General features: G+C 42.3%; 2 long non-coding RNA genes across 2 annotated transcripts; one reads left to right on the forward strand and one right to left on the reverse strand.

Moving 5' to 3' along the window:
* Positions 1–18,694: 18,694 nt before the first annotated feature.
* Positions 18,695–34,574, reverse strand: LOC122460661. The gene is made up of 4 exons (XR_006282111.1): positions 34,563–34,574; positions 22,131–22,136; positions 20,905–20,911; positions 18,695–18,828 (listed from the first exon to the last, which is right to left on the reverse strand). It is a non-coding gene; the product is annotated as an uncharacterized LOC122460661 (long non-coding RNA).
* A 169-nt stretch (positions 34,575–34,743) lies between these two features.
* LOC122460842 lies at positions 34,744–43,258 on the forward strand. The gene is made up of 2 exons (XR_006282396.1): positions 34,744–34,774; positions 43,021–43,258. It is a non-coding gene; the product is annotated as an uncharacterized LOC122460842 (long non-coding RNA).
* Positions 43,259–72,089: the final 28,831 nt, after the last annotated feature.

Consider the following 72,089-nt stretch of genomic DNA (forward strand, 5'->3'; position numbering starts at 1 on the left):
GTTCTATCATTCATAGTTCTGCATACTAAGTGTAATCAGATCACACGCTTCAGGGAACAGGCTAGTTGCCAAAAAAAAATCCCAAAATTCCTGTACAACACTGTACAGTTTACTAAATGTCTGGGGGAGGTATTTGTATTTGTGGAATTGTTTGTTTGTGTTTGTTTGGAGATTTTGTTAGTTTTTGTGTTTATTTGTTTCCCCTAAAATATCAAGTAATGGCCACTGTCAAAATTAAGCTACCAGACTTGAAAGACCAATGATCCATCAAGAGATATCCTGACAGATTAACAGGTCTTTTCCAGATAATTTTAAATTAAAGAGAAAAAACACAATGACAAGAACCTTCTTTCCCTTATTAAAAATGTCTAGCTGGAGCTTCCCATTCATTATCTGAGACAGGGGTGTAAGGATAGGGGTTCCTATTTTGTCTATTTCTGAACCAGCCTGAGTAGTTTTGCAGCCACCCAAATAACAAAGAAGATGTTCAATCTGCTGATAATTTGATTCTAATTAGAACCTCAATTCACAAAGCTAGAATTGCACAAAAATGCATAAATGAAACAGCAATTAACCTTTAGTTCTGAGTTTATTTTCTTCTACCAACGTGGGTCAGTTACCATAGAGATTATGCCAACACGATCTGCAGATGTGACTCAAAAACGGCTGGAGCCTCCATCTCAGCATCTCAGTGTGCCAGCAGGATAATTAAAAATCTGCTAAAAGAGATTTGAAAGTTGATGTGAAACTCCAAGAAAAAAGCCAGTTAAAAGGAAAGGGGCAAGTGGGAAAGAAGGGACTTTGATATACTAAAGGTTCCTTTCATCAGAGCAGAATGTACTACTGGACCAAATCCCGAAAGAGGCTCCCCTTGAAATCTGTGTGCTGAGGACACACAGCAACTCCCAAGATTTAACCCATCATCTGGACATGCCTAGTTCTTAAACTATTCTCCTGATCCATGGTTTATTAACACCGTATCAAAACAAATCAGCTGACCAGACTCTCATGCTCTGATGAAATCCCTACAGAGCTTTCCACCAGCCTTTAGCAATACCTAAGAGAGGCAAAAAGGTTATGTGAGGATGCTGAAGGATCCAAGATACAGGTGGGGCACAAAGTTCAAAGCTGACCTATCTGCTTCCACATTTTGGTTACACTTGCACGAAGACATCTGTCTACCTGAGCATTTAACTTATACTCATCACAGGTCAGTCTTGAACCTGTGAAACACGTGCTATAAAAAGGTACTGCACACTGTGTTGAGTGTATCTTTATTCAAGCTCTGGAGCAGTTATTTCTGCAATTGATTCAAAAGGGGCTCTTGGAGCACAATGTTTACCTTTATTGTTTTAATAGTTCATTGAGATAAATAATGCATGCCTTCAGTGGGAGAGTGGAGGAAACATAGAGTGGCCTTTATACCTACACAGGAAATAAAAAGGATGTGACTTCCAACAGACTGTATTATACAGTGCATGTCACATATTTTTTACTGAAATCATCACCATAAACTTTGGGTAGTGACTGTCATGTAAATATACCATGAAAAGCTGTACAGACTGAATAACAGTTAGAGAATGACATAAATCATGGCCTAATGGTAACAGCGACAAGTAAATACAATATTTAAAAAATTCTATAGGAATATACATATATAATAATATTTTGCATGTATGTGAAGCCTTTCATCTTGGGAATCTCTGCCAAGGTGCGTTTTATCCCCATTGTACAGCATAGAAAACTGAGGCACAGAGAAACTACTCATTTTGCTCAAGATCACACAGCAGGTCAGTAGTAGAGTCAGTAACAGAACTCGTTACTTGACTCGTATTTACGTGTTCTAACCAATATATAATATAGTCTTCCAGTCAGATTAGAAGGGACAGAAAGAAATTAAGTGTTAAAAGTAATGCAAAAAGAGTAAGATTCTCTAATAAAGTTTGAAAAGAGATATTGAGTCAATTCAATAGGGAGATACTGAGAGACAATTCAAGGTGGCAGGAGTTCAAAGGAGAAGGTGCTTTTTCTTGGCTTTCTTTTTAAAAGACAGCAATAACAATGAATCCCAAATCAATAACGTATGGATTGTACAAAGTAACTGGAGTTTGTTAGTGAGGCTTTGAACAGCTGAGGACAATGAAGCACCTTTGCTATTTCATGCAACACTTTGGCAAATGGTCCCAAGCAATGGAACCTCTAACCAGCTGTCTAGAGAGTGCCATGGACAGGATGGAGTGCTTGGGACCTAATAGGTCTTTTCCATCTTTGACTTCTGAGATCATGATGATAATGAGGTCTTATTATCTAAATATTTGTACAGCAGTTGGATGATGTGCATTTGTACATATAACTCCTATGTATAGGGCCCTACCAAATTCACGGCCATGAAAAACACTGACAGTGAAATCTGGTCTCCCGCTGTGAAATCTGGTCTTTTGTGTGCTTTTACTTGATACTATGCACATTTCATGGGGCAGATCAGGTTTCTCAAATTGGGGACCCTGAACCAAAAGGGAGTTCCAGGGGGGTCACAGGTTATTTTAGGGAGGTTGCGGTATTGCCACCCTTACTTCTGCACTGCCTTCAAAACTGGGTGGCCAGACAGTGGCGGCTGTTAGTCAGGTGCCCAGCTCTGAAGGCAGCGCCCTGCTAGCAGTAGTGCAGAAGTAAGGGTGGCAATACCATACCATGCTACCTTTACTTCTGCGCGGCTGCCTTCAGAGCTAGTTGGCCAGAGAGTGGCAGCTGCTGACTGAGGACTGACTGCAGGCAGCAGCTCAGAAGTAAGGGTGGCAATACCATACCATGCCATCCTTTCTTCTGCGCTGCTGCTGCTGCTGGCAGCGGATCTGCCTTCAGAGCTGGGCTCCCAGCCAGCAACCACCACTCTCCAGCTGCCCAGCTCTGAAAGTAGCACCACCACCAGCAGCAGCACAGAAGTAAGGATAACAGTAACGCAAATCCCCCTACAATAACCTTGCAATTCTGCCATAACTTTTCTTGGGTTGGGACCCCTACAATTATAACACTGTGAAATTTCAGATTTAAATAGCTGAAATCATCAAATTTATGATTTTTAAAACCCTATGACTGTAAAATTGACCAAAATGGACCATGAATTTAGTAGTGCCCTACCTATGTATTATTTTTATTATTACTATCCTTCCCCATAAAACTAAACACCCTTGATATATAGAGAGAAACGTTTAGAAACTAATGACAGAAATGTGGTAACATTTCCATAAGAGAACAACACAGATCATAGAATCACAGATCTCCACCTCTTCAAATTTTGGTCAGGAGCTGTTATGGCTAATCCCATATGGAACTGAAGCACATGATGATAGAGGTTTAATATCACTCACACCACAGTGCTGGATAATATGTGCGAGTAAGACATTGAGAGCTATTACCTCCAGTTGTGCATGAAATCCTATCCAGAATGTCTCAATGATATGGATGAGAAGGGTAAACCTGCCACCTGAGATTGCTTAATGAACACTGTAATTACCAGCACCAATTAACTAATTGTTCACCTGTTAGGATATAATGCAGAAGCAGCCAACCAACCTTCCAGGACTATCCCTGATGATGTTTTGAAGCTGGTGGCAGGAATAGTACAAGCTTTAGAACTCTTTTACTTTGTTGTTTGAAATTAATGATACCATTGCCTCTTTACTTAGCTGAGTATATATCTAGGTGCTTATATGGTCCCAATTTCTACAATATCTGAGTCAGCACTGCCATGTAAAAATATTTTAGTATCGATGTCTGACTTTGAGGTTGGGAACTTGGGAGGGATGAAATCCATCCCTGCTGTGTAAACTTGGCCCCCCTGCTATATTTGGAGACTCTCAGGAGTCTCTCAGGAAAAGCCTCTCAACAATGCCAGCTGGGATGACTGGTTCCACGCTGGTGATAAGGACAGATTTAACTAAAATCTTTTAACTTCCACAGTGCAAAAGAGGCCTTCTCCTTGCAGGAGTTTGGGAATGACCAATAAGACTAGATGGGGTGGAACACTGCTGAAGAAGCACTCTTTCTGTGTGAGCAGTGCCCAGATTGAGCAGATACACAATGGTATGGTGTATTTTGAGTGACATCACATCCTGGCCCCACCGATGAATGGGCTTGAAAGAGTTCTGCCATTTTCTCATTCCCCAATCAAGAAGGAGCCTAGCAGAGTTCAGCAAGGCATCTGAGCACCCACTCCTCCAAGGAGAGGCCAAGTTCAAGTAGCCCAGTGGAGCATACAAGCCTCACCAAGGGGAAGCCATGTAAAAATATTTTAGTATCGATGCCTGACTTTGAGGTTGGGAACTTGGGAGGGATGAAATCCATCCCTGCTGTGTAAACTTGGCCCCCCTGCTATATTTGGAGACTCTCAGGAGTCTCTCAGGAAAAGCCTCTCAACAATGCCAGCTGGGATGACTGGTTCCACGCTGGTGATAAGGACAGATTTAACTAAAATCTTTTAACTTCCACAGTGCAAAAGAGGCCTTCTCCTTGCAGGAGTTTGGGAATGACCAATAAGACTAGATGGGGTGGAACACTGCTGAAGAAGCACTCTTTCTGTGTGAGCAGTGCCCAGATTGAGCAGATACACAATGGTATGGTGTATTTTGAGTGACATCACATCCTGGCCCCACCGATGAATGGGCTTGAAAGAGTTCTGCCATTTTCTCATTCCCCAATCAAGAAGGAGCCTAGCAGAGTTCAGCAAGGCATCTGAGCACCCACTCCTCCAAGGAGAGGCCAAGTTCAAGTAGCCCAGTGGAGCATACAAGCCTCACCAAGGGGAAGCCATTCAAAAAAGCCTAGCAGAACCCCTGGGTATATTTGGACCCCTTGAAGGGAAAGCTGAACCAAATGAAAGTTGGGCCTGCTTTGCGCTGGGGGTCGGACTAAATGACCTCCTGAGGTCTCTTCCAACCCTAATCTTCTATGATGCTATGAAAGGTGGTGGTTTGGCCAACCAAGAAAGGGAGGGTAAGCCATGTGAAAAGGGTGGCAAGGAAAACAGGCAGGAGCATGAGACTTAATTGAGGCATTAATGATGGCATTGCTGGTGGAGCAGAGGGGACAGGAGCTAGGCAAAAAGAGATGAGATCAGAGATATAGATTGAGCAGAAGAGTGTAAAGCTCTGGGTAAAAGGAAAAGCAGTTTACAATTGATACAGTGGGCAATAGGGAGCCAATGGAGGGATTTTAAAAGTAGGAAATGGGGAGTGGTGATATGGTGGTGATATGTGGTCACAATTATGGGTGAGGAAACGAATTTTTCTTCCCACAATAAAAGTTTCTATAATGATCTTTGTCCATGTGCTTATACAGAGGCCATGTCATCAGCTAAATTGGCCAATGTAGCATCACGGATGAACACAGTTCAGAGCTGTTCTGATCTGGATGTTTGGTTCAGCTCATCATGCAGACAGTATCCAACCATGAAAATTCTGATCCAGATTTGGGTTTGTATTCTAATTCCTACTGCCCACAAACGTTCCAAGACGTTCAGATCCAGGGTTTCAGTGACAAGAGACAGGTTTCAGAGTAACAGCCGTGTTAGTCTGTATTCGCAAAAAGAAAAGGAGTACTTGTGGCACCTTAGAGACTAACAAATTTATTTGAGCATAAGCTTTCGTGAGCTACAGCTCACTTCATCGGATGCATTCAGTGGAAAATATAGTGCGGAGATTTATATACACACACAGAGAACATGAAACAATGGGTTTTATCATACACACTGTAAGGAGAGTGATCACTAAAGATGAGCCATCACCAGCAGCAGCGGGTGGAAAGGAGGAAAACCTTTCATGGTGACAAGCAAGGTAGGCCATTTCCAGCAGTTAACAAGAACATCTGAGGAACAGTGGGGGGTGGGGTGGGGGGGGAGAAATAACATGGGGAAATAGTTTTACTTTGTGTAATGACTCATCCATCCCCAGTCTCTATTCAATGAGATTTCTATGAGAATTCTATGAGATTACTGGTTCTGTGGATGAAGGGAAAGCAGTGGATGTATTGTTTCTTGACTTTAGCAAAGCTTTTGACACGGTCTCCCACAGCATTCTTGTCAGCAAGTTAAGGAAGTATGGGCTGGATGAATGCACTATAAGGTGGGTAGAAAGCTGGCTAGATTGTCGGGCTCAACGGGTAGTGATCAATGGCTCCATGTCTAGTTGGCAGCCGGTGTCAAGTGGAGTGCCCCAGGGGTCGGTCCTGGGGCCCGTTTTGTTCAATATCTTCATAAATGATCTGGAGGATGGTGTGGATTGCACTCTCAGCAAATTTGCGGATGATACTAAACTGGGAGGAGTGGTAGATACGCTGGAGGGGAGGGATAGGATACAGAAGGACCTAGACAAATTGGAGGATTGGGCCAAAAGAAATCTAATGAGGTTCAATAAGGATAAGTGCAGGGTCCTGCACTTAGGATGGAAGAATCCAATGCACCGCTACAGACTAGGGACCGAATGGCTCGGCAGCAGTTCTGCGGAAAAGGACCTAGGGGTGACAGTGGACGAGAAGCTGGATATGAGTCAGCAGTGTGCCCTTGTTGCCAAGAAGGCCAATGGCATTTTGGGTTGTATAAGTAGGGGCATAGCGAGCAGATCGAGGGACGTGATCGTTCCCCTCTATTCGACACTGGTGAGGCCTCATCTGGAGTACTGTGTCCAGTTTTGGGCCCCACACTACAGGAAGGATGTGGATAAATTGGAAAGAGTACAACGAAGGGCAACGAAAATGATTAGGGGTCTAGAGCACATGACTTATGAGGAGAGGCTGAGGGAGCTGGGATTGTTTAGTCTGCAGAAGAGAAGAATGAGGGGGGATTTGATAGCTGCTTTCAACTACCTGAAAGGGGGTTTCAAAGAGGATGGCTCTAGACTGTTCTCAATGGTAGCAGATGACAGAACGAGGAATAATGGTCTCAAGTTGCAATGGGGGAGGTTTAGATTGGATATTAGGAAAAACTTTTTCACTAAGAGGGTGGTGAAACACTGGAATGCGTTACCTAGGGAGGTGGTAGAATCTCCTTCCTTAGAGGTTTTTAAGGTCAGGCTTGACAAAGCCCTGGCTGGGATGATTTAACTGGGACTTGGTCCTGCTTTGAGCAGGGGGTTGGACTAGATGACCTTCTGGGGTCCCTTCCAACCCTGATATTCTATGATTCTATGATTCTATGATTCAAGCCTAAATTAATTGTATCCAGTTTGCAAATTAATTCCAATTCAGCAGTCTCTCGTTGGAGTCTGTTTTTGAAGTTTTTTTGTTGAAGGATAGCCACCCTCAGGTCTGTAATCGAGTGACCGGAGAACACTTCAATCTCTCCGGTCACTCGATTACAGACCTGAGGGTGGCTATCCTTCAACAAAAAAACTTCAAAAACAGACTCCAACAAGAGACTGCTGAATTGGAATTAATTTGCAAACTGGATACAATTAACTTAGGCTTGAATAGAGACTGGGAATGGATGAGTCATTACATAAAGTAAAACTATTTCCCCATGTTATTTCTCCCCTCCACCCCTCCCCCCACTGTTCCTCAGATGTTCTTGTTAACTGCTGGAAATGGTCTACCTTGCTTGTCACCATGAAAGGTTTTCCTCCTTTCCCCCCGCTGCTGCTGGTGATGGCTCATCTTAAGTGATCACTCTCCTTACAGTGTGTATGATAAAACCCATTGTTTCATGTTCTCTGTGTGTGTATATAAATCTCCCCACTGTATTTTCCACCAAATGCATCCGATGAAGTGATCTGTAGCTCACGAAAGCTTATGCTCAAATAAATTTGTTAGTCTCTAAGGTGCCACAAGTACTCCTTTTCTTTTAGTGACAAGAGAGTCAATTTTTACATCAATTGAAAAAAATTCAGGAAGGCTGTTCCAACAGGAGCTACAGAGGAAAGGGCTCAGATACCAACAGTGAGATTGCATAGGAAAAGTAGAATGAAAGGTTGGATCATGCACATATCAATGTGAAATTGTAATCTAGTACTAATATTTGTAAAAGAAAACCCTGGCTCAAAGAGCAACCAAGAGACTCAGCTGGGCTCATGTCTTCTCAGTTCTACCAGCAGTGAGACCAATACTGAGTGGTACTGAAAAATAGTAACTCCCATTGAAGCCAGTGGCAGTTGCAGGTGCTTAGCTGGCAACTGATCCAACTAATCTTTCAGGCCCCTGGCTCAGCACCCTGGCATTCAGTGTCTTTCAGAATCAGACCCCAAATGTCATAAATGCATTGTAAATATAAATGTTTATTGACATTCTTGTAACAGGTGGGTTTACTTTAACTATGGCTAAGCACATGTAAATTTCACAATAATAACGATGTCTAGTAATCTAGAACTTTGACATGCAGGAATTAAAGGGAAATGTTTTCATGAGAAATTTGTTGGGACTTGCACTCTATGTCTTTGGGGAGTCTCATAAAATACATGTTTGTTTTCTCATCTATTAAAAAAAATCTGGTTAAGGGATTCTGAACGCACTGGTCAGAACTAGATATCCCTCTCATGTTTCTACTATTCCTAACATTCAGTACTCCCACTGCCTCATTTTTTATTCTTCCATTCAGGTCAACCAATGCACCAAATCCTATCCTTCCACAACCCTGTTATTCCAGTCCTAGATCACCCACACAGTTCTGCTAATGTCCCTGCAGCCCTGGAACCATCACAAAACTCTTCTGATAGATCAGTTCTTAATCAAGTAATTTCAGATGGAGTATTTATTTATATTTCAGTAAAGCCTGGAGGCCCCAGTTAAGAAACAGGGTCCCTTTGTGCTAGGCACTGTATATTCATGTAACAAAAAGAAAGCATCTGCCCCAAAGAGCTTATAATCTTAGCAAATGACAAGAACACCATCATTCAGAAACAAAGAGGAAATTTAAAATAGAGTACAGAGTATTAATTAAATGCTGCCTCTCTCTCCACGCATTTAAAGCATCTGTAACATACCTACTCTGTATAGTGGAACCTATTTAGATTAGCATGAATACAGTGTAACTTCACTGATATGAAGTAAAACAAAAGTCCCAGACTGTTCAGTGCATTGTGATGTGCCTATTCCAATTCGAATCACAGTGGCTCTCATACTGAAATCACTGTATGAAAGATGTGATTGACTGTAAGAGGGTTCCACTGTACATAGAGAGGAATTTGATGCTTGCATTGAATCATAAAACAACAAACTGGCACTAACTGGTTCCCTTGCTAGGAGTCACAGCAGAGAAGGCTAGATGTGAATGGGCCATGAAGCCTGAGCTCCTTTTTTCCCTTTACAGAAACACCCCTTTAGATGTGGATCTTCCAGGAACATTGACGGGGTAATATGAAGGCAGCTTGCTCTGCTGCTGCTCATGCTGTACATGTACTGGGAATAAACAGAACACATCGGTCTCCAGGGATATCAAATAGGCTAGCAATCTTTCACTAGCACCAGATTTTCTTAAAGTAAAATATAGTAACAGCTTTCTACATGAGCTGCTGGTAGGATTAAAATTGTACAAGTAAGTCTTATGGAATTTAGAATCTATCATTCATTGGTCTGTCCACTTCTCTATCTGTCCTATATTAGGTATACCTACAGGCTCACCACCACAGTATCTAGGTGCTAATTCTACAGTAAAAAAAAAATCCCTCGGGCAATGAGTTAAGGGGACATCATTATTTACTTTGTCTGTTTTTCAATATAAAAAAAGAAATAAAGTGTATTGGTTTAAAATACTTTTTGCTGCTTTCCTAGCTCCAAATTGGTTTTGAAATAAAAACCTGGGATTACCCCCCAATCAGTAGTTCTTAGTATGATCTGATCTCTTTTGGCAAGAAATGACTTGCAACAGAGGGTTTTAATTTTCTTATCATTTGGTAACAGACATTGATATTTAGTTCTCACATAGCACCTTTCATTCATAGATCTCAAAGTGTTTTAAAAGATGGGTCTTACTATCCCTATTTTATATTGGAGGCAGCTGAAACACAAAGAGGCTAAGTGACTTGCCCAAGGTCACACAAGTAAGGCCAAAGTTGAGGATAGAGCCCAGGGCAGTCAATGACAAACCTCCCACATAGGAGGAGGTAGGCCCAGGATTTCATCCCTGCCTGACAACCTATTCATTAAATTATTCTGCCTCCCATATGTAATTCTTCATGGTTTTATTAAATTTGTTTCCAAAACCTGTTGCTGAAAATTGACCTGTTTGTTAATAACAGCAACAGGCGAACTTCAGGTGCTTAGGAAGATTCAGTTAAGAGAAATACCCAAAATTTAGATCCTTATCCAACCTCTTTGGTCTGTAAAGCTGGATTGGGATTCTCGGGAAGATATTAAGATGCATGATGATGAGTATAGTATAAATAAATTGAATACATATGTACCAGGCTCTCTCGGTATTCATTATTTTAGCTTCAGTTCTTGTCTGGGTCCTTGATGCAACAGAACATGGAAATGGAAAGATTTGAACCCTTTCTATCCTCCGAAAAGGTCTTGGGTTCTGGACATGGGCAAACATTAGGATAAGTTCTGATTTTTCCTGAACCAGTTCTCCCCATGCCTGATTATTACTTTGTGGGTTTTAGGCACAATTTCCCACCCTAAGATAAGTTTATGAGACATCCTGGGTGAACTGCTTGTATTTCAGCTTCTACACTGAACTGTCAAGGTCAGACTATTAATCAGTTTATTTTTCTCAGATATCCACAATGGGTTGATTACCCCAAGGGCATCACTAATTAATAGTCAGGGTTGAAACATAAGCCAGTTAAGTTCGATGCTAATTAAAGCTGGAGCTCCCCCTCCCCAGGAATCTATAATGAATTATTGGTTTTACAGTAACAGAAGCTATTTCTTCCTCCTTTCAACATTTCATAAAACTGAGCTGGAAGCAAGAGGTTTAAGCTTTGTCTCTAGAGCCCATGTTAAATGGTTTGGGACACATTTGTTTTGCTTTACAAAACTGAGATACTATTGTGTTGATTACCATTAGGAGAACCTAGACAGACACACTGAATATGGTGTTTCCTTCATACAATGAGGATGGATGATTTGAAAAGGTCCAATGAACTCCCTGCCTCAAAAGGTATAATAACTACAACGATTAAGTTCCATATCTCAACTTCCACCTTAATTTCTCTTCTCCTCCTAATTAACTCACCCCTTCTGAGATACCTCTGGGAGATGTAAGTGTTTTGCTGTACCTGGAAAAAGCTCGTCAAAATGATCCCAGTCCATACACTAAATTAACTAAGGACTCATCTAAGGCCAACTGAAGACAATCAAAAGACTTCCACTGACTTAAATGGACTTTGGATCAGGCAATAAAACAGAAATGAAAATAGAACCTTAATGTGTTCCTATTGTATATTCATGTTTTCAGATATCTTTGCCTTGTAGAACCCCCACCACTGCTCACTCACCCCCACAAATACAGAGTAATTGCTTTCTATATACTTAGGAAACTATCAGTAGCCTATTAACTTGTCATTTCCAGGTCTATACACAGGGCTCTGTGTCACCTTCTGTGCCAGGGACATCTGAAGTTCTGCTATTTGCTTTTTTTGATGGGGTCAGGGTCTCTGAGAGACAAGGGAGAGAAATTAATGCAATGTACCCATTAAAATTAATTGCACGCAAACATTAGAAACCAGCCACCCATTTCAGTCATGAAATATGGATAAGGATTTGCTGAAAGCCATTTATATTAAATTACTTTTATGATAATATTTAACTTTTTGGCTTTAAATATTTAGTACCCTTTTACTTCCCAGTTTGTGATGAACCTTTGAGTTCCCAGTTCTGTGGCACAACTGCAGAGGGGAGCCCACCAGTGACTTCAGCACTGGCTAATTAGCCATAAACTGTGATTGCCCCTAAAATCTTATCTCTACTATCAGGTACAGACAAAGTGGTTCAGAAGTCCTCCACACCTGCCTGAACTGGCACCCAGATTTTTATTAGGCTCCAATTAATTTTGGTAGTGATAATAATTTACACACATATAGAATCCTTCATCAGAAGATCTCAAAGTACATTGCAAATTTATATTAAATTAGACTCCACACTATACCTGTGGAGAAGGTAATAATCTCTATTTTACAGATGAGTAATCTGAGGCACATAACACTTCCTTGCTGAAAGTCAGAAACACAGAAAGTCAGCAACACAGTCAGGAACAGAACCCAGAAGTCTTAGCTTCTACCTATAACCAGTAAACCACATTCCCTCCCAGAACCAGAAACAAGGTCTCTTGGCTCCTAGTACCATACTCTTACCACTAGTCCCACACTCCCAACCCTAGACCTAGGGTCTTGAGTTTGAGACCTATTCTTTAAATACTAGATCATATTCTCTCTCAGAGCTAAAACAGAACCCAGGAGACTCGACTTCTAGTCCCATGTTCTAAACACTGAATGTCATGCCCTCCTTCAGTGAACGCTCTTGCTCTCCCTAACCTTGAAGAGCTTCTGGCTTCTGCAAAAATCCATCTTCCAATGACAGCATGTCTGCAAGCACCTGGTGGCCAGCCTGCTATCTCCTGTTTTTTAAATCATACAGCCACCAAGAAGGGAAAGGAATTGTTCAGGATGATCTGAGGATGTAAGTAGGATTCAAGGAGGCTGAGGCAGATATCTAGGCTGAAATCAAAGCTACACAGTGTAATGAGGCTGAAATGAATATGCTTTAAAGACATAGACTCTATCTTCTGTTAGCTTAAAAACTACCAGGCTTTTTATGGTAAGAGAAGAACCATCTTGTTGTTCACTGGGGACATCAGGAGTACATTAGGGGTAACAGAAAACCTAACATTAAAATAACGATATGTTGCACATTAAGAGACTAATCATGTATCACAAAAGTCAATGGGGAATTGTGCCATTGACTTCAAGGGGTCCAGGAACAAGCCCCGATAATACCTTACATCTGAGAATCTCAAATTGCTTTACAAACCTTAATCACTTAGAACCAGATTTACAAAGACATTGGAAATTAATGGGGTTAGGTGCCTGACATACTTAGGCATAACTATCTGGATCTTTACGTATTTACATACCTTTATAAATCTGTCCCCTAAACTTCACAGCACTCCTGTGAGGTAGACACTTAAACCATCAAGCTTTTTTGTTAAGAACCAATGAGAGGAGCTAATTTCTGGCATGGAAATAATGTACATCTTGCATTTCCACTCTAAGTTGGTAATCAAATACTGGAATGGATTATCAGTTTTACTGGACTGAAGTTACAAACTCAGGTGTAGACTGATAATTTACTACACTGGCGTCATTGTATTCCAGGGAGGACTGCAACATGGACAGAATATATTCAACATCCGAAGGCAAAATCCCTAGATGCAATTTAAGGTTTATATTTCTTTTCTGTGCATAGAAGCAGAAAAAAATATTTCAATGACCTATTCAAGCATTTATGGACAAGAAGAGGAGAGAGAAGGAAATGTTGGTTTTACTTTACAGTTCACAGATTACTTTCATCAAATCAGGATCAATGTTGGAACATGAAAAGGGAATAAAGACAAATGAAACAGAAAAGTATTAAAATCCCTCCTAAGCAGCATTATTTCTGCAAGCTGCTTCATTGACAAAAGTGTTTAAACTAGGGTTGAATGAACCCCTGAAGATTTCCTACAATTAAGTATCCAGATCTTCTAGTCTGGAAATCTAATCTATATCAGTTTTATATTCTTTACATCTGGCACCTGATGGTTGGATATGAATTTCAGGTGCTCAAAGTCAAGTCTGTGTCACAGGGTAGCTGGTCCCTTTATGGTGAAATGGGGCTTCAATCCTTCTGGGAAAAGATCAGCTCACCTCCTACAGTGAGTAATAATGAGATCATGTGATTAACTCAGGTTAGTTAAAGTAGGAGATAAAGTAGGAAAGAACAGACTGCATGGGGGGCGGGGAGGGAAGGGAAAGACCAGTGTTCCTGGGGAAGGGAGCCAAGTGGGAGCTGGTAGCTCTACAATCAGGAAGGCTATGAGGCCCTGACAGGATAGAAGCATGGGAAGCCACAGCTGGTTTGAAGAAGCAGCTGCAAGGAGAGATACTGGCTCCTTCAGGGAGTAAAGGAACTGAAACCCATTCTGGGAAGGAGGGCTGGGGACTCCTGGCTCAAGGGGAGAAAGAGAAACTGAAATGGGGTTAGGACCTGGATGACCATTGTGTAAGGGCTAAATAAATTGCATCCCAGGAGGAGACTGTTTTAATTTGATATGAGTTGGATGTGTTATTGAGGAGTCCTGTGAGAGCAGGAAACTGAGGCAGAGTTCTGCAGAGCTGTCCCTGGCCATGAGGGGGTGCTTGGCAGATGGCTCCCCTATTACAATCTGGAAGAGGGGGAAGTATATAAATCACAGATAGTATTTACCACTGCTCTAGAATTACAGACCTATACAGATGGATGATTATGTAGTCTGTAATGGCTTGAAGTCTACAGTAGAAATGAGCACTAATATCACAGATAGAGAGTCTCCTTTAGTTCAAGTGGTGGGGATTTATATTCTTTTAGCATAAGGTCTTAATGTGAATCTCCCCTTATGGTTGTGCTGTGCTGAGCTGTGCAAAGGATGACAATGAAGTTGATACAGCCCTGAAACTGTTACATTACAGATCAACATTTCAGTCAGATTAACAGCCTCTTTGGCCTGCAAAACAGCATGCAAATATCCTGATACTGGCTCCTCTCTCTAGACAGCAATTTCCAGAATTTCTCTCTTCCACTTGGACTGGAAATAGTATGAGAGCAGCCTTATTTGAGGGATTTTTTTCACCTGAGGGTTCAAGCTGCAGTCCCAGTCCAAGATCCATTTGGAAGCAGGAAATACAACACTGAAAAGAAACAAGTTAACAGCTTCTTCAAACCTAAAAATACTCATGTTTGGGGCAAAGGTACAGAACTATGCACACACACACACATTTTTGTTTGTCTGACTGCAGTCCCTGCTTGGTGACAGGAACTCCTTTGGGAGATGTTTCTCTTGTCTATTCACTTCCCCATTGCTGTTTCTGCATGCTTTAAAATGCAGACTCTGTCCTTTGAAATTGCAGGATTCTTTATTATCTCAGTCAGTATAAACATATAGCACACACCTGTAACCTGGAGCAGAGACTCAGGAGTCAGTGTGAAAACAGAGCTCCAAACAAAATGTCCACTCCTAAATCACGGCAACCGCAGACAGCCAGGGCAGGGATTATCTAAAATATACCACCTCTGGGGAACACAGTGGAGGGTGGGAGGGTCCAAAAAGTTCAACCAATGTGCACTCCCTTTTGTGTATGCCTCACTTACCCCTCAGCAACATTAAATGTCCTGACTTTTCCAGCATTACACGTAAGTCTTACTTGGTCATAAAACTTTGATTTGATCCCAGCATGAACGAATCCTTTACTACCAAAGGAACCAAGACTTCTACTGTTATCAGTTTGACTTTTGCATTATAAACTTATTATGTAATGTCTGAGATATGCCTATACTTCAAATTAACCATTTAAATATGATGGGATCTCTTAAGCAGTTAATCTTAGTGTACATACTGTTGGACCTAAATTTACTGGCATTAAATATTTTAATAACTGCTACACTTAGACACAACCTCAGAGGGATGAATCAAATTGATCGGTGGGTTCCTGTACTGGTGACATGAGGACCCAAGCTGATCACACGTGAATATCCTCTGTTCTCTTCTCATCCTGGTGGATTGATGTCTGTTAGTGTTTGGTCTCCCTGGACTAGCACCAATTCCTTTGACTCATATCCATGTGATACCTCAGCACTTCCATCAGAATCACCAGCAGTCTGGGAATTATTCGCAATAGTGGGACAATAAGAATCAGCATCTGGATTTAGTGAGCTGGCTATTATAGGTTGGCTGCCCTCCGGATGATGTTCCCCAGTGTTAACAGGCACCGTCTTTTCCTGACAGTGAGAATTAAGGAACTGAACATGTATGTCATCATCTGAGCTGTTAGAGGAGTCCTGTTCCTGGATAACGGGGGAATGTATCACTCTTTGTGCTTTTCTTGGGTTTCTTCTTGCTCTTGGACTATCAAAAGGCAAGTAATCATAGGGCATTGAGAGAATGTGATACAATACCTTTGTTTTTCCCTGATGATCCTTTGGAACCACTTTGTCCTCCAGATGATTCCCCCATCCTTTTGGCAACAATGTGGATCTGCTTTTCCTAGTAGGCTTTTAATTATGCAGGTCCCCCATGCTCTGACAAATTCCTGGGGAGAGAGTGGAACTGTAAGGTGTGCACTCATTGTAAGCCTTGTTTCTAGCAGCTGGTTTTCTGGAGGTTTCAGTAACTAAATCTAAAGCTTCTCTCATCTGTGCTTTCCACTTTTGCACATAATCACCATTGTTCTTGACAAATTCATGATTCCTCGCTAAACCAAATATACAGTTGATCAGCAAGTGAGGGTCTCTCCCATAGAAAAGGTAAAATGAAGAAAATCCTGTTGTTTCATAATGTTTACAGTTCTGCAATTGGATTTTTTATTATTATTATTTTCAGAAAGAAACAATAAAAAATACAAAAAGGTATATGATGTATGTTTCCAAATACCATACATTTCACAGTATATCCAATAAAATTGCACAATTATGCAACCTTACAATTCGTCAAAGCAGCAAGACCAGACAATACAAAGTCAGACAATATTACACAGATGTAACACATTAGAGATAACAATAATACAAACAAACAAACAAACACTGACACATAGGGCAGGAGGGGACTCGGGAGGGGGATGGGAAGAGAGAAGGGAAAAGCAGAGATGTTTGGGAGAATGGATGTCTGGCATTATTTGAGCTATCTCAGCATTCTTTATCCAAAATGTATCTTCAAATTCATATAATTGCTCTCTGTGTCAATAAGCTATTCCTTCTTCAGCTGCTAAATATATGAGCTTGTTTAAGGATTCTTTCCAATTAGATTTCTGGTCTTCAGGGAGAGTTCTCAACATTCCTAGTAGCATTCTATTATATTGTTCAGCTTACCCATTTCCCTGAAGATGATATAGGGTTGTTCTCAACCCTGCAATCTTGCAATGCTGCTGCAGCCTATGAGACAGATAGTTTTCAAATTCCCCACCTTGGTCATAATGAATTCATTTAGAGAATCCAAATTTTAAAACAAAATCTTTTTAAAATGTCAGCTGTGGTTTTCTAGGATTTGATCCTTGCAGGGTAAGACTACACAAACCTGGTAAAGGGTCCATAATGATCAAGATACATGCAAACCCCTCTCTCCAACCCTCCGCTGCTTTTCTTAAGGTGAAGAAAATCAATTAAGACTAGTTCAAACAGCTCTGTGGTACTGAAAGGATGTAATAGGGCTTTGGTATATAGGTTTGGTCTCATCTGTTTGAGTCACTGACAAACCTGGGTTACATAGTGCTGAATATCCTCCTTCATATGGGACCAATAGAAATTGTCTCTAGCAAAGTCAATAACTTAGTCAGCACCTATGTGTCTTATGTTTTCATGTAACTCTGCATAGACTAGTTTGCAGTACCTTTCAGGTGCTACCAACTGATTGGTTTTGTGATAAATGACACCAAACTTATCAAGGTATAAGTTTTGGAGGGGTTTCCCCCACTCACACATAAATCAGAAAGCTGGCTTGACCTGTGGCTTTTCCTCACTGTTGGCGTGGATCCTTTCGATTTTGCTTCAGTAATTGCTTTTGTTATTGGGTCAGCTTGCTGTGCTTCACCGAGTTCTTTCTGAGAGATGGGCTTAGGTGTTGAAAATGCACTTGTTAGCTCATTTCCTCTCAATATGGCATCATCCATAGCAACTGTCCAGGATATGAGCCCTTCCTCTTGGGCCTGTAGTGATTTTTAATAACATAAAAACGTAAGAATGGCCATACTGGGTCAGACATAAGACACTGGGTAGAAAGACCATGTCTTCTGACAGTGGCCCATGCCAGATGCTTCAAAGGGAATGAACAGAACAGAGCAATTATAAAGCGATTCATCCCATCATCCAGTCCCAGCTTCTGGCAGTCAGAAGTTTAGAGATACCTAGAACATGGGATTGCATCCCTGACCATCTTGGCTAATAGCCATTGATGGACCTATCCTCCATGAACTTATCTAATTCACTTTTGAACCAAGTTATATTTTTGGCCTTCACAACATCCCCTGGCAACAAGTTCCACAGGTTAACTGTGTGTTGTTTGAAGAAGTACTTGCTTTTGTTTGTTTTAAACCTGCAGCCTATTAATTTCAGTAGGTGACCCCCTGCTTCTTGCGTTAAGTAAAGGGATAAATAACATTTCCCTACTCACTTTCTCCGCACCATGATTTTATAGACCTCTCTCCTATCTCCCCTTAGTCATCTCTTTTCTAAGATGACAAGTCCTAGTCTTTTTAGTCTCTCCTCCTACGTGCCCTAATCAGTTGTGTTGCCCTTCTCTGTACATTTTCCGGTTCTAACATATGTTTTTCAGATGGGGCAATCAGAATTGCATGCATTATTCAAGGTGTGGGCATTCCATGGATTTATATAGGGACACTGATATTTTAGTTTTCCTTTTCTAATGGTTCCCAATGTTCTGTTTGCTTTTTTCTTTTTTGCTACACACTGAGCAGATGCTTTCAGAGAACTATCCATGATAATTCCAAGATTTCTTTCTTGAATGATAACAGCTCCATCATTTTGTATGTATAGTTGGAATTATGTTTTCCAGTGTGCATTACTTTGCACTTATCAACATTGAATTTCAACTGCCATTTTGTTGCCCAGTCACCCAGTTTTGTGAGATCCCTTTTGTAACTCTTGGGAGTCAGCTTTGGACTTTTGAATATTTACAACATCCAGAGCTGTTTCCTCAGTACACCCTTCCATGAATGTACCCATATCAAGTGGCATAAGGAATAACAAATCAGCATCTACATTAGATTTTCCAGGCCAGTATCTGATATTGAAATTAAAGTCGGCCAACTCAGCTACCCAGTACTGTCCAGTGGCAGTCAATCTGTGTGATGTAAGTACATATGTCAATGAGTTATTATCTGTGTAAACAGTGAAGGATGACACATAATACAAAAATACTCCCAAAATCACTCTGTAATTGCCCGTTTCAAAGCCAAAAACTACAGTTTCCCAGGTGCAAATTAAATCTCTTTTCTCCAAGAGAAAGGCTATGGCTCTAGGACCCTATCACTTGTAATTTTCCCTCCTGTCAATGATACAGCACAGCTCCCAATCCATTAGAAGATGCATTTGTATGTAAATGGCAGGGGAAAATCTGGATAGGCTAATTCTGGGGGTTGTACCAGAATACCAAGCAACTTTTCTAATACTGACCAAATGATTGGCTGGCTAAGAGGCACTTGACTTACCCCATTCTTCCTTTGCTTTCTGAAAGACCCCATTTTGCCCATAGATGCCTTTACTGTTGTTGTGAGGTAGAAAAGACAAAAGGTCATACATAGGCCTTCCACTTGTAAGAATCCTTAATGTACTGGCGTTAATTTAACAAGCCCAATAATTTCCACAACTCACCCATGCTGTAAGGCTTTTTTCTCTTTCAATGCCTGTACTGTGAGGGTGTCAGCTGAGTCCATTTTATATCCTTCAGCTGTTACAATCTTACCCAGATATCAGTCCTCCCTTTTAAATGTCAGACTTTTCAGCCTTTAGTTTGATACCATATTTTTTTGAATTGCTGGAGGACCTCCTGAACATGCTGAACATGTTCCTCAAGATTTCTAGTATCTCTCAGACCCTCAAGGCATTCTTCCATACATACACCTCTAGAAGTGGCAGGAGCATTCATAAACCCCAAACTGTCCCTCTTAGCTGTATGTGTAGATTTTGCAGCTCACCATCAGCCATCTTTGTTTCTTGTGCTCAGTATATCCCCATAACGATTCCAAGCTGCAGCTGCTAGCTATATTGCTTTCTAGGTTCCACTCTCTGGAAGCATTATTTTCCAACTGAATGAACCAATGGCTCATAGCCGCTCCTGGCTGGCTTGCCAAATGTAATATAGTCAAATGTGGACTCTGCCCTTGGAAAACACAGGATTTTTTATTATCTCAGTCAGTATAAACATACAGCACACATCGGTAACCCACAGCAAAGACTCAGGGGTCTGTGTGAAAACAAGGCTGCAAACAAAATGTTCACCCCATACCACAGCAACCTCAGCCAGCAAGAGCAGTGACTATCTAAAAATTTCACCTCTGGAGAAGAAGAGTGGGGGAGGAGTTGCCCAAAAAGTTCAACCATGGTACACTCCCTTTTGTGTATGTATTACACTATGTCCAATCACCTCAAGATGCTCTAACACCAACAGCTATGATGAACATTACTGTCTATCCTCTCTAACCACTGCTCATACTGCTTGGTATTTTTAGTTTCTCTGCAGTAACAGCACAAGGCATTAAATATTATGGCTGGATATTAAATGGATTGGATAATTTTATGACTGATTTTAAAAATATCTGTAGCTTTACAGTCTACAATATGGGTAATTAAATTCACAGCCTTCAAGTTATCAGCCACTCTCTACCAGGATCAGGGACTGAGTTCCCATCCAATCCCAAACAGCATTGCACAATCTTCCAGGTGTTCTGTGAGGAGATTTGTCTGTCTCTGAACAAGAATCAGGTATTGGTCAGTGCTGAAAGCAGGACACCAGACTTGATGGACCAATGCCCTGATTGGGGCCTACCGCTCTGTCATTGTCTCGAATAGAAGCCGAGTTGGGCCCCTGCTTTGGCAAACCAGTTTTCTTTCTATTCCACCCCCCCCCCTTTTTTTTCTTTCTCCTTTTACTTTGCATTCCACGAAAGCAACAATAATTAAACTCATCAGGGGAAACCTGATGCCTCCCCGCCCTGGCATGCCCCGCGTGTAAACGACCTTCACTCTGACTCTGACCTCCCAGTTACTGAGTACGGGAGCATTCTGTGCAACAGCTGCCTCTGCTGATATGATGAGCAAAACACTGTAGTGCAGGTTACATTTCATTAACAGAGAAAAAAAGATGCTACAGCTGCTCAGAAGCAGTTCTTACATGGCATGGGGGAGTGTGAAAAAAGGTTGGTATTAATGGTGCTGAAATATTTAGTCTTCCTGCAGCCTGGAGCAGTAATATCATACAGGGGAAAGCGCCCAGCTGCTGGTTGTGAAAAACATCTTGAATGAAAGACCAACAAAATCCATCTTACCATTGGCAATAGCAATGATTATAGCATGGAGCACTTACTGTATTACACTAAGGCTCTCAGTCCTGGGATCCAGAAGAATGAAAACAAGAATTAGCCACAGTAGCATTAGCTGATTGTGAGGAGCCCACAGCTCTTGCCCATCATGTGCTAAAGAAGTATATTTGACTGTGTGACTGAAAGGCAGTTGAGAGCAATGTTTAATCATATATGTGTGTTAGGTATCTCAGTATCCTCCATAGACTTCTATACAGTAGTTCTCATTTAATTTCACTTTAATAAGAGAGCCTCAGTCTGGTATAGAAATACTAGATGACTATTAATAGATGTTTATCTAGCATTAACAACACTATTGTGTGAAGTAGATGTCTTGTGAATATAGTATAAGTATTTGTTTATTTGCATTATTTGGAGGTGGGATTGGAGTGGATCTGATCAAAGCCATCCCAGACTGGGTTCCCTCAGTTTTCCCTGTCTAAAGACCTGCTCCTGCTCCCATTGAAGCATTGGCAAAACAACTCCAACTTCAGCAATGCAGGCCTTAAGCTCCAATCTTTTCATTCACAGAAGGAATCCTGCTCCAGTGTCTGAGTTAGAGTAAAAAGCTCTCCTTCCCCATCCACCCCCTCTAAAATGGGATCTGAGCTTCTGTTCTGTTCTTCATCACCCTCAGGAAGAGAAAAGCAACAGCAGCCATCAACGAGCTCTTCAGTGTTTGTTGATTCTATGGGAAACAAATCAGCCTTATTTCTTTAACTTGTTCCGTTGCTTAAATTTGTTTCATTGCTTAGAGGGGGATCAGAGAGAAAAAAAAATGACTCAAGTGCCAGCAGTAAGCAGACACACAGCTCTACTTATCCTTCACTACATACAACCAAGATGGCTCTGTCTGAACGAGATCAAAGATCATGGAGTAAGAACATCTTCCTGAAGCTGAACCCAAGCAAGTAGGAGATTATGCTGGCAGAAGGTATCACTTGAATAGTTTGCAGTCATAGTAGTTTAAAGGTTTAATTGTTCAATCCTGGATTTCTCACTGACACTAAGCTCTCACATAATAGCATCTATGAATAGCACTTTCTGCCATCTCTGGTGGGGTAGGAAACTCTGTCCAATCCTGGTGGATGATGATCTAGCCTCAGTTATACTCACTTTTGTCACCTCCTATCTGGTCTACAATAATGCAATATATCTAGCCATGAAATCATCATCCCCTAAGAAACCCAAATGAGTCTAGAATGTTGCAGCACAACAAACCTATCCTCTACTCTCTACATTGGTTTCCCATAGAATACAGAGGCAAGTTCAAAGTCTCAGTCCTTATCTTCAAGGCATTCAATGGCCAGTGTCCAAGATATTTGAGAAATCACTGAAAGCTCCAGAATGAAGACCATGATTGACAACCACACTCCTCAGGCACAGTGGAACTTTCCACCATAACGATAAAGCTATATTTGAAGGAGACGAAGCTTTCCGAAGTGGTTGGCATAAATGCTCATAGGAACTAAGCAACAATCTTCACCATTTTCTGCTCTAAGGACAAAGCACATTTCTTTGACTTTGCCTGTTCTAATATAAACCAAAAGCATGTACATGTTTTCAAAAAAGATCCTACCAAAACCAACAATTTCCCCCCGGGCGAGAGGATGAGAGAGAGAATGAACCACATGTGATATATGTTGCATGTCACTTAATGCAGTACTGGAAGGCATTCACTCAACAGTGATGATGCTGCATTAGAACCTATATAGAATAGAATATATACAAAAAACTAGATTAAAAAAGTGCTAAGGTTGCAAAGTCAAGCACTCAAACATTAGGAAATGCCAGAATTTCTGTGGCCTGTGCCTCTTTAATTCAGCCCCCTTCTTTATATGCATTAAGATATAGTCTTTAATTATGTGATAACATTTTATTTATTTCCACTGGACTCCTGCCTCATTTAGTGCACAGGATGAACAGCGCTCACTGCATGGGAAGCTATTCAATATTCCCATGTTATCCTCATTGTTCAATGTGTTGTCTTAGGCCTTACTGCACGCTACTCAAACCCTGCTCTGAATACAGAATTATTAATTTCTCATGGACTTTTCTATGGTACTCATCACTGTGGTATCTGAGTGCTTCACAAACATTACTATCTCCTCACCATACCCCTGGTATTGTCCTCACTTTACAAATGGGAAACTGAGGTACAGAGCAATTAATGTCAAAAGTGTCCATTAATTTTGAGTGCCTGAGAACTTAGCATTTGTTTCTTCAGACCACAGCCTCCACTGAGTTCAGCTGCAGTTATAAGTTCTCAGCACTTCTGCAAATCCAAATGTCTCAAGTTAGGCATGCAGAAAATGAGGCACACACAATTAGAGGCAAACTGTAAACATTTTGGTTTAACTGACTTGCCCAACATCACCAGGCAGTCTGTGGCAGAGGCAGAGATAGAATCCAATTTTCAGCATGGCATACCATTGCTTAAATCATGAGACCATCCTTCATCTTCCTGCAGTTCCCTGCCTCATTCACTACACATCTTCCAATGTCTGCAACAAATGAGGTGGGGTCCTACAAACAGCCTCCTTCACTGCACAAGCCTGATTTGTTCCCTGGTAATGGTCTGTCCTGTGCACTGAATGAGGCAGGGTTCCCATGAACAAGATAGTTTGTGGTCATGTAATGAAAGACTGCATCATAATACACACAAGGGGGCCAAATTAAGGTTGCACAGTCTGCCTTAATTCTGGTATTTCGTAACTTTTGAGTGATGTAGTTTGCAACCTTTACCTTGTAATGAAACTTTCCTGTTGCATATAAAGCCCAACTCTTCCTTCACAAAAAGCACAAGAGCTGGTCCAAGATCAGACCATCAAATCTGGTAACTGTGTTTTATGCATAAAACGGCCGCTCGCGACGTCCACCCTGAAGTAATCTAGAACGCCAATTCTCTGTTCCCTTTCAAATACCTCAAGAGTCACTTCTTTGTGATGCCTATGGTAAACAGGCAATTGATATTGCTCAACATGTGGCACATAGGGATTAATAAAAGTCTTGTTTATTTGCATCATTTAAAAAAGGTAACTCAGAATTTACAACAATGCTAGTCTGCATAATCCTGTGTTACTGTTACCCTCATTGTCCATACCCCTTCCTCTCTGTTGTTTGTTATACCCACCAAAGGTGTCTTGTCTTTGGAGCAAGCACTGACTTTTAGTATGTTTGCACAGCATCCAGAACAATGGGGCCCTAATTCTGGCTGGAAATTGCTTTAATAAGAAAATATTTGCACCTTCTGCACTCATTGGAGCTACTGTGTCTAAGGGACACAGGATGGAAGAGGCAGCAATGCTACTTTACCCTCTGCCATGGAAAGAGCTTTAAAGTCCAGCCAGAGTTCCATAGGACTGTTGTCAGCCAAGGCTGTTTGGGGGAGGTGAAGAGGATCAGTGCATGTCCCATGTGTCCCACTCCCCACTCAGAGTTTGTGAGTGGCTTGCACTGCTACATGTCCAACTCAGGTGAACTTTCCACTTGTGAAATTTACCCTCTTCTCTTTATGGCCATTCACAGCTCCAAACTCAGAAGTGTTCTGGTTAGAACTAGGGCTATTCCACACTGCAGGTTGAGCCCAGGTTAGTAGAACTTGAGTTAGCAGACCCTGCTGGGTTTGTTAACCTAGGGCTTGAGCATCTACACTTATTTGTAATTCGTTTGTTAGGAATTGTTGAACCCTTGGCCCCAATCTGGGGACCCAGCATCTACACTTCATTTTGTGGGCCCAATATCCCAGAGTCCTCCCAAAATGAGGCCACTCCAGCCCTTTTGTTTTTTGTGGTGCAGTGTGGGAAAACTTGACTGTCCAGAGGACAAAGAAAGTCAGCCCATGGAATTTGTGGGATACTTTTGGCAGCCTCCCAGAGCACAAGTCTAGTGGGGCTGTGTCTACACTGCATAGTAATAGGATTTGACTCAGTAGGGCTGGGTCCCAGTTTGACTCAGTCTCGGATTCTCTGCCTGTAGGGGCCGGGGGTCTTGGTACCCTGGGTCCGAGCCCTGCATTAACATGATTACTGTATAGAGGGAAGTGGGGACTAGGCTTTAGCCTGAGTTTGAACCCTGTGCTTACATTGCAGTGTAGACATACCGTAGGTGTCCTGAGTCCTGACAAGAATGTGCTTTCTTTTATTCATCCCTGTGATGGGATCCCTGGGGTGCAACCTGGGACTGTGGGACTGGTGTGCCCCCTTAACTCTCCAGCCTGGGCTGTCTCTCACAATGTTTTGCTAGTGACAAGCAGCAAACCCATCTAGGCACTGTGATCACTCAGCACAACAGCATGTGGAGCCCCACACCCAGCTAAATTGTATGCATGTGCCCAGAGCCACTCTTGAATCATACAGAGAAAGGCACCAGCCAAATCCCCCCAGTCCCAACCTTGTACCTCAGAAATATACCATCTTCCACTGCTCAAGATCCTTTCTTGAGCAATGCAAGTTTATTAATTGCTTCACCACTTCATCAATGGAAAGTAGATATACACCAGCCTTTGTACACATGAGCAGATTTACCAAGCACTTCAGGCAAACTAACTGATAAAGATAAAGAGTAAAAAAAGTCTGATTACAAAAGATAGATTTTAAGTGATTATAAGTCAGAGTAGTTACCAAAAGGAAAGAAAATATAAGCACACAGTCTAAATTTTCAACCCTATTAGACTGGGCAACATCTAGGTTAAGCAGTTTTTCTCACCCCACTGGATACTACAGTTCACAGTACACGGGCTTCACCCTTGAACCTGGGCCAATTTCCTCTGTTGGAGTCTTGAATCTTCTGAGTCTTTGTTGCTTGCAGCACAGGTCGGGGAAGGAGAAAAGGCCAAGCATGGGGCCCCTGTGTTCTGTTTTATACCCTTATTCCCATGTGCTTGGAGAACACAAGTCCAGGCATGTCTAATGGACATTGCTGAGTCACAGGGTGAAGCAATACCCCGATGCATCTCCTGTGAGTGAGTCACTGAATTGTAAGTCCACTGGGGACAATGGCTGGTGATGTCTGTTCAGCACCCACTCGGGCATTGGTTATCTCTTCCCTTGTTATTGGTTCTGGAGAGCTGGTATCTGGGCACTTCCCAAATCCACAGCATATTTTAGTGAAAACCATACAACACAATTCTCATAATTTTATATGCATTAATGATATGCCTATTTAGATGGAACAATGGCTTTCAGCAGATCATAACCTTTCCCATGATAACTCACATGGCATGCTTTATATGCAATATCACAATTATTTGTAAATGAAGAATATGGGGGCTACGGGGCACTCCCCCAAAGTATAGAATGTCCTAATCCCCAAATAGCACTTTGTTAATTCTCTCTCTCCACATTATCTTTCCCCTCAGACAACTGCAAGAGTGCTTTTAATCCTTTAATTATATATTACCTAATATTCCCTATTACACTGAGAGCAAATGTGCCAGTGTATGCCTAGCAAATGCCAGAGCTCAATCTTTATTTGTGACACAGCACATAACCTTGGCTCTATCTGGCATGTCTTGGCAGAGAAAACACCAGCCATTGGTTGATGGTGATATTTTGCTTGTCACAGGGTGCAGACGTTTACTTGCTATGAGAAGGTCTCATAGCTGGCATGTCCCAAATGCTTTGAACTCATTGATCATTTGCTTGGATTTCAGTGAAACAGTCTGAAAAGGGACACAGGGCCATGGCATGGAAGCAGAAGATTAGGAAACAGCTTCAGCAGCTGCCCAAAGCAGTGAAGGTCAGAACTGGCATGGTATTTCCCACAGTCTGCTGCTGCATAATATGACTGAGCTTCCATGCACAGTCCGGTTGTAGGAGTAATACTAATAGAAATACTTAGTACTTATCCTCTGCAAGGTGCTCGTATAGATGCTCACAACTCTATGGTGAGAGAGACACAGCAAGGAAATGGGGGAAAAGGTGTGAGGGGCAAAATTTCAGTGTAAATGAAGAAAATCATTTTTGTCTTAATTTTCTGTAGAAAATTTGTCTTGCTATCAAAAAACGGAATTTTTTCAGCTGAAGATTTTGGTTTTCTTGTTGTTTTTTCAATGAAAAAGCAGACCCTTTGAAAACTTTCATTTAATCAAAAACCCAAAGTTTTCATCAAAAAATAATTTTGATAGAAAATTTTAAACTAGCCCTAGTACTATTTCTGTTACACAGGTAGGGAAAGTGAGACCCAAGATGGCTTGGTGACTTGCCCAAGACTACCCAGCAAATCAGTGGAAGCTTCAAGATTAGATTTCAGTATCTAGTTCCCAGTCCCATGGTCATCCTGCTGACAGCCTGAGATGGGGCAGAGGAATCACCACTTAACTGTACTTGCATTCATTTCCTGTAGGACCCTTTATTTATCCTCATCATAGTTAATGGTTTTACTGAAAAAATATTGAGCACATCTGCCAGGAATTAAAAGCATGAATGTCAGTTTACAAAGTCAAAAGTCTGCAACAGGTGAACAGGTCCCATGTTTACCATTATAATCCCATATCTATATATGGTACAGCACCTTAACCATATCAGTGCCCTGCCCCTGAAAAAGAAACACATTAAAAGCAGGAAGAGGGGAGAATGGGTCCTTCATTAGTAAAATAAAATATTGGCTTCTACACAGCCTGACAGCACCTCAGACTGTAATAGCCTATTATTATTACGTTATTACAGACCAGGCCGTCATCCACCCTTATTATCCAGATAACTATTTCTCATCAAAGAATCAAGGCCCAATAGAACCATTGTAAACTCTTTGCTGTGGCTGGCAGGATGTTTCCTGAATAGTTGGCTTCCTCACTGAGCTATTCCAGCTGCTGCTGTGGAGCCCTCTGGCTGAATGTGGAGCCCTCTGGCTGATACATACAGTCTATGGCAGTGGAGAGGCTGCCCCCACACATATCCTTCTTCTGGACAAAGCTCTGTTGTCAAAGCTCTGTTGTCTGTTGCTCTCTCAGCTGTGAGAGAGCAGACAACTAGCATAAAGAGACTCTGATTTGAATTCATATTTTGTTTTGCTGGGGGGCGGCAATGCCCCACTGGTAGAAATGCCTCTGGCAAAAAAATCTCTATAACACTCCCTCAAACCGCAACAGCTGCGGTGTTCCCCCAACACCAAGCTGCTTGCTCTATAGAACACTTAAAAAACCAAGTGAGGGCTCAGAGTTTGAGACTAATGGGACAAGTTGATTCCCGGTATCACTCTACTGATCTCAGTGGAACATCAGCAGGAATGCAATTGCCTATGGTGTCTGTAGGAAGGTGAAGATTTAATTACCTTTCTCGAAAAGTACCGACCAGAAATTCTACACTTTGACACTCCAGAAAATCCCACAGTGGCAGAATGTGCTCTGGACCTTTTTAGAACATGTCAAGGATTGAAGAAATTAAAGGTCAGTTCCCATGGAAGGCAGGTCTGCTTGCACCAGGCATTAATTTGCCCCTACAAGCATATCCTGGAGCAGAGATAGGTGATCTTCTTTGTTCCAGACTTGTGGCTAAGAACTCAAGTTAAATCGCATGCTGGGGTACCAGTAAAGTAAGGATTTGTCAAAATGAACAAAGAAGCGGCAATACTCATGGAATTAGAGGCAGGGTAAATAATACATTTGATGGCTCCAAGTCAGAGCCCATATTTGTCTGCTGTTTGCCCTTATTCAACAAATGTTTTGTGCAGTTGTATTTTAACCAATGGATCGCTCCCAAAATATTTTCTGCAAATCGTGCTATGATTTTCTGCTATTTGATCATCTAACTCCAAATGAATTATTTATGGCCCCTTCCAGGAAAATAATCATGTGCCTAACTTTAAGCACATGAGTGGGACTATTTATAAGCTTAAAGGTAGGCATGTGTTTAAGTGCTTTTCTGCACTGGCGATTAAATTTGCAGTCTGCATGGCTAACATTTATAAACAGGAGGTAGGCCTGAATAACATTGGCATTTGATCCTCCCAGCTGGGGACAGGAGAAATTGCTCCAAGTCACAGAATAACAGAGACCAATAAATGCATTTGTGGATTGTTCCTGCTCCTATTCAAATAAAAGAAAAAACTCCCTGTGAGGGGGTGTACTCCTTCTGAAAGAGTTGAATTAGGCCAATAAGCCTATTAATCTGCAAATAGGAGAGATTTAGGCTGTGTGGAGGGTGCTAATTAGAAGAAGCTCACCTATGAGGGAACAGGTAGAGCTGGCAACAGTGGTAGGAAGGAAGGAAGCTTGTAGTCTCTCTCCCAGAAGTAAGGGAGAAGGAAGGGTTTACTTAGCAGGCCTAGGAGAGAGGGGTCCAACTTCCAAGAGAGGGAAGGCTGATGACAGACAAACTTAAAGAAGCATGGTAGGAAGAGAGCAATAGGGTTGATGAAGTCCAAGACCTTAACTCCTTGCTAGACTGGAACCCACATTAGAGGTTGGGCCTGGGTTCCCCTACTATCTACTGCAGAGTGGTGTTGCTAGGAGCAGTGCATGGGAACACTGCCTGAGTCACTGTGGGCGTGACATAGTCAGGGCAGCAGGTGTGAGGACTGCCTGATGCTACTGGTACAAAAGAATGTTAAAAGATTCCCCCAGGAGGGGAACATCACTTTGTGACCTAGCTGGAGGACTGAGTCACAAAGCTTCTGTTCCAGGATTCCATGTACAGGAGGAGAGCTGCAATGGCTAATGAAAAGGGGATGCTGAACTAGGCAGAGCTAATCCCCCAGAAATGCCAGAAGAAGGCACCCCCCAGCAGTGAGCTGAATGTGCCATGACACACCCATTCGCTCTTATGGTGTAGGATCAAACCCTGGGGGTATTGTAGACGTAGTGAGACACTATGCTTATTAACATAGTACTAGCACACTTTTCCCCAAAAGTGGCCAGAGCCCTTGCAGTGCAAACCTTCACCAAATTAATTGAATAAGAAGGTGAGTGTCCCCTTCACAGATCCAACTGCTCACTTACTTACATGCATAAAATAATTGCATGTGAATTGCACAGGAGAAACTTGTGTGTGAAATCAACAAAGAGAAGAAACCTTATGAAATAAATAGTGCTTTCCCATGCTAACTGCCCAGTCAATGTGGCACCAAGCCTATGTTCTGTCTATGAATCAAGGAATGAAATAGAAAAGTTAAAAGATCACACTGAGAGCTCCCAGCAGTGTGACTGTTTATGTGCAACAAAAAGACTAAATAAATACAAAGAGATGGGTAGAAAAAAGTTCCACCAGCAATTTTTATCTATATTATTTTTTTATATACAAATAATCTCTCATGGAGCTTTAGCTCCACTTACTGGTTGTAAATTAAAATTCTGCAAATATGCAAAAGGCAGTTCTCGGGTACTTTTAACAGCTGGTTAACTGGTTTGATTCTGATCCCACAGTCCATTGGAGATACCCTGATCTACACCAGCGTAGGTGAGATCAGAGGGCCATATTCAGCAGTCAGCATATATCACCATGCCCAGTTACTGAGCACAGTGAAGAGCATGCTCGCAACCGAGCAAGAGTCCATAGCCTGGATGATGCTCTGCACCTGCCTAAGCACCACTGCAGAGCAAATCCACATGTGTCATGCTACACATGGTACCACAGAAGGTAAATGAGTGTGTCTGAGGATATGACATGGGTGTGGCAAGGCAGGGGGTGTGTAGCAGTGATTCAGGAGGCAGGGCAAGCGTGCATAAGGACTCTGAAATTGGAAATTTCTTATTCCTGAACCATCCAGATATGGATACTCAGCACAGATACTTAGGAAAACTGGAGACCCAGTCAGAAAATGAAATAGTACATGTCAGGTTAGGCAAGAGCTGCCAACACCTAGTTAACCCATATACCATGGCTGACTGCGGGCCCACAATGGTAATAAGTGATGTTGGTCTGCCAGCCAAACTCAGACCAGATAGCCTGGACTTGCACCATGCATCAGCCATATCCCAGCATGATAGAGAACATAGGAAGTGTGCGCACACACAGGAATTGGTGGATATGGCCTAAGTGGCTTGAGACGCTTACCCACAGAGGTAAAACAAGTCCGCAAGGAGAAGTAAGGAGGGCAAGAATACACTAACATGAAGGGTTTCCCAGTGCTCCGTGCTAGCAATACTCCTCTGTCCCAATCAAATGGCTCTGTATATTGATGCGCAGAAACACAAAAATCCCCCACCACAGCCAGAAGACAAAACGTAGTGAGCTTACCATCCCACACAGGACAAGGGCATGCAGTAGCAAACAGACCCCATGTTTCTCAAGACATTGGGCCATCCTTGAGGATCCTGATCAATGGAAACAGGGTGCTCAGCTAACCCACTGCTTGGTGGTGGGTGCATTTGCTGGACATGTGCATTGCTCTGTAGCAACCCCCTTGCATGGGCTCTCACTCCTTGTGCCTAGCAATGGCATGTAAGGGGTCACAAGGGTATCTGCAGATGCCCAAGAGGAGGGAGGGACTGCCTGGTCCCACCTGCCTTTCCCCTGCATGTCTAAAATAAGATCTCACTATAACCAGCTGTAGCAGACCAGCAAGTGCTGCAGCAGAAGTATGCACCTTCATCCTTCCCAAGGGTGCTGGAACAATTTGTACAGTGGGGATCCTGAGAGCCATTGAACCAAACTGTAAACTGTGTATAGAATGGAACCACTTCAAGCCAGGGGGTGTGGCAGCACCCCTAGTTCCAGAACCTATGATCCTTCCCATTAAACTGGCCATCCTGCTGTGACACTCTGTGGTGGTGTGTGCAGAGAGCATATGGCCTGGTGGGTAAGGCATGCTCATATGCTGTAGCACACCCGCACTCATGTGGATGCTTTCTGCTTCAGGAGGAAGCCTAGGGTATGCTCAATCTTCTACCTTGAAGCAATAGGCATTATAGTGCATCCACACTAGCAAAACAGGCACAGTTATGTCCCAGTCAGCTAACACACTCTGACCTAACTTGAACCAATTTTTCTAGTGTAGAAAAGCCCAAAGGCACAATGCATAATAATGCAACTAAGGGGGATTTCCTTAGAAAGGATACTTCACAGCTTAATCATAGATTTCAGTAACTGCTTAATTAACATACCATATGTATTTCCATCTCACTATTGCAGCCTCTATATCTTTAGACATGGAACTGATAGGCCTCATGTCAGGCATTTATTGTCATCTAATAAGATTTATAAATCACTTTCTTACATGCAGACTCTCAGGACTAGTCCCTTCTAAATGCAGGAGAATGTCTATGATTTGCTGAGGAAATGTGGCATGCACACATTTTATGACACTGGAGAGAATGCACCCTCACCTCTGCCCAGCCCTCAAACCTGAAAGAGGCAGTTGTGCATATGCATTTTACTGTCTGATTCTAAAAACTGATTTAGCGCTGGGTGAAACATGCTGGATTGCACAAAGGCAGCAGAGCCTGATGGCCTCTAACTGTCACACCCCAAGGCCCTCTCCCTCAGGGGGTCCCCTGGGAAGGCAGATCAGCATTGTATATTGCTAATGCTGTTGCTCGCATCACAAAGCATTTTGGGGAGAGTCAGAGGTGTGTGAGCAGGGAGTGGAAGTTTCCTTTGCAGGTACAAGAGGCCGATGGGGGGGGGGGAGAAAGCAGAAAGCAGAGAACGGGTTAATTCAACATTGCAGCTAGCAAGCTCAGACCAAAGATAAGAAGCTGATTCCAACCCAAGGCCAGCTGCTACCTGCCAATACAGAAGCGGGGAAGTCCAACCCCTTCCCTACCCTCCCCTCAACCAGCCATGAGAAAGGAGAGTTGTTGAACAAAACACAGGGGCCAGGAAAAGGAGCAAGGCCAGCCAGGAACAAACAGAACTGTCTCACGGTTTAAATCGGGTGTTTTGAGAAAGCTGAAGAAACCATGGAAAGCCAGTTTGGACTGGCACAGAGGGCAACAGGAGCAGAGGTCCCTGAATGGAGGACACACACACACACCCCCGGGGAGCCAGGACTTAAAACCCTTCTGAGAGCTGGAGCAATTTGAAGAGCAATAGCAGACTTGGACGGCTTGAGCTCAGGACAGCACTTTCTTACATCCTTCCCCCGCCCCCTTCTTCTGACGTTACACCCAGGCCTGGCCAGTCTTGGGTAGTGTGTGTGTGAGTATGAAAGTGGGTTAGGGCTTGGGGCATTAACACTTTCTTTCTTCCCCGAGTGACGTGGGAGCATTCCCAGCACTCTCTGCTGTTATTTTATTATTTTATTAATAAAAGCTTTAAACTTGGCCCCTAGTGTGCATCATCATCTCCTCCCTAAAAAGATCCTGTGGCCTCAGCCTGATCAACTGACACCTTCAGGCAGACTGGTAACAAAAATCTGTCACATAACCACAGAACAAATATTACATCGCATAGGTGCTGGCACTAGGAGTGCTGCTGGGTTACACTGCCACACCTCCTGAAGGGGTTTCTATCATATACAGGATTTACAGTTGGTTCAATGGCTCTCAGAACCCTCACTATACAAATTGTTCCAGTTCCCCTGTACATGGGCAATGCCAGTGCAGGCTTCCTACCCATAATGACCTCTGCCAACTTACATCAGCATTCACCTGGAAAAAGGAGAAGAGAGTTGAATCTCTGGTCTTCCTGTTGTGGTTGTCAATAAGGCATCAAATGTGATGCTTTGAAGGTTTTGAAAAACATTTCAACTAGTTGGTCTAACTGGCTTTCCCTTTAATTTCTAATGTCTCCATGCACTGGGTGAAGGCTTTTCACACTTTTATTCAAGAGCTCTTTCCCCAGAGTTAGTTAAATGCTCAGTACAAAGTTTGTATGTTTGGTAAGTTAGTCAAGGCTTTCATTTGCAATGCTCTATGGCAGTTGTTCCCAACCAGGGGTCCGGGACCCCCTCGAAGGCCGCAAGCAGGTTTCAGAGGGTCCTCCAAGCTTGGTCAGCATTAGACTCACTGAGGCCCAGAGCAGAAAGCCGAAGCCCCACTACATCGGTCTGAAGCCCATGGCCCTGAGCCCCATCACCCAGGGCTGAAACCAAAGCCTGAGCAATGTAGCTTCTCTGGGGCCCCTGTGGCATGGGGCCCCAGGCAATTGCCCTGCTTGCTACCACCTAACACCAGCCCTGGCTTTTATATGCAGAAAACCAGTTATTGTGGCACAGGTGGGCCATGGTGTTTTTATGGCATGTTGGGAGTGCCTCAGAAAGAAAAAGATTGGGAACCTCAGCTCTATGGCATTATCAGCTGCATTTCTAGCACATCTCTAGCCTGTCCCTCAAAATGCAGCAGCTATCATTTTAGACTTGAACTCCACTAGATCCCAATTCAGCTTCTGCCCTCACTATTTATCACTATACATTGCTGAATCTTAAAAGTGGAATTACAGAAAATTTGATTCAGGTTCAAAATATTAATCCCTCTGTCATTGTAAATTTCCTTTACCGTTATTTATTGTTGTGTCCTTCATTTGGGGTCTGTCTTTCCAAAGTTGGAGGGATGCAAATTGCACATACATTAAAATACATTACAATACAAAATACATACATTAAAATAATGTATGCACATAGTTCCCATCCAGCTTTGTCTTTCTATGATTGTCATTGACTGTTTGGCATTAACTAATTTGCACATGCATTTGCTAAGGTTATACTTATAAATTAGGTGTCTGACTGGTTGTTTACAAATGCAAGTACCTGATATTCATACAAAATTGCAGTCATTGTACACACTGGACCCATTGCACACACTGATGTAAATGGGTGAAACTCCATTAGGGTAAGAATCAATTTGCACCAGCAGAGAATTTGGCCCATGATTTGCATGACTTAATGTCTTTTTAAATCAGAACATTGGTGTTTTGTCCATCATTTTAAGGGCTTGTATCATGTGGGGAGAGGGGGATTGAGATCAGTATTTGCAGAATTACAGAAATTAGAATTTAAGCATTATTTATTTACTTGTTTTTTTGTTTATGTTACCATAACATCTATCAACCCTAGTCATGGACCAGGACCCCATTGTGCTAGGTGCTGTACAAACACAGAAGAAAACTGTTTCTTAATGCAAGAAACAGATACTTTTGATCATCACGTCTACCCTATATACCCCAATTCCCAGGGGCCAATGGAAAACCCCATCGATCAGCATAAGTGAGAAGCAAACCCATCAGTCCCAAGGGGGACTAATTTGAGGAATGCAAAATTTAATACACAGTGCAGACTAGTCACCAAGGATGAATTTCAACCCCATGCAGATGTCCATTCTAAGGACTATGTGCCACTTAAGTCCCACTAAAACTTTTTTTAAAAAGTCTAATTGGAAATGATTTCTGTGGTTTTGGGGAGATATTTTTGTGTTCAGGGTTTTTGTGTGCCCCTTTTCAGGGGATACACAGCTTCGTGTAAAAACTGCTACAGTTACAGGAGTGCCAATTAGAGCCAATCTAACTTAAATACCTGCCTTGGCATTAAAATGACAAGTAGCACTTGCCCATGCTGATAAGATGGAGATTTTGCTGGTCATGGGGGATCTCATACTTTCATGGTTTCACATGTAGGGTGCAATTTGTCCCCTGTGCACAGAGTCAGCTTAAGGCCTACATACCGCTGAAGTTCCACTTACATTTTCATAATGGAGCTTCAGCGATGCATAGGCTTTATGCTGACCCTTTGTACTGGGATGAATTCACCTAGGAAGACTAAACTTCACCATATGTGCATCTCCCTAAGAGGGGAGGGAGGGGAACCTTTTAAAAAATGAAGAATGCCTCTTGTTTACCCAGGAACATCCAGCTATTTAATATAAACCCTCGAGAAGGAAATGCAATAATCCCCAATACTAAGTTGCTGTATTACCTAAAGTATATAGTAAAAAAGTCACTTCCCCTGCTGTGAGACACAATCATTAACTCCTGATCTTTAGAACAGCCAAGTCTTTCAAGGGATACTTATGTGAGATTCTGTGCTTTAATATTGACTTTCAAATGAAATGGCTCAGGACAGAGTGCACTTCCTACTTCATTAAGCATGAAAGCTTCAGAGTGCTACACAAGTGGGTTTTGTTGTTGTTTGCGGGGGGGGGGGGGGATGGCAGGGAGGGAGGGAGAGAGAGGTTGTTTGTTTCAAACTGCATAATTAAAGATAAAGAACACTGAGGCAGCAAGAAGTTACCCAATCACTTTCTGTGGGACTTATCTTCAAATGTTTGGAGTATGCACTGAAATTACTAATTGCTAATTACTAATTAATTACTAATACCACGATTTCTCATTTTCCCTTTTCCCCATCTTTACAGACTCCTCATGCCCCTAAGGAGATGTGCACTTCTAAGGATAATGTAAAATTCCATTCATGATGGGACAAATAAGTCAGAGGAACTTTAGGCTCAAGACCAATGGATTCACTGGGTCTATTGCTTTGGTGATTGCAATTATCACATCAGTATTTGCCAACAGACACCACACAGTCTTCTAAGTCTAGGGAGAAACTGGTGTTTCAAAATACCACTCTGTTAACGGTTGGAAATTGCTGACTATTTAATGGCCAACACTGTGCTTCCGAAGCACTGAGAATTGCCATCTTGGCTATCACTTAATAAAGAGCGACTTTCCAGGCATTAAGCAGCAATGCTGGAAATGAAATCAAAGCTCTAGAAACTAAAAACTTACTACATACAAACAGAAAAGCAGTACTTGTGGCACCTTAGTTTCTTTTTGCGAATACAGACTAACACGGCTGCGACACTGAAATCTACATACAAACAGTTTCTGGTCTGAAAATAGGGAAGGTAAAGTTAATTATACAACTGTGGCCAACGGTCAAAAAATCCTTTGAAATTATGTAGGTCACCTGTTCTTTTAAAGTGAGAAGCAAGAGAGTGAGATGGACTGAGGGGGAGTGAATTCCAAAACCTCTGACCTAGCAAAGCCAAGGCACAATCATTCCAGATGAAACCCCCTGTGCAGAGGCACAGCAAAAGTCCTATGCACTATTTAAGTCTATTTAATCCCTACACTGCGGACTTGAGTGTTTAACAGGTCTTGCACTGGCCCTCTGCACAGAGGGTGCATTTCTTACTGTCTTAAGGCATCATTGTTGGAATCTTAAATAATGGATGTTGTCAGAGCACAAATAATCCATCAGACCAAAGCTGATGGGGGAAGTCTTGAATATAGCCAGGATCTGCACAGTTAAAGGTTTTTAAAATCAACAGATCCATCCTCACATTTAGAAAGCAGCAGTTTGGAGTGTGATATGAACATTATAGATGTCTTTGATTCAATGTGCCTGAGGAAAAGTCTGATATTAGGGAAGGGAATATCAAAGATATGATACCTGAAGCTCCAACCGACCTCTAGTCTCTAGGCAGAGGAAGAAAATTGAAAAACAGTTCTCAGGAAGTGATGTTAGAGTGGTCCTTTGACAAGAGGCACCTATCAAAAGGGCATGGAGAACTCCCAATGCCCCCATTCTACCCACTTGACGCTCTTTACCAGACCTGGAATTAGAATGCAAGAGCCCTAACAGGGCTGGCCTTATGGGCAAGCAATTGGGAGGGGGTCACCATGGACACCAACTTCGAGGGCACCAAATCAGGCTGTAGTTCTTTTTGTTTTGCTCAGTTGTTCACAGGGCACTGAAAACACTTTCTGCCTTGGGCAATAAAACACCTAGGGCTGGGGTCCTGACTTCCTGTTTCTCTTAGCCTAACCTTTAGACCATACTCCTCATCCCCTTCCTTAGAGCTGAGAGTAGAACCGAGGAGTCCAGACTCTCAGTCCTGGGCTCTAACCATTAGATAAAAATTCTCCCTCACATGTTATATAAATGAGGAAGAAACCATATTAGATTTAATTTCAAAATCCTCTTAATTAGGACCACTTAAAAGCGCTGCCGTTTATGAAAGCAGAATGGTGCTGCCTGGGTTACTTCCACTAATAAGAATGTACATAAGTGTCCCATTCTGCACAAGGACACTTCACTAAACCAATATGTCTCTAGGGATTTCTGCAGATCACACACACATGAGACAGCCTCACACCAAAGAAGAGATGGAGGGCATGGTAGGGACTGATTGCAGCCTTGGCCACAAAGATTGAATCATTTTTTAAAATATTTCATTGTCTCCAGAAAATATCTCTCTCCAGCACCTGTTAAAAAATGGAACCAATTGAACTAATGGAAATATTAGATATGCTTAGATGAGCCTGGGTCAAGCTAAAGACCCATGCAGCTGAAGTCAAGGAGGGATGGACCTATCTATGTTTCTCTCCTGATAATGTCATTACACACAGATTTAGCCTGGAAACCTGCCTCACGCTGCAGCCATACAGCAGCATCACAAGCAATTTGATACTGGCTGTGCATGGGGGATCTCTTTATTAGTTCTTAACCACGGGCGTTTTATTAGTTCTTAACTACAGCCTGTTGCTACTGCAGGCTGAGATCTGGAAGCCAAAGGCAGACCTGTTTAAATTCACTCCTCTGCAGAAAGGCAACACAAGGCCTAGGTACCAATTAAGTCTCACTTAAGACCTCAGGTGTCTCAGCCTGTCCACACCAGCACTTTTGCCAGTGAAACTTATGTCGGGCAGGGGCATGACCAACATAAGTTTTGTCAACAGAAGTGCTAGTGTATACAAAGCCTTACTGTTCCCTACTGTTTCCTGTCATCCTTTTGAACTGTTCGATGTAATAAACAGATTGACAGCTCATTCAATTTGAAATAATTTTGGATATATAATTGTATTTTTAGGCTATGTTTGGATAGTTCCATTTTTAGCCTTTTAACTCAGATGATGTGTTCATTACTCAGTCCTTTTCCTAGTTATACCTTGATACTTCAGCTGAACAATATAATAGTGTCAATGATGGGCACACACACACGTCTCATATTTCAGCACCATTGACAGATCTAGGACAACTTCTGCTGTTTGTATAATCTATCTAATAGCAATAGCAGGAGATCATGAATCAGGATTTGTAGGTTCTATTCCCAGTTCCACCACTGACTCACTGTGTGATCTTGGGTAAATCACGGGCAAGTTCAGAGCATGGGGGTTACCTACAAATTAGCTGCTATCTTTCATTTCCATGTGGGTAGATCCTCACTGGGAGCCAGCCTTCATTGCCTGTCATAAGGTTCTTGATCTTGTCAGTAAAAGGCATGCTATGTGCAACTTCCAAATGAGACAACCTCAGCACAGCTGCTCCTGGCCCGACCAGGGCAAGACGTCATTTTGGTTGGCATGACATAATTTCTGTCTAAGGGTGAAAGGGTCCCAAGTTTCATCTGTGGTAATATGCAAGAGGCACACATGTTATGGGGATGTTGCAGACTGGTTGACAGATACAGCTGACAGAAATAGACGTGCATTGTGCTGCCATACAAGAGACTCTTGTTTAGTAATGGAAAATAGATCCTTCTGGTTGCTCGCTCATCTAATCTGTGGTCTATAGTCCAGCGTTCAAGGGTTGCCGAGTGCAGCAGAAAACGCATTCTTATTTCCCAAACCCATGCTCAGTTTATGCGGCAGGCTGAGGAAATTATTGAAGTTTGTAAGAACAAATGTGCACATATTGCATGTTGCAATTCACGGCCCTTTCCTCTACTGCCTTAGTCTAGCACAGGAGCTCTGAAAGAATTCATTTTACTTAAAGACAATGGAGTAACGGAAAGTATTTGTAGGTTTTCTTTGAAGGTGAAATTGAAAACAGAGTGGATTTGGCTCCCACATGAAGCAAAGTTCATCAGGAGGAGGAAAGAAAATGTCTAGTCCACTAAATGTCATGGTATTCTGGCCTGTGGAGGAAATCACTTACTGGCTTCCCAGATCACAAAAAAATGGAGGGAAAGACATGGACAGAGAGTGAAGAAAGAGCAAAAGAGATTAAATAGAACAAGAAAGTGAAATTCATGAGCCCTCTCGGCAGACTGCCACATAACATCTCATTACTGAAATGGATCAGCTGATGTAATGCTGTAACATTAATGACTGGAGAAGAGAAGCACAGAAGTCATTTCACTATCTGTGACTATTGAAGTAAATCAAATCTTTATGCTGTGTCTTTTGTCAGTCTTTCTTTTTTTTTCAGACTGACACAAAGCAGAGTCCTGAAGAACCAATATGAGGCAAGCAAGCTGCTGGGGACAGACCTATTCTTTGCTAGTCCAACTATGCTATTCATAGTATAATTCTCCTTGGGATTTTACCTTGTGCTGTTTAACGTGCTGGTGGCAATGAGGGTGGGAGGGGAGGTTCTCTTGTGGCAAGCACATTAAGAACCCCTTTGTCTTTAATTTCATGCCCAGCTGGTGAAATCACAGATTATGTGTGTTTACTGTCAAAATGAAAGATTTGCTTTGGTCAGCATGTAGCCTACACTTGATATAAATAAATCACTCTTTTTATGATTCCTAATTCAGAGCAGTCCATCAGTTTTCTGTTTTCTCCAATATTATCATTATTGCTAATATTAAGGCATCAGGTTTATCAAAATGGTGAACCACACACTAAAAGAATCACACAGAGTACAATTTCATGTGTCCTACCACTCATGGGCCAGAGTGACTGCCCATCTTCTACCAGTGCAACGCAGCCTTCAACTGTCCAGAAGCAGAAAGACTCAGGCTTCTTCCTTTAGCCAAACTCCTTGGGCACAGGATTATGCAAATATATTCATGCCACTATGCTAATATTGTATATCCTTGTGCTCCTTCTGCAGTAGTTAGCCAATAACTGCTGTTTCTAGAGTTCAGTGCATCTCTGATGACACTAAGAAGGCAATAAACCAAGTGAAACTACCTTGGCTTCTGATGCATTAGAAACATGGTGCAGTCTGATCACCTGATTTCACACCTTTTCCACAGTGCTCTATCTCACCTGGCTTGAATGGAGATGTTCCTTATTTACACTGGTATAAGTGAAAGGAGAATCAAGCCAAGCCATCTGTAGGTGTGCTGGAGCAAAGAACACCAGAGGGTTTGCAAAATGGAGATGCCCAAAATTGCTGCAAAGTAATGTCTGGTGTTTGTTTATTTATATATATATATATATATATATATATATATATATATATATATATATATATACACACCACAAAAATGACTGGGGACACAGCCTCCTATGGGACATTTCTTTCACCACATTTAAAAATGGTGCAAAGTGCATTAACCATTTCATTGATGATTAACATACCAGGTACACAGTAGCAAAAGCACCAGCACTGGTGCCCCATATTGCTGCTGTTTCCCCTTTGAAGCACCTAGAGGAATGTTGAAACGTCAAAGAATGCTGCTGTTTTCTGCCAGAGCCCTGCCAGCAATTAAAGGGTTAATGCATCAGGCTCATTCTTCAGGTAAAAAAATAACCACCAGTTGAAGCCTACAGATTCTGCATTTCCTAATCACTTTGGCTAAGCTCCCCTAAGCTCTATTACAATTCTGCTGACTCTTTATATCATATTCCAGTTTACCTATACACATGCAAAGGGGACCCATGTGTCCTGCAAACATGGGATATTTGCAGTTCTATAAGCATATTAGAGACAGCTGGGCTTTCCATGCTAGGCTTGTTCAAATACATTGTCCATTTTGTAATTGACTGTCAGCTTGATTTACAATGGCAGCTGTGATGGGTTTGGTGATTTCAATCCAAAAGACTCTTTGAAATAAGCAAGGAAAAGTCAATCCAGTGAGGCAACTCAGTTTGTTAATATTATCAAAGAACAGGGAAGGACTTAAGAGAGACATAAAATGGGCTCAGAACAGAAGCAGCTCAGAAGGAGATAGTTTATAAAACAAACCACGACAGCAGTAGGAATTATCGAAGAGGAAGGAGGTTAAAAAAAAAAAAGACAGGAGTCTGTTCAGGAAGTGGATGGTGCAGTTTAAGAAACAAAAACTAATGTACCTAATGTAATACGGGCCTGATCCAAAATCACTGGGAGTCTTTCATTTTGCAATGAATGGATTTGGGTCAGGCCCTAAACGCAGTGCTTTATATTTTATTTTAAAACACCCAAAATCATGGATGAACAGTTGAAATTCATGAGGAAGAGAGAGAGAAAGGAAAGAAGATACCGAGGGAAGATCTGCTCCATGTTCCTTATTAGGGCTCTGGAATAGTTAGCTCCTAAATAAGTTAGCCTTATTTTCAAGCCTCTGCCTAAATCACCTTCTGTCCTCATCTCCCCCTTCTTGAGATAAATGGAGAAAAGTCCAGCTAAAGTTATACTAAGCAGGGGAAAGAGCAATCTTGTTGGATCGTATTAAAGAATTTAATACAATTAAAGATTGTATTAAAATCACAAATGAGTTTGATTCCCCATAGTTTAAATTCCAGGGTATCACTAATTAAGAGGTCTCTTGGTTTTACTGTTTCTCTCCCTCTCTGTGAAACTTGCAAGCTGCTAATTGTGTTAGTACATCCTAAGACAGAGTCTGTTCTCAGAGTAATACTTTGTAACAATATCTACTCACAGAAAGAGAGAGAGACTCAAAGTGATATTTTGTAACAACAGAAACAGCACACAGAGACTCCCCACCCTTTTGTTGTATTTATCTCGCTTTGTTAACAATTGTGATTAAAATAGAGATAGAGGATGTATGTGGACTGATGCTTGGTGTGGTTAATAAATGAATGCTCAGGGAGGTGCAAGCCTAAGAATTCAGTGTTGATCAGCCTTCTTAAGAAGGCGTCAAGTGGAAACAAGCAGAGGACCCCCGGAGGGCAGACTGGAATCCAGCCAACAGCCTCAAGGATGGGAGAACTGAAGAACAAGATAACATCTGGCAGCACGGAACAGTCAGGAATGTGCCATCTGCTGATTGATTCAGAAACAGCATGATGAAGCAATTCCCATAGGCTCGCATAGAAATAAATTCCTATAAAAATGGACTTTAGAAACTGAGAACTTTGGGGTCTGATTGTGCAAACCAACTTCCAAGAGCATCAGATTAGCATCTGACAAGGCCCTGCTCCCTCCTCGTGTCCAGGCCACCTGGCCAGTGGCTTGGCACGAGCAACTCTAAGGCTGGTAACTATGATAACAACCTTGCAGAACCTGTGTGTGTGTGTGTGTGTGTGTGTGTGTGTGTGTGTGTGTGTGTGTGTGTGAATGAATGTGTGAATAAATATGAAATTGAATGGAATATTATAGCTATAACTAACTGCTTACTATGATTCTTTCTGGATTCACAATAAATGTGGCATTTTGCCTTATTCCCTTTAATACAATCCTGCTGGTTTTTATTTTATTGGTATAACAATCTTCCAACTATTATTGCTAGAGCTGGTTGACAAATGGAAAATTTCTCCACATTCTGTTGAAGCCATGGATTTGAAATAACACAGCCAATTGTCTTTAACAGCCTTTGTTCAAGCTAATGCTCCTGGGACTTCCTATGAACTAGAACCATTTCAATTTTTCATACAAGGAAATATTTGTGGACGCTTTGAGGGTGTTTCTCAGATCTAAAAAATAGCAGTAAAAATGAAGCTATATCCCAACAACTGTCCCAATGACTTCAGTAGGACTCCACATGAGCCCAGGGATCTTCCCACCTGGATCTGATTCCAGGATTGGGGCCTATGTCATTATCCTTTAACCATCAGCTTCCTTATCCCCAGGGTGAAAGTAAGTCTAGGGACTTACTGGTACGGGGCTGGGCTAGGGCCGGCTAGGGCGGAAGGGGTGGGGCTGGGGGGGTCAGAGTCAGCCCCAGCCTACCCTGTACCGGCAAGTGCCTCCTTTCCTCTCCCCAGGGTAATAGCAGCAGCCGGGGACTCTGGCAGCAATTTAAAGGGCCCTGGGTGGTCGCAGTGTCTGGAGCCCTGGGCCCTTTAAATCATCCCCGGAGCTCTGCCACCGCTTCCCTAAGGCTCCGGCAGCAGGGCTCCAGGGATGGGGCTCCAGCCGCCACTACCACCCTGGGCCCTTTAAATCATCCCCGGAGCCTGCCGGAGCCCTGGGGATGTGGTAGTGGGGCTCCGGAGATGATTTAAACAGCCCAGGGCTCCAGACACTGCTATCGCCCAGGGCCCTTTAAATCTCCACCCCAGCTCCGCCACCACTACCCCAGGGCTCCAGCAGCAGGGCTCTGGCAGAAATTTAAAGGGACAGGGGCTCCAGCCGCTGCTGGGAGCCGCAGGCCCTTTACATTGCACCTGGGGTAGTCGATCTGTCCCGGTACGGTGCACCGGCTCTTGTCAGTACTCGGTACCAGGGCGTACCAGCTTACTTTCAGCTCTGCTTATCCTGCTATATCTAGCCAATTATTGCAAACATCAGCTCTGGCTATTTCTATAGACTGATGCTAGAGATCTGTGCTTTTTGTCTTGGGGTGCAAGGTGGGGCAGAACTTAGATTTTCGTATTTTAAACTGTATGCCATTTCTCCTTGTGGTGTAGAGTCTGGATCCTTTGGCTGATGCAGCAGAATGGCAACATCTGTTGTGTATACAGAGGGCTCATGGTATTTTTAAGGCAATCTACTAATAAGACACTTGAAATGAAGTAACTCCAGAAACAGAGTTGGGTTAACTCCAAGTACTTTGCTACAAAACCTATTAGAACTGGATAGGTTGAACAATCAGTCACAGCAGCAGCAAGCAGCTGGTTGGTGCTAATACTTTATGCTTGCCAGCCTACGAATATATGATGAGTCCAAGAAAGGCAAGTGATGTGGCTTGTGTTTAAGAACTGAATACAAATCCAGTCTGCAAAGAAAACAATATACAGGCAATCCTGTCCAATGACTCACCATACACAGGTAGAACTTAACTCTGTTCGAAAAACACTGGCCTCTCCAATTTGAACTGAAGGGGATTTCTGCTTTCACTAGCACTTGCTGGAGGACTGATGCTATGCTCCAGCCACTAAAGAGCAAGCACTTGAGAATGTCTGATTCCAGCCAGCAAATCCACAAACATGTTAGCCAGTCCAAGGTCCTTATTCCAAGCCCCTGAATTCCTTTGGTACTTTATCTGCATATGTTCTCCTTCATTCCCTGGAAAGATTTAATCACTTCTCTATTTGAATCCCTTCACTCTCCTTCCTTCTGATTAAAGCAGGTTGGAAAGTTACTGTGTCTGTTTTTGAAATGAATTTTGTCATGGAAAAGCTTTTTCAGCCAATATTTCTGAGAAATACTTTTTTCTGTTCTAATTTATGTTGAAAAATATTTTTGACAAAAAAAAACAGTGAAAATCTTACAACTAACAAACATTTTAACAAAAAAAACTGGTGTTTTTTGACCAACTCTAATCTCCCTGTTTGCATCAGCTTCAATTTGCTCTTCTTTTTTTCAGGGTTCTGCACAGTTATACCCCACCTAGATTTCCATTCATTCCTCTCTACTCACTATTACCCCCTTTGCTCTGAATTCCACTGAATTCTCCCTCATCTCTTTCTCTGACCCTCATCTTCATGCTTTCTTCCTTTTTTCCCCATACAACCTCGTGTTTTCAAGGCTTCTGCCCAAATTATCCCCAGACATTCTGAATCCGTTCCCACTCCATTGTTATTACAAGAGCAGCTCCATTAAGCAACCATTTTCTTGTCATTCCCTTGAGTGGATTCACTTAAATAATTTAATTCTGGCTTTGAATATTATCACATACCCACCAAAACCTAAGGGAACTTATTAAAATGCCTTTCTTCTGCCCTTCTTCCCAAACAAGGAGGTAGGATGACCGTATTAATTACATTATAATTAGATTCCCAAAGTCCCAACAATGTTCCCCACAAGGGACTTAGGTATAAAATTCCCTCCACTTACAATCCCCCAGGAGATGAATTTATTTATTTTATTCTCTGTGGCACACTTGGGATTGTTGGCTGAGGACTCTTAAATAGAGGGGGAAACTGTGCTGCGTCTGTGTTATGCTGTTGAGGTAAATCTATTAGTTGATTTCCTCCTACTGTCTCATCAGAACCACTTAATGGGACAAGGAAAGCTGGAGGGATGTACTGATCGAGATTTGCAAAATAAACACAAGATGATCCTGAAAGTTCTTATCAGTCAGTCTTGTCAGTTGTACAGTAATGAGGATCCTCAAGGCACTTGTATCGAATAGAGTCATCCAACGGCAGACTCAAGAAGAGCACTCAGGAGTGATGGGGGAGCACAAAGGTTCGGAGGCTTAAGCTGGATATAAGCACCTGACAATAAGGTGCTGATATAAGCTCCCCCAAATTAACCAATGCTCTTTGCGCCTGGAAAATGGGACTGGAAATCTCATGAGAAGAGGATCAAACAAAGGTGCTTGTTTAATTTCCTGCTAGACCAGAAATCTTGAGAGAAGGGCCTCCTTCCTTGGAGAAGCTTGTACTGCAGCCATCTGTGGTATATTGTTGTTTGAAAGAAGACTGCAAGCTCCAAGGCTGCCAAACCAACATTCTTTGCCTGGCCACACTAACTGCAATTTTTTAAAAACAAGCTTTATGAAAGCTTCATTGCAATGCTGACAGAAGAGAGAGGGGAGCTCTTTCTACTCAGTCCTTGCTCTCCTTGCAAATTCTGAGACAATAGGCTGAGCAAGTCTCCCAGAAAGAACAGAAAATACCAGCAAATATTTCAAAGGGAAACCCAGGAAGAAAAGGCAAGAGGAGAGGAGGGCAGATTTCTTTCTCACTGTTCAGGGGAGATGATGACAGTAAAGTCGATAAAAATCAAGAGGCCCCTCTGAATATCGGGAGCCTTTGAAATAAACTTTGAATTAATATTCTATTGTTCCTATTTCACCAAAGGTTGTTACTTTTAGGTTAAAGGAATTTGACTGAAAGATATAAAAACCAGTGGATTTGATCAATGTGTGACCCTCACAAATAGAACAAGAAGGCTACTGAGGGTCAGATACTGGCCTCAGTTATACCAGTATAAATCCAGAGCTCTACTGGCATCAGAGTGGTTATTCTGGAAGTCTGCTGCCCTGGCTAAGGCTTGTGGCAACCTCATAGCTCATTTCAACATCTGAGCACCGAGTCCTACGCACATCTCTCAAGGTAAAGCATCATGAGGGCCTTTCCACAAATGAAAAGAAAAGACTTCTCTTGACAGGCTGCTCATACATCCGTGCCTGCATATTCTCTCCCTCAGCAGCAGTCCAAATGTTTTCTAGCTGAAGGCAGCAGGACATAGGCTTTCTGTTTTATTAATAATGCAGGCCACTAAACTGCTTTCCTGCCTCCTCCACACGCTTCTCTGATTCTCTCCAAGTATCTGCTTAAACTAGAACAGGAAATTAAAAGTGAAAAGATAGTATTAGGAGCTAGTGAGTCCAGGTGGATGAAGTAATATACTTTATTGGACCAACTTCTGTTGGTAAGAGACAAGCTTTCAAGCTGACACAGAGTTCTCCTTCTGTGTCAACACAGCCTTGTCACTAAAAGTCAGCATGTGAACGCTCTCTGTCGGTATTTTGTCAGCACTTTTGCCGACAAAATACTTCCAGCTCCAAGAGCAGCATTAGCTTTGTCAGCAGGAGAGTGCTCCTGCCGACAAAGCCGTGTTCACACTGCCACTTGGGTCAGCAAAACTTTTGTCTTTTGCAGGGGATGGGGGGGGCTTTTTTAAGTACCCGTGACAGACAAAATTTTGTCCGCAATGTCGCAGTGTCGACAAGCCCTCAGAGTGTCACTGCTAAATGCAAGGTGGAACAGATTGTTTAGCGTAAGTAGTTAACACATATTTCAAAGGACTATTCAAAATGAAGTGGTACATTAACACCCCTCCAGACATAAGGAGGAGAGGACAGTAAAGGAAAGGGTGGGAGAGGGGAAAACAGCTGGAGGGGGTTGTTAATGGGTCACAAATTATTGTAATAAACCATAAATGCACCGATGAAGTGAGCTGTAGCTCACGAAAGCTTATGCTCAAATAAATGTGTTAGTCTCTAAGGTGCCACAAGTACTCCTTTTCTTCTTGCGAATACAGACTAACACGGCTGAGACTCTGAAACTGTCACTTTGTGAAAAGTGCTCACCCACAGATGATGTGGTGTTTTTGTCTTTTACCACTTTCCTGTGAGTTCATTCGATAGTGTAGTGATTGTCTGGTTTTACCCACATAGTTGCTATTTGGGCATTTAGTGCACTGGATGTGCATGTTGTGATAGGCATGTGTAGGACCCATGGATCTTGAAAGATATGTTGCGGGGTGGAGGAGGGTGTTGATCATTGGAGCAATGGAGATATGTCTGCAGGTTTTGCATCTGTTGTTCTGGCAGGATGGTGCCACGCTGAGTTTGTTTCTCCTGATTGGTGGAGACCTTGCTTCTGACAATGAGCTTGGAGAGGTTGGGGGTGATTTGAAGGCCAGAAGAGGGGATTCAGGGAAGATTTCTTTCAGGATGGGGTCCCATTGAGTATGGGTTGTAGTTTTTTGATGATACCCAGTGCAGGGTGGTAGGTGACAACTAGGGCTGTGCAGTCAGAGGGGGTTTTATTTCTGTACTGAAGCAGGTTCTCTTGGGGAAGCTGTGTGGCTACAACAACATTGCATACAATATTAGGAGCTGACATAAGAGCAAAGGAAGCCATCCATCTATTGGCTCTGAAAGCAAGCAAGCTGCTGCTAAATTGGTTAAAAGTGACAGATGACATACAGTTTTCTCCTCTACTCTCCCCCACAAATGATTAATGTGGCCACCTGTGGTTCTGTACTGGATACACCACTCCCATGTGTCACAGGGATAGAGTTAATTTGGTAACATTAGTTGATGGGGAAAGGTGATGGGGTTTTGCCTATTTAGCTTAGAGTTCGAGTTCTGACTAGACCAGAGGAATATTTACTTACTCTAAAATGGGTAGGAGAAGTAATGATCACAGTAGCACTAAGCCTCCCCAGCCATATGGAGAACAGAGTCAGGACTCACCTGTTTGCTTAATTACTGAGACAATCCCTCCTCCTTTCCAATATGAAAAAGAGTGGGCCAAACTCATCATTGGTGCAAATCCAATAATTTCAGTGGTGTTACACCAGGGATGAATTTGCCACAAGAACCCAAAGTGGTCAGAATGTCTCCCAGAGGGGAGACATGCAAGAGAGCATGCAAATGCCTACATTATTCCGTGAGGTACAGAATATTCTGCTCAACTCTCATGCAGCTGGACAGCTCTGCTAGCCAACAGAGTGGGAAGCGAAGCCATGTCTCTGCCTACTTTTCACTCATCCATTGCCCTCTTTGGGTCACCATGCATTGGAGTAGTTACGAGCAGTCCCTGCACACTGCTGAGTGCCAGGACTGTAATTCTGCCCAGGGCTGTGCATGGGGAAGGAAGGCTCCTTACTTCCTTCCTCTCACTTACTGAACATGTGCCTAAGGGTCAGGCAGAAACTGGCACATACTCTGCAAACTCTTAGGGCTTGTACGCACTACCACTTATGTCGGTATAATGTATGTCGCTCAGGGGTGGGGATAAGTTACACCGACCTAAGCGCCGGTATGGACAGGGCTATGTTTGTGGGAGAGCTTCTCCCACCAACACAGCTACCGCCACTTGTAGAGGTGGATTTATTACCCTGACGGGAGAGCTCTTTCTCATTGGCTTTGATTGTCTTCACCAGGCATTCTACAGCAGCGCAGCTGCATCGGTACAACTGTGCCAATGTAGCGCTTCTAGTGTAGACTAGCCCTTAGTGTCCTTCCTCTGATGAAAGGTGATGTGGAAGTGTAACATGAAACTTACTGGTTTCAGAGTAGCAGCCGTGTTAGTCTGTATTCGCAAAAAGAAAAGGAGTACTTATGGCACCTTAGAGACTAACAAATTTATTAGAGCATAAGCTTTCGTGAGCTACAGCTCACTTCATCGGATGCAACTTACTGATTTCACATCAGCCATATCCTGGATTCTCCGCCCTTTCCCCTCCCTCCTCCTCTCCCTCCCTTCTCCCCCCCAGCCAGTCAGCATATATGGAGGCCAGTAAATGTGTTCTGTTTGTATATTGTTTGCAGAGGGTGAGGGGCAAGTAAGAGCCTTATTTTGGATGTCTAAGACTTAGTTTTTTCAGAAGCTATTTGAAGAATCAGACTAGATTTAGCTCGAGGGGGGGATCAACAGAGCCTTATTTCAGATAGTTCCAACTTTGGGAGCAGGATTGCTTCTCCTAAAATTGCTCTTGAGCTGTATGTCAGCAGAATAAATACATGTGAATTTATGTAATTTGCTACCATCTTCTCTTCTGAAAACGCTTTTGCAGATTTCTCAAAATGTCACCCTTTTGTGGTGTGTTCTTGAACCCTTAAACCTCCCTCTGTTTGCAGACTGCACATAGAAATGTACAGAATGCAGGAAGCCTCAGAGCTGTAGTGCTAAACAAACACAAACTCAGGATTTGCTTAGGATCCTAATAAAAGCCTTACTGTCTCAAAGCACAGGTTATAGTCTCTTTATAAGGCTCCCAATCAAGACAATAGAATCTCTTATCAAACCCTCTGTGGTATTCCACAGCAGCAGCCTATAACTCTGCACTGCTTTGGATAATTACAGGAGGGTTAAAAGGATGACCAAATGTCCCGATTTTATAGGGACAGTCCCAATATTTGGGGGGTTGTCTTATATAGGCATCTATTACCCCTCCCTCCCAACTCCTGTCACAATTTTTCACACTTGCTATCTGGTCACCCTAGTAGGGTACTACAGTAATTTTCTAGAAGAAAATAATAGATCCCTCCTCAGTCTGAAGTGTTCCATGCAACTTTTAGAACAAACTTTCCTTCTTCCTCCCTTGTTTGAGAGGGCATGAGCACTTCATAGTGTACAGAGCATTAAAGGGATTATTCAAGGATAGCCTGTCATACCTATCTGAGTCTATGAGGCTCAATCACTTTTTCTCAGTCCCAGACCATGTGAAGGAGGAGGTCGTTCTTGAGGAGTCACGCTACTGGGAATCCATGGGACCTAGCTAAGATCTAGATCAGAATTCATGCTGAAGTTTACAAATGTTCTAAAAGTAACAGCTGACTTATAGATTCATAGATTCATAGATACTAAGGTCAGAAGGGACCATTCTGATCATCTAGACCTCCTGCACACCGCAGGCCACCCACTCCTCTCACCCACCCACACCTACAAAAAACCTCACCTATGTCTGAGCTATTGAAGTCCTTAAATCATGGTTTAAAGACTTCAAGGAGCAGAGAAGCCTCCCTCCAGTCACCCATGCCCCATGCTACAGAGGAAGGTGAAAAACCTCCAAGGCCTCTCCAATCTGCCCTGGAGGAAAATTCCTTCCCAAATATGGCAATCAGCTAAACCCTGAGCATATGGGCAAGATTCACCAGCCAGATACTACAGAAAATTCTTTTCTAGGTAACTCAGATCCCATCCATCTAATATCCCATCTCAGGGGATTAGTCCTATTTACCCTGAATATTTAAAGATCAATTACTTACCAAAATCCCATTATCCCATCATACCATCTCCTCCATAAACTTATCGAGTAGAATCTTAAAACCAGATAGATATTTTGCCCCCACTGCTTCCCTTGGAAGGCTATTCCAAAACTTCACTCCTCTGATGGTTAGAAACCTTCGTCTAATTTCAAGTCTAAACTTCCTGGTGGCCAGTTTATACCCATTTGTTCTTGTGCCCACATTGGTGCTGAGCTTAAATAATTCCTCTCCCTCTCCTGTATTTATCCCTCTGATATATTTATAGAGAGCAATTATATCTCCCCTCAACCTTCTTTTAGTTAGGCTAAACAAGCCAAGCTCCTTAAATCTCCTTTCATAAGACAAGTTTTCCATTCCTCAGATCATCCTAGTAGCCCTTCTCTGTACCTGCTCCAGTTTGAATTCATCCTTTTTAAACATGGGAGACCAGAACTACACACAGTATTCTAGGTGAGGTCTCACCAGTGCCTTGTATAATGGTACTAAACCTCCTTATCCCTACTGGAAATGTCTCTCCTGATGCATCCCAAAACCGCATTAGCTTTTTTCACAGCCAGTTGTTGACTTCCGCCAGAGGCCTGTAGAAGTTCTGTTATCTGTTGCGAGGCCTAGAGGGTAGATCCATTGCTAAAATCAGAATGCAAGTTTATGGCCAAAGAGCATTCACTCACTGCATCCTGAAGAGCTTGTAAACTCCCTCAGGCAGGCTCTAGATGGATAACAGATGGAAACAAACAGAGCTACTGATGGCAGGAGGCATGTGCGGTATTCTCTTTCCTTTCTCTGTTGCTTAGTCAAACAAATGGCAGCCTAATCACACCCTGCAAAATTCCCCCATCTCTGCAAATTAATGGCAGCTACAAGATGTAACGTTCATAGTTCGGTGGTTTGCAATGTAGCTCAAGGCTTGCTTGGTATTTTTCATGTGGAATGAGGCGAGAAAATATAATTGGAAGCCTTGATGGCTGCATGAGCTCTATTTCTCATTTCTCTGACTGTACTTGAGACTCAAGTGCGCTATTTTGCATAATGATTCAGGACCTGTGCTGCAATAAGAGCCCAACAAACTTAAATCTGGAGCTTTTCAGACAATAGAAGATACTAAACCATCACATATATCTCAAGCCAGGTTCCTCACTGTGGAATTCCAGTCAGGATCACTTGCTCCTTCTGCTTTTCCAGAAGTTCCATTTTTGGTCACTGATTGGGCTGCTGTCTGTCTTTGGCCCTTTACCTATCTCTTCTACCTCCTCATTGACAAAAGCAGAATATTTACTGTAGATGACTAGGTTGAATGGTTCCATGTGTGTTTCCCTTCTGCTTTTCCTAGTCGTCAGATTCTTCAAACCTCTTCCTCCACATCTATCCATCCATAATGTCTGACCATGTGATCTTTTGCATTTCATCTGATTTGACTTGAACAAGTCTGACATATTCATCAGTAGAGGGCAATGGTGCCTATTCACATTATACAGCATTGCTGTTAAAACAGCTGCATCACACCCCAATTGTGGCTGCAGTTCTGTGATCTCTATTTGCATAGTACTTTGGAATCCTTCAGGATATTATAGAAATATATAATAAATGTTATCTCTGTGTTCCATAGTGGGGTTCAGTTTTCCATGCTTCAGTAGTCATCCTGCTCCTGAGGAAAGCTTATATATTCTTTATCCACCTGGAAGCTCAAACTTTGCCATTGTTTATGGCTTTTTGCTTAGCTCAGTAATGTTCTGATGTTATTGTCCAGTGGGGAGCCCCAGGTGGGATCCAGGGCTGAGACAACAGCTGCTTAAACAAGTGGAACAGCCGACATTAATCTTTGCTTGTGGTGCTCATAACAGGAAAATGGAGCAAACAGGGAATCAGCTCTCAATAAAAGAAATGCCCTTCAGCCTTGCACAGTTTCATGTCCAGCCACTAATCAATATACATCATTCCCATAGATCACTGCAGCGGCAGGTGAGAAATTGCCTGGACAAGAGGCCTGGGTAGAGTGACGTGAGTATTTCCCATGCACAGAATGGTTAAATCAATCTCACAGAACAGGACTCTCAGAAAGATCAAGGAAAGGCATGAGATGATAACAAGGATACTCAGGGGGACAGATCTTTGAAGGTAATGCACAAGGCAATAGAAAAGGCTGGTTCTTGTCACAAGAAGTTGCTGGCACTGGAAAAAACAATAAATATAGTTTAAAAAAATCTCTTTGCAAAACTAATGGTAACTGAGAACTAGTTGAAAAATGTCATGTGACTGCACAGCTAAAGTTCTCATCCAGATCCTCATCACCTCCCATCTGGATTACTAGAACCTCCCTTTGACTGGCTTCCCTGACACTGACATCAGTACCCTGCATTCCATACAAAACACAGAAGCAATTTTCTCATCTTTCCACTGAGTCTTCCTTTCTACCAGAAAGCTGCACTATTGGGGCAAATTGTGTTTCCTCTGGCATAGAGGAATCCCTGGCTGCTATAAAGCTGATATAGCCAGCTTGCTGCACTCTGGCAATCTTGAACCAACAGAGCAGCTTCCATGGAGCCATTAGTACTGGTGCAACTTAGAGCAGCCCTGAGACTGCTCTAAGTTATGCTGAGGACCAAACTGGCCTTCACCTGGTCCCAGGATCAAAGAAGCATAAATGTAGCCATGCACCATCTTTAGGTCCTGCACCAAGTGCAGCTCAGTTGGATCCAACAGTCTAGCCTTCAAGCTCTCAGATTGCTGGTGTCTGAATATGCAAGGCTAGGTTCACTCAACCTGTGCCACCACTCTTGGATTTGGAAGTAGGCCAAGGATTTCCTTTGTGAAGATCCAGCTTCTTTGTGAGTAGGAAAGACTGCAGGAAACAATACTCCAGAGTGTCCAAAAGATACAGAAAGCTCAGGATTGCACTCTACCAGAGGTCTTTACAACAAATAAATCAAACTGGATTTAGAAATAAAAAACAAATCTCAGCAACAGTTCATAGGATATGATGATCTCTCCCCACCTCCACCTCCATGAGGAGGACCTTTCTGCAGGAGATTGTTCTCCTTCAATTGCCCTGGTTGGTGCACACTGTTAGGAACTTTACAACATCTCTCAGACAGAAGGGTTAGTGGGCAGCTGGGCCTGATGGTGGCCTCCTCTACCGAGTAATGGTGGGGAGACACATTTAAACTGGGCATGATGGAAGAAAGGATTGGTATTAATGATTTAGGATTGCCTGATAGGTAGCACAGCCTCCGCTTCAGCTCAGAAGAGGTTAGAGCAACAGGCACTTGAATTCCCAGAAGGAAGAAAGCAATTCTGGTTATATTACCAAGACAAATAGTGCAGTGAAATCAGTTCTGAGACACAAAAATTGGTCCCTAAAGGTTGGCTAAGTAAATTTTCAATACAATTCAATTCATATGTTCCCTTGATGCTTTCTGATTCTCCCCACTCCCCATCCCCAGGAAGCAGGTGTTAGGCAGCATACAGTGTGGCAGGCTCTCTTTTTTTCTGACTGATAGTTTATCCTCTCCAACTAAGAGTGTGTTTATGGATTGACTCCTTTGAGTGCATTAAAACCTCCATTTATTGTTTTAACTCCATGATTGTCTGACCTAGAAGCAAAACCACCCTACCATATTGTCACTAACTGCAACAGTGAGGTACACAGCCCCTTCCAGCTCACTGTCCAAGCCATGCCAGCTGAGACACTAGGAAATCCAGCATTCTCTCTATGGCTCCATTGTCATGGCCCAATTCTAAACTACTGAAATCAATATAAGTTTTACCAAGGACTGCAAAGGAGCAGGAGTTTAGCAAGGTACTGTTGTTCCCATTTGTCACCATATTGCCCTCTGTCATGGAATGGAGGGAGCAGTCAGGGGCTCACAAACACCCCTTCCACATAATCTGAAGGCTTCTGCCCTCCGGGCTCCGCAGCATCTATATCTTCTTTATTGTCCTTAATAATAAAAACCCAGGCAGTTATTAAAGCAAAGATCTGACCATTCTGACAAGCTGGTGGCTTGTTAATGAAATTTATTCTGGTGGCATCCGAAACCTTTTGCTTCCCTATTGTTGGTGCTAACTGAGAAGATTGTAAAATCTATGAGTTCTCTCCATTGCTTCAGTTCTTTTAGCTCACTAGACAATACCATGGCCCAGTGGATAAGGCATTGGAGTGATATTCAGAAGATTGCAGTTCTGTTTCTGGCTTGACCATCAGCTCGTTGGGTGACCTTGGGGAAGTTACTTCACCTCAGCTTCTCCATTTGTAAAATGGGGATAATGTAATTTCTTTGTAACATGCCTTTGAGATCTATGGATGCAAAGTGCCAGATAATATTACTGTATGCAGTGTTGTTGTGGCTATGTTTGAGAGGGAGATGAAAACCCTGATGATCTCTGCTCACTGCTTTGGGGGGAAAGTCCTGCCAGACCTCACATCAGGCAATTGCATTAACTCTATTCAAGCAAACAAAGTCACCATAGTTAAGTGTCTGATTACTCATTTACATGCTGAGCTGGCTTCCACCTTGACAGGCAAAGAATTCAAAACATTGTTTAACCAGGGGGAATATGCTCCAGTCAATAGGCCCTTGTACTCTATGAGCAAATGTATATGTGATAGGTATGGTGCCCCATACTTTTTTTTTAGTGTCTGGTCCTCAGTCTACAGTGAGGCATGGCGCCAAAAAGGTAAAATAATTGCAATCTCATGTCACTAAAGGTCTGACCTGCCTAAAAAGAGGGTTCTTTCCAGAATTGTTAATCAACAGTTCTTTTTTTTTTCACCGTCTCTTACAATTACACCCCCTGGAATAACCCCTGGAAACTTATATCACTAACTTTTCCTCCATTCAAGGTTCACTAGCCATCTGGTTTGTTACTGTAGGGTTGCTCCTAAAGTACCAGAACTGTATACACTCGACTGTTCTGGCAGAGTTCATTCTGACTGCTCGGGATGTAGGCACACACTGATTTATTATTGTAGGATAACTTCTGAGCACTGGGGCTGCATGTACACATTGCTTTGATATTATGGAGTTTCTAATAAGAACTAGGACTACACACACCGGTTTGTTAGTGTAGGATTGCTAAATGCAGTGTAGTTGTAACCATGTCGGTCCCAAAGTATTAAAGAGACAAGATGGGTGAGGTAATATTTTTAGGCAGCCTCACAACTGACATTGTTTTTTCTTTGGATTAAGATCATTCAGGTATTTTTACTAAATGAAAAATGCTAATAGAGAAGACATGGACTGAATATTCAAACAGCCTGTAATTGTTACAATAACTAGATGTGCTTGTCCCATAAAGAGTAGCCTCTAACATGCCCTCAGCACTTGACTTTCATGAAATTCATTATCCACTGCTCTCTGATATTCCTTCTGCGGCTGTAAGTAATGGAATGTTTGATGGATTTGTTTTGTAAATGGCCTTTTATTTTTGTGTGGAAACCAGCACTGAAACTGATGACAGCAGGATTTTTTTTTTTGTTTCAGGCAATTTATGTTGCCTGCTATCTGTTAGGAAAATCAAACACCTGCATAGCCTTGTCACCATTAACAATGTTCTGAGCTGGGAATTGGCTGTCAGTTACTGGCATGGTATTGAAACACTACTGTGAGCAGGTGAAGTTCCCACCCTGCTCTGAGCAATGTGTATACACACTGCACATCGTCCACTCTCATCCCGTTCCTGGGGCTTACCTTAAACAACAACAAACTTCAGCCTATGTTTTCTACCCAAATGTATCTGTCCCTAGGGATTTTCCTACAAGACCTCCTCTATCCCAATCCTTACTCTTGTTATTTGTATTATTGTATTGCCCAGGAGCCCCAGTCAGGGACCAGACCCCCTGCACTAGGAGCTGAAGAAATGCAGGAAAAAAAGACAGTCCCTGTCGCAAAGTGCTTACAGTCTAGGTATAAGACAAGAGACAACAGATGGATACAAATAGATAGATGGAGTAGAAGGAAACTGTGAGACAAAACTGGTCAGCAGGATAGCCAGTGGTCTTGGCAAACCAGCAGTCCAGCCTTACTTCACTGTGCCTCAGAGGGACCCTCCTTATTCTCTTATATTCTGGTTGGAATTAACAAGATTCACCATTCTGCATGACTCATTGGAAATGACTCTATCTTTATGCAGGATTCCAGCACCTGAGTTTAGAGCATCTCAATAAAAGAGCCCTTTATGGCATATCAGGTTCCTTGAACCTTCCATCCTGTAAACAGCTATCTTATCACTATTACTATTCATTTATATTTCAGTGGTGCCTAGAGGCCTCAACTGAGATCAGGGCTTCATTGTGCTACTACTTTACAGAAGTGTAGTAAGAGAGACAGCCCCTGCTGCAAAGAGCTTACAATGTAAATACAATGGGTTAAAAATGTCACTTAAGGGTGAGCCTCCAAACAATTTTTAAAATCTGTTTGTGCTCCCATATCAGTAATAAAATGCTTGCATAGACTCAAAAGTTACAAATATATTGTTAAACTATGGAAAGCCAGATTCAGACCAGATTTCCTCTACTGACTTCAGTACAATTGCAATCCACTTACACCAGATCTAAATTTGGCCCTCCATGTTTGTGACTAAACAGCTAAGGACATCACTACCCTCCCCGACAGCCTTGGATAGGTCTTATGTCTCCAGATGTTACAAGATAAACAGATTTTCCTCATCCAAATTCAGGTCTTAGTAGGTAGCATAACAGCTGCAGTTAGGGCTCAATCTTGGAAAATACTGAACCTCTTTGCTCAAAATGTTTAGCACCCACAACTTCCATTAAATTCCAAGGAAGCTAACAGGGCACCTTCCAGCATCAGGGCCAGAAAGATTGTGTCATAAGTTGGTAAGGTTCCAGATCCAAGGCATGCACATTCTGCCTGGGCACTATAAGAAATCTTGCCCTCCAGGAAGTTAAAAATTACAAGTTGTGAAATATGCTGGGCTGAACCCACAAACCAGGAGACTGAAAAAGGTCCCAGTGGCAAAGTCATCTGCAAAGAAATTGAGCTGATTCAGGCTAGGCCAGAAATGATTTCAATCTCCCCACAGTATCTTCAGTGTGTCATTAGAAAGCAAGTACACTAAGCAGGAGCAACTTTCTTCAATACCTTCCTGATATTTGGAGCAGAGAGGTGTTTTTCACTGACAGAGGTTATCATGGAACATATGCCACATCATTGTATTTCTCTTCAGCAACTCACAGGCCTTCCAAGTGATGAATGGCTTCTCAAAATGGTTTTTCATGGTCATGGGATGTGTTATGGACTGATAAACCTGGCCTTTTCCTCTTTGCTATCTGCAGTTACTTAGGTCTATAATGTACATGCACAAGCCTAACTTTGGTTTCCCGCTACAGTAGCAAAGATAAAACTCTAAACATGCAGCAAGGATGCAGCACTAAATTATTCGGACAGAGCCAGAGGATCAGTCTTGAGCGAACAAGGTGGAACATGAGAAGCGCACTGATAAGGTGGCCAAGGTTGGATTCCACAGCAGCGTCTTTGAGGCTGAAAAGTAGCAGCCCCAGCAGAAGGCTGTTTTCAGGAGAGGAAGGCCCGTCTTCTGTGTACAACTCTGTGGGATCAACCCTACAAGACGCTGAGGGTCCTGAACTCCTATAGATACCTATAGGCATGGAGGGCACTCAGTACCTCAGCAATGGTACTCAACATCTGTTTGTCTTTGTGTCTCTGTCTCTCTTATACATTTACACAGTGCCCATTACCAGGGCATCTAGGCAATAACAATAACACTGTTTCGCACTTAGTCTATCACTTCCTCTCATCGGAGTTCAATGTTTTTAGTATTATTCAGGTATCAAGCCACGCAAGAAACCCATGAGAAAGGTATTATTATTATCCCTGTGTTATCAATGAGGAACTTTTTGGGTGGGTGCAATTTTTTGCCTGTGGCTCAGATCACATAGATGTCTAAATCCCTTATTACTCCTGCAAAACAGGAGTTTACCCCTAAGTGACTTAAACCACAGTCTTAAGCAATGCCCTGCAAAGATGGAGGCCAGTGTCTGAAAACCTGGCCCTCAATTAGTTGTCAAAGGTCACCCAGGGACTGGAAATAGGATCCATGGAGTCCTAACTCCCTGTCCCATGCCTTGGCCACAAAAACACGCTTTCTCACTGGAATGGTTTCAACATAAACCTAGAGAAGGTATCTTATTTCATTTAACCAGAGACAAATCGTAAAGAAGCCTCACAAGTAACAGGTGAAACAATTCCTCCCTCGTCTTCCTCACTCCATCTAGTTTAATATCCACCTGCATAACCTCAATATTTCTTTTCCAGCAGATGGGAAGTGGCTTAGGTATTTGGAAGTTTAAAAGAGCAGCCTCACTAATAGAAGAAGTGATACGAGACCCTCTGAACCATAGCACTGGTCAGTACAGTGAAAGCATTACCTGCTCACAGCACTCTCATAGCAAATCCAACCAGGGTATCTCAGCCAGCTTTGGCTTCTGACTGTCCACTTGCAAACCTGTGATATTTCCTCAGTATCTCGGTGATTGGTTGTTCTTTTGCCACTCTCTGGATGAATGAGGATGTGGGACTGGGGGTTGTACATGTATTTTTCACCTGTTCTTTATGTTACTACAATAATTATGTATTATTTAGCCATTAATTCTGTTTCTTTTTAATTCAGTGCCATAGGGGCTCCCAGAATCAAGGGAATAGGAAAGCTGGGAACCACTTCTCCTCACATGTCAGTGAAATAATAAAACACCAGGAACTGAATCAGCAACACAGGCTTAAGGAACAAAGTGCTTCTGAAAATTGTATTTATGTATCAAAACTAATTATTGCAGAATTCTATCTTAGTAGCTCTTGATTATTTCATTACTGAATCTAGCTGGACTTCCATGCACTGTAAAAGTTTTCTATCTTTTAACTGGTCATAGAAATGTAAATGAACAGAATGAGGAATAGTAATAAAGGCTCCAAATGACAGGTTCCATTTAAGAATCCACTCCTAATCTTCTAGATCACCACTTCTCTTCAGAGATCTCATTTGCCTAAAGACTTTAGTCACGGTCAGCTCGTGACAGCATGAACCTCCAGAACAAACTGTTGTAGACAAGACAACTTATTTCAGCAGAGGACCTTTCAGTAGTATCACTGCAATGGAAGTGGCTAAGTAGCTATATGAGGAAGATCTCTTTCCTGACTAAAGTGTGAACCTGAAGCCCTTCCTCACATTGGTCTCCTACTGAAGTCAATAGATCTGCTCATCTGAGTCAGGACTGCATGGGCCCATTGAACCTTCACTCAACTTGGTGGCATCAAAACTTTCAAGTGAATCTTCCCTAAATGTGTCTATAACATAACATAGTTACTTCAGAGGCCCACAGAATTAGAAACAGGAAAGGCCTAAAAGATCAATTAGTTTATACACACGCAGTCCCACCTAGTGCAAAATTGCTCTTTATAGTTTATTCACATCATCATCCTCTGTTGCAGCAATGTCTGAACTGTGAAACAGAGGTTCCTGTGCTGAAAGCAGACAGTTCCCAGATTACTAGCCCAAAGAATGCTTAGGGACTTTGGAGCACCCAGGTACACCCTATGAGCCTCATTTTCCAATGCTTGTGTCATAATTTATACTGGGCAAAGTGAGCATGGAACTTTACCACTCTGAACTGCTGTGTTTTACAGCTTCTTTGAATGGGTCTAAATAACAACACAAGCAGCAAGCCACTGGAGAATCAAACACTCTCTGTATGTGCAGACGTCAGAGGATTAAAACAATAATAACCTACATTCATGTTGTGTTTTTCATGCAATGATTCCAATACAATTTGCAGACTATATACAGAAATCTTTTTACCTGCCAGTGAAATGCAGCAAACTCTGGGGGAGAACACTTCAGCTGCTTAATAGTGTACAGAAAAACACACAACCTGTTTAAAATACAATATGGAGGGAGGAGGGAGAGAGAAGGGAGTGGCAGAGATGGGCATGAACCCCAAAGCTCAGTCTGGGTTTCAAATCTGAATCCAAACTTTCCCAAGGTACAGGATGGAAGAACTGTCAGATCTGAGATTCTGGTTCAGACTCCTCTCTAGTATTTAGTAAGGTAGAATATAATTGTGTGACCTGGGATTTGATCTGAACAGTTGGACCCTCAGAAAATGCCGCAGGATCTTGAATCACAGTGAAGCAGTTTGAAACCTCCATTTTATACATTATCAGGAATACATTTAACCCAGCATTGATCTATATTGCCTCTTGGTTCCAGGAAAAGCTAATCAACAGAGAGAAGGGGGAACAAAACAGTTCAGTTACTGTTTGTATCTGGAACCAGATGCATTCATCTATGATGTGTAGTTTTCTGAGAAACACAAAGGTCTTTACAAGAAAACTGGGCACTTCTGCTCTGTTCAGTGCTCAAGCCTTTAATTTTGTCTTAACTACTTTTCAAGTTGCATAGAACTAATTCATTTCCATAGGAAATGGCTGCTCAGACGGCTAAACTCAATGGCAGGGGAAGGGGATTAGCTGAAGTAGCTCACTGGGATTGATAAGACTAATGAGAAAACAGTTTGCATTGTGTATTTCTATAGTGAGTGCATCTCAAGTAGCTTAACCTTTGGCTGTTTCATTGCCAACAGCTAGTGTTCGTGTTTACATCCTCATAAAAGAAGAACAAGTCTCTTATCCAAGACTCCACTTGCTATAGTGGAAATGTTTTATTAGGTGAACAAGGAAAAGATTCTTGAACTTGTGAGTGGCAAAGCGAAGGAGAATGCTTCTAACCTTTTATCTAGGAAGTCTGTCAGTTTGCCTGAAAGGGGATTGTGTAGGAATCCGCCTGATGGGCCAGAGGTGATTCTGGATGTAAGTGAGACCCAGAAAGAGTCTGTTGTTGCTCAGGAAAGTGTTTCTCTAGAGAAAGCCTTAGGAATTCTAAGCGATAAATAATCAGCACATTTCAACCCAGGCCTGAAGCAGCTGTTGAGAGCTGATTGTTCCCAGAGCTGAAGCTAGGGATACATGTATTGCAGGGATCACTGGGTGCAATGGGGACTGCAACTAGACACACACAGAGGGAGACATGATATAACAATCCACTTTCAGATTATGAAAGGTTTCCAAACCAGAGATCTTTATGCACCTTATTTTTTTTTAAAAAAAAGTTTAAACTTTCAAATGTTTGTCATACGTTTCAAAGATTCAAACTTTTTTTTTAAATAATTCTTGTTAAAATTAATTTAGTGCCAGTGAAAAGTGCCAGCCTATTTAAAATCCCAGAAGAGTTGGAGGGGCCCACCAAACAAGATGTCTACTTCCTCAAGTGTTGCAGAAGCCACAGAGGGATCAGGAATCAATTAAACATAGGGGAAAGAAAATGATAAAACAGGAACCGGGGGGAGGGGGGTAAAAGGTGTTAAACAAAGGAACCAGATGATCTCCATGGAGCTACGCTGATTTACTCTAGCTGAGGAACTGGTCCCAAATCTCTACCATCAGCCATAAGTGAGGCACGGAGAATCCCTTTTGACCTGTCTAGCATCAGTTATGATATCAAAAGACATTCAGACCACTGAGTCATTGGCCTCCCCCATAGGCCTCCTAATCAAAAGTCTAAAATTAGCCAGGTTTGCCCAACATGTAAGAGAAGGCTAAATTATTTGTTACCAATAAATTACCTGACAAATACAGTCCTTTTTTCTATTTGCAAATTGTTCATGAACCAATCCTGTTTCCTGCAAATTGCCTTCCTATAAGCATTCATAAAGTCATAGTGTTCAAGGCTAGAAGGGAACACCAGATCATCTAGTCTGGTCTCCTATATACACAGGCTACCAACATCACTCAGCATCTGCACACTGTCATTGAACAGTTTGGAGAATCTAGTTGCTCATAAACTGTGCATTATTCACTCTACACTATGTGTGGCATGTGACTGGCCAGTTAAGTCACATGATTTTGTTGTTGCTTCCCAGCTGGACAAATGATGTAATTTGTACAGGAGACTGAGGAATGGTGACTAGCAAATAACAATTTGTCAACACTCTCGTTCACCTGTGAATATGAATATTTGTACAATGAAGGGCCCCAATCATTCCCCAAATATTTGTGTGAATAAAACTTGCTTGTGTGAATGTTCGTGAATGCCAAATAAAAAAGGAACACATCATGGTTGAACTGATCAGCCATTTGGTGTTTGAATGAGTGGTCAAGGACCCCATTTTCTCAATATTCAGCCAGCTCTACATTATTTATTAATAATAATCAATTATTACTGCAGAACCTTTTAAATGGACCAAGTTATTTCTCATTGCAAATTAGGTTTAAAAGTTGCTTCGTGGAGTCAACAAAAGCTGCAGGAACCACAGAATACAGATAGAACAGTTAGTGTTCCTTGCATGTATTACTGCGTCATATAGGGGACATCGATCAGCATTCCTGTCACACTCCCCAAGCTAATGATCCAACCAGAGGACCAAATTTGGTGATGAATCCTGGTCACATGCCACCTGAGGCATGTTGCGCATATGCTAAGAAGAAGAAGACAGCATCATCTGGCACAAGAATACATATTCTCACACACCCATGTGACACACATAAAGGAATCCCACAGGTCATTAGCTCAAGTCTACCTCTTATTGTGTAGAGATCCTATTTAGTGGTAATATGAAAACAGAGCACACAGCAGTGATGAGAGCATCGCCAAATTACTGCAAGGTGAGTGCTTACAAGAGGGAAAAATAAAAAAGCACAGTAGCCATCAAGTATCTACAAAGCATATTAACAAACCCAGCTTCTCTCATATGCCAGCTTTCCCCCTTCCACAGTCCTGTTTCAACTGAACAGACGCTAATTGAAAATTATGTTTTCAATTTTATGTTTTTTTCTAATTTGTTCTTGTTTGGAAGCATTTAGGGAACCCGTGGTTTGCTGAATTTCCAATGTGCTTTGCATGAACTCCCTAGGGGAACCAACAAAAGGCACTGTCAACACTCTCCTGGCAGACAACAAGAATCACTACTCTAGGTAGAATATTCATACACTCCATGGAACACAGAATCAGAAAGATGTAAGCTCTACATAAACAGTGGAGAGAGATGAAGAGTTACAGTGTGAAAGGGGATGGGGAGATGCTGTGATGTCTGTTCCACCTTGTGGTTTTATGAACTCCCTAAGGAGGGGAACCCACCCACCCTGATATCTGCCTAAAAAGTCACCCAGTCTGTGATGGGGAAGATAGTTCTCCGAGACAAAGTACACAGGCTGGTTCATTTAGTATTGTTAGTCATGCACAGATAGTTCTCTGTCTAGGTAACACATCATACATGTCTATTTATCACACTGTATACTAAGACCTACACACACCTGTGCATCATGTAATACATGAGCTCACACACACACTAAAAAGTATAAACACATTACACATCATAAACTTATAAACCTATCACACATTTTGCAATCACACACATACACATGGCACAAGAACACATTCTCCCACACATATATCTACATATCACACTCATACACACAAATGCATCATACTGCACACGCAACTACATATTATAAACTTGTATCCCTCACACACACACGTGCATTGAATCATACATGAACACCCACACATCGTACACATGCATCACATACTGTGTCCATACACACATCTCTAAGCCTCTCAGTGCACACAATGCAAATCATACTGCTTGCACAGTCATATATAGCTGTATGTATCATTCCACACCCATGCACATACTTGCATGTCATATCTCACAAACACTCACATGTGTATGCGTCAAATTGCACAAACACATAGTCACCCACAAACAAACCTGTCTCATACCATTCATGCATCTATGCACAGGGTAACACATGCAAACACCCCATTTTTCTTAATGTAATATAATAATTAGGAGGAACGCATTGATACCAGCATAATGTTCAGTGAGATCCCAGGAGGGTGGCCAGTTCAAGGGAAGGCCCAGCACCTGGGTATTTGAACATTCAGATCAGTCTGAGGCCGGATCTACCCTTGCCAACTTTTCATTGAAAAAAAATCACACCCCTAACTTACATATCAATACTGGCAAAGGGCCTTGTGTAGACACAGCTGTACTGCCAAAAACGTCTTTTTGTTGGTTTTGCTTATTTAATTCAGGGAACTGTTATAAGCTATACAGGAAAAAAGAACTTTTTTTGTTGTAATAAGCTGCATCTCTACTAGGAGGGTTTTCTGGTATAGGGCAAACCCTTTCTAGTGTAAACAAAGCCTGACTCTACTCTGGCTTCTTCTGGAAATACCTAATTCACATTGGGCCTGCTACCCCCTTGAAATCTAGTCAACACAAAAACATTGTGTTTAAGGTAGTTTCAGGTCTTACATCCACCCCTAAATTGCCTTGCCAATGTCTGTGGTTTTGCACAAATTTGTTAGTCTCTAAGGTGCCACAAGTACTCCTTTTCTTTTTGTGGTTTTGCAGTTCACCTTTTCCTACTTTTTGAAAGATTTTCTCTCTCCAATTGGGTGAAGTCCCACACAAATGAGCAGCTAATTGACTATGGCGATGGGTGTGACTTTTGCTCTTTATATAACAAACATAAAAGGAAGGACCCACCTGCACCTGGGGAGGTCCAAACAAGAGTATTTAATAACTACCTGCAACATGCAAGGCCTAGACAGGGTTGCCAAGCCTCCAGGATTGTCCTGGAGTCTCCAGGAATTAAAGATTAATTAAAGAATATGTCATGTGATGAAACCTCCAGGAATACGTCCAACCAAAACTGGCAACACTACCTAGCTACTACTCTGGCAGGGTTCTGGTAGTTTCTGAAACCATTAGATGCTAATAAACTATTTAAGGAGAAGCACCCTAATTCCTATACACTACATCTGGTTAAACAAGTAAACTGATTCTATTGAAATGCACAAAGGTAGCAAACTGAAAAAACAGAAGAAAATATCTTGTCTCTCTAAACTCTCTCAGTTATAGAAACATGAGGTGTCATTTGCAACACCAGTAGGTGTAGCATTTTTCAGAGCAAAGTGTGACTTGATTCTCAACACTGCAGAGAAATGGTTCAATAAAGACTTAAGATTGTAATTGGGTTTTTTTAATTATTATTTCATTAAACTATTTCTGTTCAGGCCAGGTGTTTGTAAAACCTTTTCTCACAAAACTTGAATTTGGGGCTTTGTTGTTAATTTTGTCTTTACTTAACGAAAGGAATGGTCAGGTTGGGTATGGAAATTATGGTTACAGAGTGCCACCTATTGGATTTAGAATCAATTGTTGATCACATCTGTAGAGACATAAATGACTACCCTCTGTGGATTTAAATCTACTTACGTACGCTTAGAATAGATTCTGAATAAGTAACTGAAAAGATTTCTCCAGAAAAAGATCTGGGCAGTCTCATCAGTGAGGATGTTTGCTCAATATGCAAAAATGATCTAAAAACAATACAGTATCAGGCTGTATTAAAAAGAAGCTGGGGGAAATATGTAAAATATTTAATATCATTACATGGCTATGTGGTACATCCCCACCCTGTAATAGTTCATGTAATCTTGGTCCAGTCATACTGAAAAAAACATAATATAAATAACAAAGGGCCAGAGAAGAGCAATGACAGTGATTAGTGATGCCAGTGGAGAAGTAATAAATGTTTATTTACACACTTTATGACTGAGGCAGGCAGGACATCTCTAGCGCCCATACCAGTAAAAACCTTTATATCTCTCCACACCATCATGTATTCACTATATGTCTCTGATTTTATGGAGGCACTATTTTAGAAATGTTTTAGGGTTTAAAAAAATTATTGGGGCTATTTTTCATATCCCTTTGCTTGTAAAGTCAGGCTCTCCTAGTGCCAAGAACCCAGCTGTGCAGAGAGAGAAGGGAAAATTAAAAGAATACAGAGTCAGATCCTCAGCTGGTGTAAATGAGCATAGCTCCAATCAAATCAGTGCAGCTATTCTGATTTACACAAGCTGAGGATCTGGCTCGCAGTTTAGCAAACTATAAAAGTGATCTAAAATAGCTTTTCCGCCCCTGATAATGTTGCGATTTTCAGATCTGATCTCAAAGGCTCTATCAGAGCCAGCAGCAGCTCCTGTCCAGGGCCAATCAGAGGGGAGGCCAGGAGGGACACTTTACCTGGGCTTCAAGCTCAAAGGGGGCCTCAAATTTAGACATTTGTTAATTTTTTGGCATTTGGTAAGTTTCACAACTTGTTTTTATGTACATACCATTTGCACAGAAAAAGGCTAGAAAAGCATTTGTTAAATAAAAAATATTCAAATTATGACTCACTCTTTTTTGTATCGGGGGTAGCAGTGTTAGTCTGTATCCACAAAAACAACAAGGAGTCCAGTGACACCTTAAAGACTAACAGATTTATTTGGGCATAAGCTTTCGTGGGTAAAAAACCCACTTCTTCAGATGCATGTAGTGAAAATTACAGATGCAAGCATTATTATACTTACACAGGAAGAGAAGGGAATTACCTCACAAGTGAAGAACCAGTGTTGACAGGGCCAATTCAATCTGGGTGGATGTAGTCCCCTCCCAATAATTGATGAGGAGGTGTCAATTCCAGGAGAGAGAAAGTTGCTTTTGTAGTGAGCCAGCCACTCCCAGTCCCTATTCAAGCCCAAATTAATGGTGTTAAATTTGCAAATGAATTTTAGTTCTGCAGTTTTTCTTTGAAGTCTGTTTCTGAAGTTTTTTTGTTCAAGTAAGGCTACTTTTAAATCTGTTATTGAATATACAGGAAGATTGAAGTGTTCTCCTACTGGCTTTGGATGTTACCAATCCTGATGTCCGATTTGTGTCCATTTATTCTTTTACGTAGAGGCTGTCCGGTTTGGCCAATGTACATGGCAGAGGGGCATTGCTGGCACATGATGGCATATATCACATTAGTAGATGTGCAGGTGAATGAGTCCCTGATGGTGTGGCTGATGTGGTTGGGTCCTCTGACGGTGTCGCTAGGGTAGATATGGTGACAGAGTAGGCAATGAGGTTTGTTACAGGGATTGGTTCCTGGGTTAGTGTTTCTGTGGTGTGGTGTGTAGTTGCTGGTGAGTATTTGCTTCAGGTTGGGGGGCTGTCTGTAAGTGAGGACTGGACTGCCTCCCAAGGTTTGTGAGAGTGAGGGATCATTTTCCAGGATAGGTTGTAGATCCTTGATGATGTGCTGAAGAGGTTTTAGCTGGGGGCTGTATATGATGGCCAGTAATGTTCTGTTATTTTCCTTGTTGGGCCTGTCCTGTAGTAGGTGACTTCTGGGTACCCGTCTCACTCTGTCAGTCTGTTTCCTCACTTCCCCAGGTGGTACTGTAGTTTTAAGAATACTTGATAAATATCTTGTAGATAAAGATGCTTGATAAACTCTTTTTTTGGTGCCTTATTTTGTCTTCATGTGTCGTCATTTTTTATTTTTAGTATGGCTAGGGGCCTCAAAAGCTGGAAGTGGCCCAGGCCTCTCTGGACCTCTGAAAGGGTCTGCTCTTGTCCTCCTGTGAAACTGAGATTCCTTCATTTTTAGGTTTCAGAGTAGCAGCCGTGTTAGTCTGTATTCGCAAAAAGAAAAGGAGTACTTGTGGCACCTTAGAGACTAACAAATTTATTAGAGCATAAGCTTTCGTGAGCTACAGCTCACTTCATCGGATGCATTTGGTGGAAAAAACAGAGGAGAGATTTATACACACACACACACAGAACATGAAACAATGGGTTTATCATACACACTGTAAGGAGAGTGATCACTTAAGATAAGCCATCACCAACAGCAGGGGGGGGAAGGAGGAAAACCTTTCATGGTGACAAGCAGGTAGGCTAATTCCAGCAGTTAACAAGAATATCAGAGGTTTCAGAGTAGCAGCCGTGTTAGTCTGTATTCGCAAAAAGAAAAGGAGTACTTGTGGCACCTTAGAGACTAACAAATTTATTAGAGCATAAGCTTTCGTGAGCTACAGCTCACTTCATCGGATGCATTTGGTGGAAAAAGCAGAGGAGAGATTTATATACACACACACAGAGAACATGAAACAATGGGTTTATCATACACACTGTAAGGAGAGTGATCACTTAAGATGAGCCATCACCAGCAGCAGGGGGGGGAAGGAGGAAAACCTTTCATGGTGACAAGCAGGTAGGCTAATTCCAGCAGTTAACAAGAATATCAGAGGAACAGTGGGGGGTGGGGTGGGAGGGAGAAATACCATGGGGAAATAGTTTTACTTTGTGTAATGACTCATCCATTCCCAGTCTCTATTCAAGCCTAAGTTAATTGTATCCAGTTTGCAAATTAATTCCAATTCAGCAGTCTCTCGTTGGAGTCTGTTTTTGAAGCTTTTTTGTTGAAGTATAGCCACTCTTAGGTCTGTGATCGAGTGACCAGAGAGATTGAAGTGTTCTCCAACTGGTTTTTGAATGTTATAATTCTTGACGTCTGATTTGTGTCCATTCATTCTTTTACGTAGAGACTGTCCAGTTTGGCCAATGTACATGGCAGAGGGGCATTGCTGGCACATGATGGCATATATCACATTGGTAGATGCACAGGTGAACGAGCCTCTGATGGTGTGGCTGATGTGATTAGGCCCTATGATGGTATCCCCTGAATAGATATGTGGACAGAGTTGGCAACGGGCTTTGTTGCAAGGATAGGTTCCTATCTCGGGGCCTCTCCTTTTGCCCCTCCACCCCCACGAACATGATACAGTTCTGTGGTGACCTAGAATCCTATTTTCGACGTCTCAGACTCAAGGAATATTTCCAACACACCTCTGACCAACATATTAACCCACAGAGACCTTCCTGCCAACACTACAAAAAGAAGGATTCTAGGTGGACTCCTCCTGAAGGTCGAAACAGCAGCCTGGATTTCTACATAGACTGCTTCCGCCGACGTGCAAGAGCTGAAATTGTGGAAAAGCAGCATCGCTTACCCCATAACCTCAGCCATGCAGAACACAGTGCCATCCACAGCCTCAGAAACAACTCTGACATCATAATCAAAAAGGCTGACAAAGGAGGTGCTGTCGTCATCATGAATAGGTCAGAGTATGAACAAGAGGCTACTAGGCAGCTCTCCAACACCACTTTCTACAAGCCATTACCCTCTGATCCCACTGAGAGTTACCAAAAGAAACTACAGCATTTGCTCAAGAAACTCCCTGAAAAAGCACAAGAACAAATCCGCACAGACACACCCCTGGAGCCAGGACCTGGGGTATTCTATCTGCTACCCAAGATCCATAAACCTGGAAATCCTGGACGCCCCATCATCTCAGGCATTGGCACCCTGACAGCAGGATTGTCTGGCTATGTAGACTCCCTCCTCAGGCCCTTCGTTACCAGCACTCCCAGCTATCTTCGAGACACCACCGATTTCCTGAGGAAACTACAGTCCATTGGTGATCTTCCTAAAAACACCATCCTAGCCACTATGGATGTAGAAGCCCTCTACACCAACATTCCACACAAAGATGGACTACAAGCCGTCAGGAACAGTATCCCCGATACTGTCACGGCTAACCTGGTGGCAGAACTTTGTGACTTTGTCCTGACCCATAACTATTTCACATTTGGTGACAATGTATACCTTCAAATCAGCGGCACTGCGATGGGTACCCGCATGGCCCCACAGTATGCCAACATTTTTATGGCTGACTTAGAACAACGCTTCCTCAGCTCTCGTTCCCTAATGCCCCTACTCTACTTGCGCTACATTGATGACATCTTCATCATCTGGACCCATGGAAAAGAAGCTCTTGAGGAATTCCACCATGATTTCAACAATTTCCATCCCACCATCAACCTCAGCCTGGACCAGTCCACACAAGAGATCCACTTCCTGGACACTACGGTGCTAATAAGCGATGGTCACATAAACACCACCCTATATCGGAAACCTACTGACCGCTATTCCTACCTACATGCCTCTAGCTTTCATCCAGATCATACCACTCGATCCATTGTCTACAGCCAAGCGCTACGATATAACCGCATTTGCTCCAACCCCTCAGACAGAGACAAACACCAACAAGATCTCTATCATGCATTCCTACAACTACAGTACCCACCTGCTGAAGTGAAGAAACAGATTGACAGAGCCAGAAGAGTACCCAGAAGTCACCTACTACAGGACAGGCCCAACAAAGAAAACAACAGAACGCCACTAGCCATCACCTTCAGCCCCCAACTAAAACCCCTCCAACGCATCATCAAGGATCTACAACCTATCCTGAAGGACGAGCCATCGCTCTCTCAGATCTTGGGAGACAGACCAGTCCTTGCTTACAGACAGCCCCCCAATCTGAAGCAAATACTCACCAGCAACCACACACCACACAACAGAACCAATAACCCAGGAACCTATCCTTGCAACAAAGCCCGTTGCCAACTCTGTCCACATATCTATTCAGGGGATACCATCATAGGGCCTAATCACATCAGCCACACCATCAGAGGCTCGTTCACCTGTGCATCTACCAATGTGATATATGCCATCATGTGCCAGCAATGCCCCTCTGCCATG

Source organism: Dermochelys coriacea, chromosome 6, assembly GCF_009764565.3.
Source record: "Dermochelys coriacea isolate rDerCor1 chromosome 6, rDerCor1.pri.v4, whole genome shotgun sequence".
In the NCBI taxonomy this organism is placed as follows: Eukaryota; Metazoa; Chordata; order Testudines; family Dermochelyidae; genus Dermochelys; species Dermochelys coriacea.